The 71,056-nt window shown below is 44.6% G+C and overlaps 2 protein-coding genes and 5 long non-coding RNA genes across 18 annotated transcripts; 3 read left to right on the plus strand and 4 right to left on the minus strand.

The window, feature by feature from the left end:
* Positions 1-4,711: 4,711 nt before the first annotated feature.
* On the plus strand, positions 4,712-5,843 carry LOC135393194 (uncharacterized). Its single transcript, XR_010422524.1, has 3 exons — positions 4,712-4,968; positions 5,602-5,712; positions 5,780-5,843. It is a non-coding gene; the product is annotated as an uncharacterized LOC135393194 (long non-coding RNA).
* Positions 5,844-6,477: 634 nt separating this feature from the next.
* On the minus strand, positions 6,478-7,328 carry LOC135393195 (uncharacterized). The gene is made up of 2 exons (XR_010422525.1): positions 7,109-7,328; positions 6,478-6,824 (listed from the first exon to the last, which is right to left on the minus strand). It is a non-coding gene; the product is annotated as an uncharacterized LOC135393195 (long non-coding RNA).
* A 14,592-nt stretch (positions 7,329-21,920) lies between these two features.
* On the plus strand, positions 21,921-27,139 carry LOC135391559 (uncharacterized). 9 transcript variants are annotated; one of them, XR_010422037.1, is made up of 5 exons: positions 21,921-21,990; positions 22,080-22,736; positions 22,849-22,973; positions 23,103-23,294; positions 24,423-24,865. It is a non-coding gene; the product is annotated as an uncharacterized LOC135391559 (long non-coding RNA). The 9 variants fall into 9 exon arrangements; XR_010422035.1 differs by adding an exon at positions 26,896-27,139 and having other exon boundaries at positions 21,927-22,736; positions 24,423-24,515; XR_010422039.1 differs by adding an exon at positions 26,896-27,139 and having other exon boundaries at positions 21,927-22,736; positions 24,423-24,458.
* On the minus strand, positions 24,308-33,087 carry LOC135391558 (uncharacterized). Of its 2 annotated transcripts, none has more exons than XM_064621856.1 (7): positions 30,512-33,087; positions 27,028-29,674; positions 26,894-26,959; positions 26,673-26,779; positions 24,944-25,003; positions 24,645-24,779; positions 24,308-24,584 (listed from the first exon to the last, which is right to left on the minus strand). In XM_064621856.1, the coding sequence occupies exons 2-6, from the start codon at positions 27,052-27,054 to the stop codon at positions 24,722-24,724; spliced, it is 318 nt and encodes a 105-aa protein (XP_064477926.1). In that variant the 5' UTR covers positions 27,055-29,674; positions 30,512-33,087; the 3' UTR covers positions 24,308-24,584; positions 24,645-24,721. The 2 variants fall into 2 exon arrangements, with proteins under 2 accessions (XP_064477926.1, XP_064477925.1); XM_064621855.1 differs by having other exon boundaries at positions 26,894-26,971.
* Positions 33,088-33,096: 9 nt separating this feature from the next.
* Positions 33,097-36,120, minus strand: LOC135391561 (uncharacterized). 3 transcript variants are annotated; one of them, XR_010422044.1, is made up of 6 exons: positions 35,581-36,119; positions 35,300-35,470; positions 35,004-35,133; positions 34,672-34,908; positions 33,245-33,455; positions 33,097-33,120 (listed from the first exon to the last, which is right to left on the minus strand). It is a non-coding gene; the product is annotated as an uncharacterized LOC135391561 (long non-coding RNA). The 3 variants fall into 3 exon arrangements; XR_010422043.1 differs by having other exon boundaries at positions 33,245-34,908; positions 35,300-35,395; positions 35,581-36,120; XR_010422042.1 differs by having other exon boundaries at positions 33,245-34,908; positions 35,581-36,120.
* Positions 36,121-39,126: 3,006 nt separating this feature from the next.
* Positions 39,127-43,790, minus strand: LOC135393196 (uncharacterized). Its single transcript, XM_064623689.1, has 12 exons — positions 43,639-43,790; positions 43,292-43,574; positions 42,821-42,886; positions 42,683-42,742; positions 42,270-42,621; positions 41,981-42,145; positions 41,458-41,644; positions 41,149-41,394; positions 40,858-41,029; positions 40,638-40,780; positions 40,126-40,273; positions 39,127-40,014 (listed from the first exon to the last, which is right to left on the minus strand). Exons 1-12 carry the CDS (start codon positions 43,706-43,708, stop codon positions 40,002-40,004), a joined length of 1,905 nt encoding a protein of 634 aa, XP_064479759.1. The 5' UTR covers positions 43,709-43,790; the 3' UTR covers positions 39,127-40,001.
* A 2,941-nt stretch (positions 43,791-46,731) lies between these two features.
* LOC135393197 (uncharacterized) lies at positions 46,732-49,983 on the plus strand. The gene is made up of 2 exons (XR_010422526.1): positions 46,732-46,870; positions 48,901-49,983. It is a non-coding gene; the product is annotated as an uncharacterized LOC135393197 (long non-coding RNA).
* The last annotated feature ends 21,073 nt before the right edge of the window (positions 49,984-71,056 follow it).

Consider the following 71,056-nt stretch of genomic DNA (forward strand, 5'->3'; position numbering starts at 1 on the left):
TTTTTAGTTTTCACGTTTTCTGATCCTCGTTCTGGTCTTTCTTGCTCAGGTATCAACTAGGTACTACTCAACTAATATCTGCTTCAGAAAAGCATCTGCATGGACGCAATAGAATGGATATGCCACCCTGAGTGGTTGGAACATCATCTTTCGGCTTAGCAGCTGCACAGGTTCCTTTGTGACGGGTCAGCCTTGACATGTGACACTACACAGGCAGCAAAGGGATATGGACATGTTTTCTGTCATGCTGGATTTGTGAATGTGTGTGCCTGTGCAGTGAATTTACTGATCTACTGTGAAATCTTCCACGTGAGACATATCAGCTAACAGTGAATACGAAGTTGCTTTGGCATATTACTCGAACTTCAGAAACAATGTTCATGTGAAGTTTGTGTTTGACGCAGATACAGAAGACTGCATATGTGTGATTTGGAAATACCAATCCCGAAAAATAAAGCACCTTGTGCAACAGAAACAGCCAACGCTTCCGCGTTTTATTTATTTCACTGGATGCGAACGAAAATCCAGAACCGCCAAAGCGGGGGAGAGAACAGAGGGGAAAGGGAAAAAGAACCCGTCGGCAGCGTCGCTTTACGTCACCGGTCACCCAGGGAGACAAAATAAAGCAAAGCAAAAACCTACTCTACCGAGGCCCGACGATTGGCCCGACGTCAGAGGTCACGTGAGTTTTTCCCGACAATAGAAATATACTACACGTTCATTCTCCTGGCATCACGTCTGTCCGGCCACGCATGTTCTCTCGGACTGCAACCGTTGTGCACGCAGACGCTAGCGGGTAGTTTGAAGGTTTTGAATGCTTTAGATTTAGATTGTGGCGAACTGCTAATGTGAGAATGGAACGGCACATCCACCTGGTCATCACAACAGCGGGAAGACGAACATGACAAGGAATCCCTGCACCTCCAAAGGACGCAGAAATCGTCAGAGAGGAAGTCTGCACTGTTTCCGACGTACCGTAGGTGAACGGTGAGACAAGTTTGATTACTTTTTGTGACCGGTACGTTAGCGTCGTTTCATTGTGCAGTGCATTGCCGTAACTTGTACGTTCATTCACTGTGATCTACGGACATTTGTGACAAGTGCGCTTCGGTGCTCAAATACGAAATCAAGATCGATTGCCTATCATAGCAGTGATTTTCGTGCAGAGTTACGGATCATCAATAGATTTTTTTGTTTTGTTTTAGTTCTCCCGCAGCCATGGCCAACAACGACGCACATAGCTCAGCATTGGCTTCTGAAGTGCCCTTCGATGTCGAAGCACCTAAAGCTCCAGTGAAGCCTGTTACAAGACGTAAAAAGATGTGTACTGTAGCTTTTTCGAGGCAGTTCCCGACGACAAATAAACTTGATTTGTCATACACCATCGCTTTTTGATTGTCTGCTTTGGGACAGCATGATCGTTGCTCGACAGTAATCGCCGGAGACAAACGGACGAGGCTGCGGGGGGGGGGGGGGGGGGGGCAAGAGGAGAGACGAAAAACCAGAGGAGAGAAGGGGGAGAAGGTTGAGAAAGGAGGTCGGTCTGCGCATGCGCACTGGGCCCCATCTTTTCTCCCGCGCTGCAGCTCGGGGACGCTGTGAGTGGCTCCTGGAGATCACGTGGTTTGGGCGCCCGCCATTTTCCCTGGACCATTGCATAAATGGGAGCTTCCGGCGGATGCTTTCAACGTTCGCTCGTCAATTACAGAACAAAGGAGGATATGATTTTGCGTCGTAAGGGGTAAGCTGTGTGATAGAAGTACCATGTGTCATCAAGCTTCACTTCTATTCATACGATGACTGTTGTGCTGTAGGTTTTTGATGTTCGTTTCGAGCAGCGGCTGCGGTCTTGCGTCCCGTCAGGTAAGTGTACAAGTATCAGTTCGTGGCCGGTGTTGATTGTGAACCAAATTTGTTGTTGCTATGACCATTCTACTCGGTTTTACTCACTTGTGTTTGAACATTACTAATTTGCGATTGGACGCCCTATTCACACATTTCTCTTCAGCGCTTCAGAGACATCGCTATCGCCGAAATTCAGTGAATTTTGCAGTCCACCGTTAACGTGAGTCACCAGAAGAACTCAGACCGCAACCCCTCATTGACTGTCTATTGCGCGACGCGACACTGTGTGGCATAAAGCATGTGTACGTGTGGAATACTTCGCGTGCGGGATGTTTTGTATGATTGTGTCGACACTGGATACCACTTTCAAGGTATGCATTTTCGGAATAAAATAGATATACATATATAGTTTTGCAGTACTTCATTTTGTGTACGTTATGCGTGTTGCGATTGAAGTGAACAATATAGAACGGAGAAATTCAACTTCGCTCAAGTCACAGAAAGTCCACAAAAAGTATTCACATCATACGGGGATGACGTTAATCGAGCTACAGTAAATCATGTATCTTCCTCGATTAAGAAGAATATACCGAGTGCCTCACGTAACGGTCGCCAAGCCTTTTAAAAAAGAGCGAAGGTAGTTTTGTGGGTGACGCCGATCTCATTGATAGCTGAGTCAGAACAAAGTCAGCAGAGAAATTGATATCACATATAACAAGACTTACACATGAAGGTCACACGAAATTTGTGTAAAGTATATGGAGAGTCTACAGAAAGACCTGTTACCTTCCTATGAATAATTGTCAACAAGGCTTAAAGTTCCACAAGTCAACATAATCAATATGTCAGGTAAACACAAGGCTAAGAGAAAGTCTACTGAATGTCTGTGCTCTCTGTTGACTAAGTTCTGTAGAATGGAAACAAAAGGTCAACAGCCATTTTTGTAAGGGTTGGATAACGGGATCTGTCACCAAATGGAAGCCGTTCGTTGCTAACCGTGTCAAAGAGATCAACGAACTCACAAGCAAGGACAGGTGGCGTCATTGCGCCGGAGACGACAACCCGGCTGATCTTCTTAAGAGAGGGATTGCAGCCCATTAGCTGAAGAATTCCGACCCCGGGTGGAAGGGACCGGGATGGCTCAGTACTCCGGAAGTATGGCCCCAAGCGGTTCACGCAAAGCCTGTTCATCACAACGACGAAGCGTTGGAAGCGCTGTGTGTTGAAGCGCAAGTGTCGCTGGTCATTGTTCCTGAGATTGTCATTTCCCCGGAGCGCTTTAGTGGAGCCACTATATAGACTTATCAGGGTCACCGCCTGGATTCTTCGCTACATTCGTAATCTGAGATGTCCGCAAGATAGACAGCGCGGTTCTCTCTCTGCAGATGAATTGAAGCTAGCGGAACGGACCCCAAGCGGTTCACGCAAAGCCTGCTCATCACAACGACGAAGCCATGACCAGAATTCGGGGACACCTCCTTTGATGCAGGTTCTGCCTGATAGCAGAAGAACATGTCACAAAGCCAACTTGAAAGAAAGTACGAGGTGAGGAGGAAGGAAGATGGAAAGAGGCGTGGGCAGACGAGAAAGGGAATTTGTACAGCAGATATCGTGCGCGGAGCCTGGATATCAGCAGTGATATACTAACGCAGAATGAAAACGTGATGAATCAGCTCTGATAACTTTTGCCAAGCTTTTCTTTGCTGTACTGCTGCTCAGAATTCTGGGTTGCTACTCGTAGCGTGTGGAACGGGATGATTGGCACTCGTAAGGCTGGTCAATATCTGTTTTTGTTCTCTCTGTGGGGAATGGGGATGCCGTCAACGATGAGAAATGTGCGTCCTGGGGCGACTTCTAAGGGAACTGCTGGTATATGTGTGACAGCGTCGGAGGAAAACCTGAGAAATTACCCTACATTATGATGACAAAAATTATGCTCTATAAGCTACAAAGACGAATTCAGTAACTGCTGTTCACTTTGTTACTTGCACCTTGTTACTCCGTTATCACTGTATCATATAGTCTCTTCCCGCCACCATCGAGAGTTTGTCGGTTACCAAAACCCTCCCCTAAAAAAAATATAAACAAACAAACAACCAGAAAAGTGCTTATTTTCAGAACATCTATAGGTGGCAGCTGGGTCACGTTCGACACAAAAAGTGATTGGTAAACCAACACCTCCTATAGATAGCGGCGGGCCTACGCGCTTACGTCACCTTTGGAGGCCTGTCCAGCTATGCTATCTGCTTCGAGCTTTCTTCTCGTTCGCTCTTTCATTTACTTCATAGCAATATCCGCAATTGTAACATCTGACCTTCCTGCGTGACGCAGGGCGCGGGCCTTCTCCTTATCTTGGAGCTGTTGGGTAAACTCTGCTTAAAGGGACAGTCGCATTCTCTGAGGTCAATTTCGAAACTAATGCGAATTCTAATTCCTTGCCGACCACTGAAATGGGCCCGAAAATACCATTTCGATCCGCGGCGTACTTTTCGCGCAATCCGATGAAAAGGAAACTGGAATCCTTGCACCCTCGCTCTCTAAAAGTGGGAGCAAACGTCACCCGGATAAGGCCAATCAGCGCGCGCCCAGGGTAAATGCGAGCCGCGCGCCTGTTTGCCGATCGCGAAGCGAAGGCGAAGGTTGCAAACATGGAGTCTGAAAACGAGAGTGATGTTTGTCTGGGGAGATTCTGACGAACATGTAAGCGGTAGCGGCGACGAGTTAATGCTGGATGATGACCCATACTCTACGGACCCAATGCCTCTGGAACCCGCCGACCATGCACGAGATGTGGCTGCGGCTAACCCGCGGGATGACATTTTCAAGTGACGTATCTCTTTGCATGGTTGCCGTCGGATGTGCGAAATAGTTTAGAATGTTGAAATTGTTGTCGGCAGGTGTGTGTGTGTGTGGAGTCTGCGACCCACAGGAGCCCGACGAGCGCCTGTGTTGCCATTCTGTTGCCAGGGTGGTAGAAATGTGCAACAGTGCCGTCGTGCAGTGCATAACACAACACCCATTACTCAGGGACATCTGCCTCCGTAGGGAGCTTCTAGTGGTGTACGCGCCTCAATTCTGCCGCTATGATCAACATTTTAGGCGACTCAATCCCCAGGACCACAGGTAAGCCTGCTGCAGTGCTCTTCCGTTTGCTATGATTAGGACCGTAATGATTTTTTCGGTTTAAATGACCTCCCATCAAGATTCGGAAGGGTAAACTCGGGTGCTAGTCGGGTGTTGTTGGTTACGCAAATTGTCGAACCTAAAGTGGACAGGGGTTGTATACAAAAGGGCGGCTATTCTCAGCAGCTTTTTGGCCTACACAAGTTTGTCCCCCATAAATCATAAGCGTGGTCGACAGCCGTGGAACGACCCAGAATCCTGGTCCAACAATTCCATTAGGAAAAGTGAAGCAACACAGTCGCCTCAGCTAGTCTCGACATGCTCTCAATTATGCCAGTTAGCCAGATTGGCAACACAAAACCCTCATTGACAGATATCCAGTGGGGATTCTGAAGGATAGTTTTACAAGTCTGAAAACAGAAGCATTTGAGGTGCCAATAAAGGGGGGGGGGGGAGTATGTTACTGAAGAATGTAGAAATTGTAGAAATGAGAAATTGGATTTTGCCGGAATTGGAGGGAAGCTGGTTCGGGAGGGAGTTAGCTGTTGGAATCGGGTTCATCCTGAAAGAGGCGGACCATTTTTCTGTTGTACTATGTTGCACACCTGCCAACCTTCCACATTCAAAATGCAGGAGACCCCGGAACTAAGAAAGGAATGCACAGGCTTTGAACTCCAAGGTTGGGATAGTGTCTGTTCTTCTGTTCTGGCCATTGTCTTCCCAACACTGTGGGAGATTTGGCAGGTATGGAAATGCCCACAAGATATAATGCTAAACAAAAAGAAATGTCATGTGGATTTGTCTTTTCCAGCTGCCTAAGGTTCACGGCATACTCGTCATTCACGAGATGGGTCTGGGGATACCTTGGTCCAAGGAACAGACGACAGGTTCCTGGATGCGTTGTCCGAGCCATCAGGAGGGAGTTCCCATCTACGTCCTATCAAGGCTATCAGCGTTAGGACCATCGAAGCAAGGGTGTCTTGACAAGAGAGACAAGCTGGTGCATACTGATGGCTGAAACTGGAGACATGTAGTGGCAAGACAAAAATTTTGCTGACATAGGCACACTTCGTGTAAATGAGCCCTTGGTCATCCCCCTTGCCTCCCATCAGAGGTTTTGGAGGATACTATAGGTGTGTGGTGTACGGATAGGTTTATCCGTACACCACACACCAATAGTATCCTCCTAAACCTCTGATGGGAGGCAAGGGGGATGATCAAGGGCTCATTTACACCAAGTGTGCCTATGTCAGCAAAATTTTCGTCTTGCAGCAATTTTCATCTTTTCGTCATTGCAGTGCGGGGGATGTTTTGTCTTGTCACTCTGTATCTCCAGTTGCAGTCAACAGACTGTCTACCCATCTGAACAGCAAAAACTACTACACGTGGCAGTTTTAGCTCTGGCATCAAATCCAGACTGTACTGCACTAAGTTAGTGCCGAGGTGGGAATATTTTAAATTCTGTGCAGATTGTCAATGCGGTGTAGTGACGGGAATAAAGAATGACCCTATAATTGTATCGATTTATTGTACAGTGGAGTATGACGGAGTGGGAATAACGAAATAGCATAGGTTTATTTGCCTCCCATTATGTATGGGAGGCAAATAAACCTAAGCTATTTTATGTTGTGCTGTGGTTCTACATTAATGTGGTGTGAAGTCTGGGCGGTTACAGGTACGCTGCCACAGGGATGTTAGAAGGGTTCATGTTGGCAGATCCATATCTGGTGTACTAATACGCTATGCAAGTCTGTGTACATTGTTTTCCTCTTCCTGGAATCAGGGGATGACAACCCCCTTGTGAGATGCGCCGTGAAGTGGGTCCCCAGCACTTGCTTCAGCCATGACCTCCACATCTGAAATATGGCCTCGAGTGTTAACACTCAAAAGAATACGTTGAGGGCCTAGCAGGTACAATAACAAATATAAAAATGACTATGTAAATAAATCTTCCCCTTTGCGGTCCCTATTTCACTGGCACAGTTATTTTCCTGTCGACATTACGTTATAAACGCTGGCAGCCGCATCACACAAGATTCCTTTCACAGAACTCGACAATTTTCAGGGCTTGTACATATCCATTATTTTGTGGGACGTGCAAAAAGAATTGCAATATTTTCGTGGCTTGACAAAAACATACCAAATCCAGTTGATTCCGTTGACGTGCTTGCTGCCGCCTGAAATAGAGCCAGAAATTAGCAACAAGGCTGCAGTAGAATACTGATGCAAGTGTCTCGGACGTAGCCAAACACAGATTGCGATGCTTTCACATCCCTGAATGCTGCCATCAGGCTTACACTATGAACTGTAGAAACATCCACTAGCTGCAATAAGATTAGAATAATGCTGTCATGTGGGAGTGTTACGTTACCCCTGCATAATACTGGCGACAATTAGCACAGCAACAACACACCAATCTTTTTTCTCTAGAGTACGCGTACTATTGCGTCAGGATGCTGCAATCATTGTAATAATTTGTGTACATTAGTATACCGGTGTGACTGTGACGTTACAATCGGCGGCGAGGCCAGGTGTTTGCGATGATGTTTACTGTGACAACTGATATTTTTCATCGCAGCGTATAGCTGTGACCACGCAAAATTGTCACTTACCTCCGTTATTGGTTCCTGCCCTTGTTCCTGATCGAATGTGGTAGGCACGGCGTCAATCTTCAGCCGCTTCTGTTTCTGCCGTAGCCCAAGCCGAACTTGCAATACATCTTCATCAAAATAGGCGTCGTCGGCGAAATGACAGGAACAGACGCGTGAAACATTCAATCCTTGGGCCACACCACAGTAGTGGCTGGCGATCGCTGTCTCCCACTTTCGTTTCGTCATTGCGCATTGCGAAGTCGGTGAAATGTAAGCTCGGGATTCGCGTTATAAGTCTTTCTGCACCCGAGCACGTAGCACCGGTTTCCTGGCTGTGACATCGCACGTCAACGGCGTGAAATCCTAGGCCACACGCTGTAGTTCGAAGTACTTCAAAGCAAACGCGACAAGACAACAAGAAAAAGGGTCAGACGCACGCTCAGACACACACAGAATCTGCGGCGGGAAGGAGCGCCTCCTGATGGTTGGTTTATCCGGGTGACGTCATCCAGTGTCGGCGCCTTGCGGGGATTGCCGTGCGCGCCGGAAGCGCGAACATTTAAAAATCGTTTCTGAGTCAACCAAGTGGATTTGTGCGGAGAAAATTTGCCGGCGTACATTATGAACGACAGGGAACATGACCATAATAGTTCCGGAACACGCTTCCGGATGCGACTATCCCTTTAAATAAGTCCGAGAAAAAGGAAGAAAGGTGCAATCGCAAACTGGGGTGATAAGATGGTAGGGAGCAATGGACGTCATATCAAAGTTTCCTTTCATCGCACCAAGTGTATAGTCGCGCAAAGGTCCGTGATGTTTCCCGCAGATTCTTTTGGAATTTTTGCGGGCGTCTAATTCGCTTTATTGTGAACATGATAGACAATGGAAATTGATGTTCCCAGGCCGGAACACATAGAAGGGACAAATACATACGAAGCCTCAAGTGCCTAAGAACAATGAATGAAGAAAGAAGGAAGTCACTAAAAAGGTTAGCCAGCTGCAGGACCCGAACCCACATCTTCTGGATTGTCGGTCCAGGGCTCTACCAATTGAGCTAAGCTAACACTCCTCTACAATCACTTCCTGTACCGGCAATCCAGAAGATGTGGGTTCGAGTCCTGCAGCTGGCCAACCTTTTCAGTGACTTCCTTCTTTCTTCAGGATAGACAATTTTACCAAACCGTTCATAACGTGGCTTGCCTGAACCAATCAGTGGATAAAGTTCTGAGTCGTACATAACTACAAATTGGCACCGGCAAGTATGATAACCTTACAAAGGGTCTGCTAAAACTGATATTGCGCTTGTTATTGATAACGTGAAATAAGAGACTTCAACTAGCAAGCAACGACAGTCCTCGCAGTCGCATATGAAGACACTTTGTAATAATCGAGAAGCGGTAAATAAAAACACGGATGCAAGTACACGTTTTCTCACCCGTCGGAAGCACTGTGATGCTTAACCCGCAGTCTCCGTGGGACGTGCATGACTTGACATGGCAGTTTGATTAAAATGCATGGGAGGCCTTGTGAGTGCGAACATGAGCACATTGTTAAGGATGAACAAATAAAATTTAAAAAGGGAAACAAGAATTTCGACCCCTCGCGCCTTGATGTTGCAAAGATAGCGGTTGAAGATGCTCTGTCTGCTGTTGTTTTGCAATGGTAACACCTTGGCATTCTACAAAGCAGGTACTTCCTATAACTATATAGTAGATTCGGATGCAATAAAAAGTGGTCTACCTTTCACATACTAGTCATGTTATATCATAGTGCCTAACAACAGGCCATCCAGGAAGAAAATTGTGACGCTCTTGCTTGCCGTAATCTCAAAACCATTGATGGCTAGTAGTTAGCTACATGTAGTTAAACTACCTGATTGTAGTTAAAAGGTAGTCATCAACTACTTGCAGAAAAGTAGTGGCAACTACTAGTTAAACTACTATTTCGAGTAGTTAACTACAGTAGTTAGGTTACTGCAGGCGCCAACTACTTCCGATTTTGCCGCAAGCTTTACGGCAAGACTGTGCTTCCGACTTTTACCATGAGCTACTTGTTTGATGAGAACGGAGGTGCAATTGTGCCGTGCATGCGTACTATATCTTCACTTTTACCACTTTTACCGCTTGTGGTTCATATTTAAGTGTCCGAGAACACTATGGTTTGGTATTGATAGACAACGCTAATAAGTAGTTATAGATGTAGTTAAATACATTGCAGTAGTTAAAGAAATAGTTTTAACTACCTCCCCTGAAAAGTAGTTGAACTACTACTCCATCGCGAAGTAGGAAGGGAGTTGCCTCAGGACAGAAGCCGCCGATATTTCGAACAGAGACTGTTCTTCTTCTGGGCACCCAATCATGAGGACGGTGCCCAGAAGAAGAACAGTCTCTGTTCAAAATATCGACGGCTTCTGTCCTGAGGCAACTCCCTTCCTACATCTCTACCGGTTCGCTGGAGTTCTACCCTTCCATCGCGAAGTAGTTAGTAGTTATAGTTAAACTACTGTAGAAGTAGTTAGTGGCCATCACTGCTCAAAACTCTCTTCATAGAAAAGAAGAAAGGCATGACCCTTAGATTGAACCAGGAAACACGGAACTAGAATCGACATCTGCATCACTGAACCACCAGCCTAGAATGTTGTCATCGTGAGGGACGAATACGCAACCGCTTTGGAACGCACACTCAGCAGCCGTTACTTCTTTGGTCGCGTAAAAAAAAAGAAAAAGAAAGAAGAAAAACAAATAAAAAAGTTGGGGCATACTACAGTGCCACGAAAAGAACCGTAGAAGACAGGTTCGCCTTTCATGCCTGACATGAACGCTTTCGAAGAGGACAATACTTTCTGGGGAACAAATTTCTCGAAAAACAAGCACAAAGGCACGCCAATGTATTTGAAACGGCGAAAATTAGTACCACACACACAAAAAAAAAAAAAAGAAACGACACCCTTGTGCTTCATTCCAGTTGTACACCATCGTGGGACCTCTCATAGAAGTACCTAGTGTTGACACGTCTTTCTAAAGCTCAGGGCCAACGAATATTCCAAGTGAAATACATAGCTTCATTGAAGGGTAGCGTGTACGCCGTTCAAGTCAACTTGAGGAGGGTGTGTCGTGCAATTCTGGAAATAACTGAAATATCAGAATCACGTAAAAATCTGTTCATATGGCGAGGGTAATCCGCAGCGCTTCCAATTAAAAATGACAACCTGTGTTGCGATGAAACTACAGTGAGTGATATACTAGTATATATGCACTTGAAACTGACCAGAATTTTATTAAATTCGTGGTTAGCTTTTCTTTCCAAAAAGTCGTTGAATATATCTATTCCAGACGGGGCCTACTCAATGGTGGTGGTGTATCACTAATTAGTGCAACCGTTGATTACGTTTATAATGAATCTTCACAATTCCTGAAAACAAGTTGAACGCGCAATTCTAGATTTGTAGAGCACAACCCTGAGAAGTCTAGTCAGCAAGAATCGAAACAGTAGCACTTTGCTGTGTCCTTAAAAAATATGCGAAAGTGCACCATCGTTGAGCGCTGCGCGCGTTCGGCGGCCGCTGTCTCACTGTTAACCTTTGACAGCACTGACATCACGCTGTTCATCAAAACATGGGGCACCCCCGCTTCCTAGCGTCCTGGTAGATATAGTTGTTTTTCTTTTGTTAAGATCTGGTAGAACGTACACACTTATCGAGCAGCAGAATCGGTTAATTATTTTTGTTATCTCCGAGGTAATACATTGGTATTGCCTGACATTTATCACATCAAATCGCAAACTGTCTTGGGCAGTGTTGAGCAGATCGAACGAGATAATGACGAAAAGAAAATCAAAGACGGCATGTTTTATGATAACGTAGACTGAGAAACGGCATCACTAATTCTCATCACGCTTACTTCTGGGGAGAAAGCGGGCTGTTCCATGATTTCACGAACAACCTGATGTCAGTTGAAAAGGAGTGACACCGAGACTGAGAGAGGAGGAACTGGCCGCAAAATTTGCCCAATACTCAATTATTTCGTATTTTCGCACATTTTTTACTAGTGCACAAAAAGACGCTGTGGTTTCGGTTCTTGTGGGGTAGACACTCCAGGGTTGTACCAGGCCCCCATAGCTCCCCCTCTTCGCGGCTCTAAAAAAATGTTTGCACGTCATAAACACGTGGTATTACTCCGTCAGGCATCATAGTTGATACCCATTGGCCGAAGGACATAGCGCGCTCCGCTATTGGTTGGCAAAGTTTCAAAAGAGCATTCTTTCGCGGGCTGCCTGTCTGGCGGGCAGTTACGAGAAGAGAAGGGAGAGAAGTGGCAGCGGTGTCTCGCCCTCTCGCGTCTCGACGATGTCAGTGATGTCAGTTGACAGCACCGTATGACTATGACCGCATTGTTCAAAGAGAAGTGGAGAAGTCGCAGATTTGTTAGTGTGTCAAAGTGACTCAGCGCGTTTTGTGGTCTTTCCCGACGCAAGTATCCTACGTACGAACAGTCTCTCGAGTTCAGAACTGGAATGCAGTGGTGAGCTGACACCTGAGGAACACTTGTGAGCGCCGTCGCAGTTCCAAATGCAGTCACAACGGAGACAGGATTCGGTGTCCGTGCGACAAGCATTTCCCGCTTCGTTGAAACCTTCGCACTGCGACCAACGAAAGGAGATGGTCGCCGTGAAATCGCATGCACTCGTGTGAGTGTCGCTCGCTTCTAGGAGTAGAGTGTGTGTTTTGCGAGTTCGAACTTGGTCAACGAACGCAACGATTTGGACTCTACGCACGGTGAATATTTGTGTCAGACTATTGAGTCAGTACGAGGTTTCAAATAAATGTGTATTTTGTCAAAAATTCGCCTAGTTCTGGAATACGGGATAACGAGCGTCGGGCATGAAAGCCAGTAAAAGTAAAAGCCGATGATAGCCAGTACCGGACCGAAAGGAGAGCCAAACTGAGAGACTCCTGATTGGCCGAATGGTAGGCATCATAGTTCATTTTCATTGGTTGCATGCCCAGTGTTGCCTGAATTATCTCAAACTATGGGCTCTATGGGGAGCTGTGGGAGCCTGGTTGTACTCTCTATCTTTGCAATTACGCGGTCAACGGATTCTCACTAATCACAAAGATTAACTACGAAAATTAATTAATGGCTGCGCTATTTACTGATACACCACAACCATTGAGTAGATCTCGTCCGGAATAGATATATTCAACGACTTTTGCGAAAGAAAAAAAAAAGGCAATAGCGGATTTAATAAAATTTTGTCGGTCTTACGTCACGTACCCTGTATTTATGACAATAACCTGCATGGTATTTTAAATATATTCACATATTTTGGTACCTAGAACGAGTTAACCCGTAAGGAGATAACGGCCTTGCACAATGCTGAGAACGAAAGTTTTGGTGAGTTAGGAAATAAAGGAAGTTTAAGCCGCGTGTCCGAAATTTATGCTAAATGATTGACATGTATTTGCACTGCAAGAAACACGCGTGGCAGTTTGTTCATCTTAATTCCCTTTTCGATTAGAGCGCGTCAAAGTTGACCCGCATAATTGGTTCCGTCGTCACATCGATCTCGAATGAAAATTTGATGAGTTGCACCTTCACAGGGAACAAAGGACGTGTGGCTTAAGCCACAAGTTCGGAATTCATGTTAAAGGATTGATAATCATCTACATTGCAACAAACACTGTGCAGAATGGGGATTCCTGTAACGGTGAACTAAGTCGGAGTGCAACGGAAATTCATTTGCTATTCACACATTAAGTGCACAGGCGATCGCAGAGCATTACTGCAACTAAATCAGGCCGAACAGCATGCAGTATGACATAGATATAGCCAGTACGGTATTATTAAGCCAAAACTCTGACGCTCTCGCCGTGCCGTTACTCTCATAGCTCCCACTAGAAAAATAAAAGATAAAATAAAAAATGCAATAATATTAAAAAACACTAAACAGTCCACGGATCGAACCACAGACCTCGAAAGCTACAACCAACATCCCCACCAGTGTGCCAACACCGCCCGTTGCTATCACCTTGAGGTGATACAGACGCTACAGACGCTTCGCAGGCCACACTGAGCTTCTCAACACTTCGTTTGTCGTGGGAACAACATTGCAGCGGCCCACAGTTGCTCACAAAATTGCAGAGCGTAAGAGACAACTTCGCATTTCATATTTGACATGGGCATTTTCTGCAGAACCCATTGTTTTGGCCAAATACGAGAAAAATTGCACACCAATGCATTCTGCCACGAAGCCAAAACGGCGAAAATAAGTCCCCCAGGAACAAAACTGTGACATTCTTGCGCTTCCACTCCACTTCTCTGCCATCGAAGGACCTCTCACAGCAACACCCTTGTGTGGGCATTTCTTTCTAAGGCTCAGTGTCAACAGATATTCTAACAAAACCAGATGGAATGCATTGCTTCAATAGAGGGCAGCGAGTACGCCGGTCAAGCCAACTTTAAGAAACTGTGCCCTGCACTTCTGGGAATGCTTTGGGAAGTTATCATCAGTGTTTGCAGCATAATTACGTGAACACGCACTGCTGTGTTGTCAGATGCTCTTAAAACGGAATGGCAATTGTCGATAAACAAAAAGTCTACTGCTAAAATTTTCTCAAATACGTTAACACAAACGAATTCATCGAACAGCGACATCTTAGTAATTAATATGACAAGAGATTACACTTCAAAATTTGTGTTCCACCCACGGGCGCATTATGTGCCAATCATGCTCTCAAAAGCCTATCTAACTCAAGAACTGAAGTAAAAAACAGTTACTAAATCTAAATATGCAGCGAAAAGTTCGACGAACGCGTAAAGGTAACTTCCTTGCTACACACCACTGCAACGCAGAGAAGCCACTTTTGACTGTTTCAAAATTTGGCCAAGTTTGCCGCACAAGGGAACCGCAGACGATTGAGTGACTCTGGCACTTCTTCCAAATGTTGAATCTAGTGGTACCCTACAACGCATATCCACGGGAATATTACGGTGCATCATACATTACCAGAGATATTAAGCGATGAAATCGTCTCCTGCGTGAAAATACCCATACCTCCCATGTATTCACGGTCTGAAAAGCGGGATGTCTGGGGAACCAAAGGTATTGCATGTATAATGATATTTTTCGTTTGCATAAGCTTAGAATAGGTGTCAGAACGTGTATCCTCGGGAATATTACGATACCTTGGATACAACAGCTGCTACAGCCCTTTTCTATTGTCTTGGCGCAAGTTTCACTCAATGGGCGCGAGAGGGCGCAAGGCGTCGCTGTCCACGAAAGCTGGGAATGCGTTGGAAGTGCTGTGCGTTGAAGCGCAGTGTCGCTGGGCATTGCCCTTATGAAAATGGTTGTTGAGCTTTTGTTTCCAGTCAACAGACCGAAGTCAACAGAAACAACACATTTTCTTAGGACTTCTTGTTAACTTGTGCTGACATCATATCTTTACTTCCTGTTGACCTATGGCCGTTTACTTTCTGTAGACTACTCCCAACAGAAACGCAATATATTTTTCTATTGAATTTACACAGCGTAATACACTGAACAGAAAGAACTAATGTTCTTGGGACTTTTTGTTAGTTTTGTGTTGACATCATATGCTTACTTTCTATTGACTATGGCCTTTAAGTTTCTGTAGACTACTCACAACAGAAAGGCAATGTTTTTTGTATAGTACATATTTATTTCACAAGTCAAGTGGGTCCAGTGTACAGATTTTCTGAAGCCCTTCTCTTGACTTACTACTGACGTTGCAGGCATTCTTTATGGACGCTGCTATGTTAGCTGCTTGAAGCATTACGCGGAATTTGGAAACAAATGACAGCAGCAATATGGAAGAAAGTAACAAATTCAGGAACAAATCCTTGGCATTCTGGCTATCATTCAGACACGTGTAGGATCATCGAGGGCAGTTCTCAGTGTCATTCGCAATAGCTTAATTTGCCAGTGCTTTCCGGACGTCCACCTCTGAACACGTAGCATGTGGAGCTAGCAAGGCATGTGCAGCACTGGCATTTCCTTCCTAAGCGATACAAATACTATATGCTATACTGCTTGTCTTGCAAACTTCTGCAAATTCGAGAGTCTTGCTTATCTCTGAGTCAGACTGAAGGGTGAGGTGTCTCAGAATATTTGGATTACCCATACAACCAACACTGAAGTTAGGAATTGCGTGGGAGTATTAACTTGTCATCAAGATAACATCTGTGTTTCTAACAAAATCATCATTATCAAATAAAGTTGTTGTTGTTGTAAAGTTGTAGCAGTTGTTGCGCTGTGAGATGGCCATTTGCATCAATGTCAACCTGGATGGGAAATTGCGCATTAATGCGCAAGTTTACAGTTAGAAACACAGACGTTATATTGATGGTGAGTTGATACTTCAAGGAATTTCCCACTTCAGTGTTGTATGTATGCGTAACTGTATTCAGCTTATACACCTCACCCTTCATTCCGACTCGGAGGCAAACCGGACTCTCGAATTTGCGGAAGTTCGCAAGACAAGCTGGAGTACTGCTTTTTTTTTTAAGAAGTATGTCTTTCTGCATGCTAAGTGCTCAGAGATGAACATACTGAAACCTCTGGTAAATTGCGAAAGGCGCTGAGGATTATCCTCGATGATCCCCGCAATTATGGCCACGTGTAGCTTTTCAACACAGGTTAAATAACCCATAAATAGACTTTCACACAACAGGAACTCAATAGAATTCTAATGGGTATGCGGTGGCCAATTTTCAACATCGCCATTAATATGTGAATAGCTCCGGTAATACAAAATCTAGTTTTTGTGAACAGGAAATTTATACGCTATATTGATACACTCCAACGGAATTTCCGTAGCAGTTTTCATCAATGCAGAGTAAATTCTATAGAGAGACAAAAGATAAATATTCTATCGATTTTCTTTCGAATAGATGTCTATAGAAATCTCGCGCCAAATAGCCAAAGGAAAGTCGACGAATAGAATTACACCTGTTCAAAGAAGACCTGTATGTAGTTTTTATGCAGGCGATACCCTATACCTCGTATTTTGCCTATTGATATTCTGTAGTTTGGCCCAACAGGCTTTCATATAACAAGGCACGTCTTTTGATTTTTTATTTCATGCTGCCTTTTGAACACGAAGAAAAAGGAAATCCAAATAAAGTTAGTTCTTGTTGTCGACCTATTTGGATAGTTTGAAATACTAAAATTCAAAGGGCGTCTATAGCCGAATGATAGTCGAATGATCAAATGAAAAACAGGCCAAAGGATATTTAAAAAGATTCAATAAACCGACAAAATTCATTTTGATAAGGGACGTGTGCAGCTAGGATCTCGCTTTTTGAAGGGCACTCGTGCCACAAAGTGGTATTGCTCGCTTGAGAATAAACTATACTTATGCAACAGTGAAACAAACAGGTTAAACTTCCTTATTCGTTTCAGATTCTTCCCTATGCAAAAACGCTGCTAAGTTCAAAGAAAAGCCTGTTGCCTTTCTGTTGTGAGTGGTCTACAGAAAATTAAACGCCATAAGTCAACACATGATGCCAGCACAAAGTTCACAAAAAGTCTCAAGAAAGACCTCTGACCTACAGACCTGTTGACTCTGGTCTGTTGACTGTAAACAAAGAACCGTCAAACATTTTTGTAAGGGATATGCAAACAATATGTGTAAATTCAATGGAAAAACATACTGCCTCTGCTGTGAGTGGTCTACAGAAACTTACCGGCTCTAAGTCAACAGAAAGTAAACATATGATGTCAGCACAAAGTTAGAAAAAGTGTAAAGAAAATCTGTTGCTTCTGTTGGCTCTCGTCTGTTGACGGTGGACAAAGGAACAACAGCAAGGGCAAACCTTAGCTTTGCTGGATAATCGCACAGGAAGTCAAGAGAATTTCAACAGGACCTCCTGTATAATCCGTCTCCAGAAAGTACATATAATTGTAGTCCACAAGTTTTGTACACGATGTCAACGGAAGTTCCGTCACTGAAACTACATATAATGTATCCCACAAGTAGTGCAAACATAGTCAACAGAAATTTCCTGTTGATCAACAAGAAGAAAAAACTTAATCAACAAGAAGTCAAAGTCAACAGACTGTCAATGAGGAAATTAAAGAGTACATAAGAAGTCTGGAGAAAGGAAAGATTCATATTCATAAGGGTGGTTCCTGGGATTGTCATTTTCCCGGAGCGTTTTAGTGGAGCCACTAGGACTTATTAGGGTCACCGCCTGAATTCTTCGCTTACATCGTAATCTGAGATGTCCGCAAGGATAGACAGCGCGGTTCTCTCTCTGCAGATGAGTTGAAGCTAGCGGACGGTATTGGATTTCTTCTAACCCAAGCCAAGTTTCTTCCGTCGACTTCCCCTATTCTCGACAACTTCACTGCTTCCGCGACGACGACGGTATCTTCGTCTGCAGTGCAATTCTCTGAGCACTGGACTGCGGTGAGCATCCTATACTTCTGCCACCAGCCTCCGAAGCGTGGTTTACGCGACTAGTGATCCTGCGTGAACACGAGCGGATGTCTCACGCTAGAGTTAAAGAACGCTCCATCAACTGAGGGAGGAGTTTTGGATTGTCAGAGGAAGCCAGTCTGTGAAGTTTGCTCTCTATCACTGCTACCTTTGTCGCCGTCTAAAGACTCGTGCCTGCACAGAGGAAGAAGCGCCCTTACCAAAGGCTCGCGTCCACCCAGCAGCTTCCTTTCGAGGTGGTAGGCGTTGACTTTGCCGGGCCACTTAACTATATGACGTCCAGTGGCGCTCATCAGAAGTCTTACGTGGCGTTATTCTCCTGCGCGGTTACCCGGACAATCCACCTGGAGCTGGTGACTGATCAAGGATTCAACACCTTTATAATGGCATTCAACCGGTTTGTCGCGCGTAGAGGCTTGCCCAACAAGGTCTACTCAGACAACTTCCTCACTTTCAGAGAAGGCATCTCGTCAAATCCCGGCCACGCTGCCCGCGCAATTCCAGGACGTGCTAGGCCATGCTGCTTCTCGTCGAGTGACGTGGGAATTCATCGTAGAGAGGGCAGTGTGGTGGGGAGGCTTCTCGGAGCGCATGATACGTTCGGTTAAGGAAGCTTCAGGAGGACCCTGAAAAGAAGCGAGCTGAATTTCCAGGAGTTACAGACGGTCCTCACGGAGGTTGAGGCGACCGTCAACTCGCGGCCGTTGACTCAGCTGTCGGAAGATCCAGACGACACTCAGGCTCTTTCGCCATCGCATCTACTGCTAGGGAAGAGGTTGACAGAGCTACCACCGTTGAATTTGTGTCGCGTAGCACCAACACCCTTTGATCCGGCAGGAGTACTAGAGTCAAGGAAAAGGCTCCTGACGCATACTGAAGAAATGGTCCGCAGAATATTTGCTGCAGCTACGATCTGCCAACCTCAGTCCGCGAACGGCCCCGGCCATATCCAGCTACACGATCTAGTCTTGCTTGCAGATCAACGGACGCCCCGAATGCTATGGAAGCTTGCACGTGTGGAGCAAGTGCATCTTGGCCGTGACAATCGGGTCCGGTCATGCACCCTGAAAACGTCCAACGGGGCAACCGTTCGCAGGCCGGTCCAACTTCTGCATCAGCTGGAGCGGTAACGTTTGGGCGGGGGAGTGTTATGGTTTTGGTTTGTGTTTACTGTGCTCGTGCGCGCCCGATGGTGTCACCCGATGGTGCGTTGTTCTCGTACTTGAGTTCGTCAATCGTAACAGTGAAGACTGTCCTACTGCTACTGCCTTGGCATTCCTCATTATTTCGGCACCAGAATAATGAGGAATGCCAAGGCAGTAGCAGTAGGACAGCCGCGCTGCATCGCAAGCACTTAAGACTGCTTGGTTCGACAGAACCTGGCAGTGTGGTTCAGCTTCGCGCAACGAAAACATCTATGACTGTCTCGCAGCCTTTCCTGAAGTTCAGTCACATCCGCTTCAAGTCGACACTTACGTACGTCGTGATCCTTCCCGCAGAAGAAGCAAGGCTTCGTCTTCTTCTCTATCTTCCTACCCGAGCTCGGAGGTGGCTCCCGGGACCCTACACCCAAGGCCGCAGCGGAGGGAACAGGGCTAAGTGATTTTCTGCTCTGATTCTAGTACCTCGGCGCCGAAGGTTTCGGAGGAACTCTTGCTCCTTCTGTCGTTGCACTCTCCCTACACCCCGTTTCGAGCTTGATGAAATTGAGCAGTCTTTACAAGACCTTCGCATGGTGGTCTTCAACCTGCGGCGATTCTGAGTTGCCGTCGGTTTCCTTTTGCGTCCACAAAGCAAGGTAGGTGCAATAAGTCCACTGCAAGCACAGTTTTTTATATGCATTTCAACAACCCCATCTGATTCACTTCTAGCGCAGGGGAAGCACGGGAATGCCAAGCCTAACAGACTCGAAACTTGCCATCTTGCAACAGATAGGGTCGTTGAATTGGGCTAAATCACCTCTTTATTGAGGTTAGTCCAGGTTAGGTTCTACAAATTGGGGGGAGGGGGGGAGCAGGCACGCACTAGGCGGTGCAGGCGTCGAGGCTTTGCCTCGGGTTAGTTCAGGTCCTCAGTAAAGATAGCAGATCGCCTTCAAGTAACGGGCCATAAAACTTAATTTTTATACGTTTCACGCAATATACGAGGGTCGTTCCTGTTTAATTTCGTTACTAATTAGCTCCTCTTTTATGTAAAAGCGTTTGATTTTTGTTTTTATTCCTTTTCTTTAAACAAAGCCAGTGGTCCCGATACGGAACTACATCCGTTAGAAGTTATCATACACGTTCAAAGCCAAAAATAGGCAATCTCAGTGTGGAAGCAAGGGATCACTAAGTTGCTAGAATACGTACGTACGTCATCGTCACATTGCCTGACTTCTCTTGTGTTTTGCTGAACTTGTGGTGTGATTTATCAAGCGGCAAATGTTGAAACACCCCATAAACTTCGAAGTGTTGCGCGAATGGATTCCTTGGCGGGCAGGGGTTTGCTGAAGATGAGGTTTGCTAAACTTCCAATCCTCCGCGCAGACCGCCATAACACCTGAACATGTAGGGCTCACGTGACCAGGCAACTAGATTGACGTGGTTTGCCAGGGGCGACCGCTAGAGGAGTCCCACGGCCTTCCCTGTTCATAGCCCTCTCCTTAGTTTCTTACCTCCATGGTCTGGGGGTGCTCCGTCTTGGCATGACATTTGGCTTGGTTTCTTCCGCCGACACGGCCGGTTTCTTCTGCTGAGCCGTATCTGCGCAGATTGATATCAAGGTAGTGATATAACAGTTCGCTATTAGGGAGCCAATATATTTCTGTGACTTCACTGAACCCACGAGGAACGTGAGTTTTGCTTCCTTCCATTGCAAAGCACGACCTAGTACCTAGAACTATACTAGAGACCTGGACATCCGCAAAGCTCCGAGCACCGGGGTAGTAGTTCTGGCAATCGCCGCTGCGCTATCGGATTTGGCGCTAGTTAGCACTATTCGTTACCACGTGATTGGCCGAAACCGCGGCAGTGTGCGATGGGCTGTGTTGACAACGGCGGAGATGTACGGAAGAGGGTAGTGCGTGCTTAGCAACAGCCTGTGTAGCCTGTGTAACAGACGAACGACGGCAATGATAATAGTAGTGCACATGTCATTTCCTTTCCCCAATATTGCTATGTGACGCTTGCAGCGGACACTAGCGTAATTAAGCTATGACCCGGTCATAGAGATAATAGAGGAAGACTCTAGAGAAGGGCTTTGGGCGCGGCCAATGCTTTTTCCCAACCTCGGGGTGTGCCCACTTGCGCGCGGCCAGCGGAGGCATAGACAGTGTTGCCGGACCTCATATTGCCCGCTAAATGTTAGCGGAGTTCTTGTTTTTGAGAGCAACAATGCGGATCTCTATGGCAACATAAGTGAGAACGCCTCGGGCGTGGCGTCCGTCTGCTCTCATGGCCTCCGCATTGCTCGCCGAGCCGAGCGGGAAATATGTAAGCATACACCTATTAGTTGTTGTTTGCATGCATGATGCAGACGTTTGTCGTCGTACCTTTGAGCAATTGCGTTGAACGGCTTCTTTTGGATTAATAGCTTGTATCGTGGCGTAAAAGGATAACGTATGTCTTGCTGCACACAGTGAGGCCTAGCGAATAGCATGTAATGTGGATATATGACCGTTTAAGTCTTCGAACAAAGAAAGGTGTGTTTCCGAACTGTGCGTTCCCTCGAAAGGCCTTTAATTGCCGTGGTTGTTGGTCATTAACAGGAACACCAGGCGAAACCTCGTCATCACTCCTGCCTTGTTCCGTCGTTTGCGCGTTATAACATCATGCAACAATGTAGGAGAATGTCGTAAACTGTTAATGTTTTCATTAAGGCACACAGGTATATGAAAGAAAAACAATTTTGGGTCGCAGGTCCACTTGGGGCGGAGCGAAGACGACGACGACTTAGGGCATCTACTGATTGCGGAACAAGATTTGTTTCGTGAGCATCTGCCTCACTTGGGCACCACGTCTTGCTTCTGTAATTCTTCGACTATGCTCTCTTAATCTGATGCCAACATACTTTTGCAGGATCACTTTCGCCAGTGAAATTATGTGATCAGGCTCCTCTGCATAGTGCTGGCACAGTGGTAGCTTGTCGCCATGTGTTGGGATGAAGTGATTAAACGATTTCAAAACAATCGCCTGCACTACAAGCTTCACAGACCTCAGTTTCTCGAGCCGAAAGGTCTGCTCAGCGCAACACAGCAGACGTGTAACAAAGGAGGATGGTTTAACCAGCCCTCCATTGTCCCTGAGCATGATGAGAACACTTGACGTCTCGTCATCTAGGAGTGTGTCCAAACAACCATTACAGGTGAGCTTTGAGGAGACAATTCTGACAACATATCCTCCAATATAGGCAACAATGTCCTCGCTGAACCTGCTGAGTCTGGATGATTCCCCGTAGTCATGTAGAAGGGCACAGATGTTGTCCTCTGCAGGAACTTCTGCAGTGGAAGCCTCCTCACCTGGACTGCCCTCCCTTCGCGGCTTGCCCTGGTGACCGAGTGTCGCTATGCCTTCCACTGTAGGCGCGACATTTGCAGAGCTTGGGGCCTGAACTTCAGCGTGTATCAGAAGCTTCCTGTAGGCATGACGGAATTGTGAAGCTGATGAGTTGTTACTCCATCCGCCTCTTTGCCTGATGCTGCTGAAGAACAGTTCCAAGTGCTCCTGGCTGAGGCAGTATGTAGTGATGTAACTAGGGGAGTGCAAGGGAGTAATAGAATTTGTTCAAGCATACTGTTTTCTGATTCTAAGCCTCTACATGTTACCTGCATGCGCCCGCCTGGAACAGCGCTTCTGCCAGCTGTGCAACATAATTTTAGCGTTAAGGCCAAGCTGATGACTAACATGCGTCTCCCATGCTGAGCAGCTAGCTCCCCGGATGGAACTCGCAGCGTCATCATCTTTGACGACAATGTAAGCATGCCTTTTCCTTGTTTGGGAAATTGTTCCATTGCGAAGTGATGCCTTAAATCCTTTGCCAATGGGACTGTGCGAATTAAGCAAATCGAATGCTCTGTAAAAGATGTTCATGCTTTTCTTTAGTGGCCACAGTCATAAAAATGAAAGGCCTACTCATCTACGTCGACAATGAACGAAGCGGTTGCGTCACTTCCTTCAAATTCAGTCCACCCCAGGAGCCGTGCGTGGGTCAGGGCTTTGCTCACGGATGAACTTAGAGCCTGCGCTGCAAGGCGGACCTTCATGATCTGGCGGCCAAACTCAATATGGGATCTGGTGAGCTTGTTTGCTGCTCTGAGGCCCTCCTTCTGTTGGAGTTGCTACACCTTTCAATAAAGGCCCACCTGGTCGTCTAAGAAGGGTGAACGTATACTTAAATTTGTTGGCAGGCAAGAGAGAAACTGAAATAGGAGCTAGGTGTACTGCGTTCAAATGCAGATAAGTGAGCTCAACTCATGCATAATGATCCATCCTTGTTCCCACATTATACACAAGGGACAGTTGGTAGTATTTTCATCCTATCTGCTTACCCATAGTGGCTGCTGTGTAACACCTTGTGATCCCCAAACAAGTTCCTGAGCAGTTTAAGGCTGTGGGTAGCATAAAAAATTATGTGTATGCTCTTGTCAGCATCAGCAGGATGGGAGAAAAATGTCCGAAAGTCCTCTGTGTTGTTGGCATGGATATGGCACCCCAGCAGTCGCCCCATCATAACATTAGACGATAGCCCGTCACCAACGACTGCCACGGCTTCGAGCCCACAATTTGTTAGCACCATGATGGCTTCTGTCGGTAATGTCTTCAGTGCTCCCCAGTGAGCCCCTTATTTAGAAAATAGCCGTAGGGTATTTTCCATGGTGATGCCACGCCCACAGCCATAAATACCAAAGAGTCACCTGCTAGGGGCGCATCATCTGTGTCATGAGGTGTGTGGTCCTCCCCAAAATCAACGTAACCAATTAGCCGTCCAGTGGCCTTGTCTGCTCCACATTTTTTGCGTATGCTCATTCCATCAAGCATGATTGAGCACAGCTTCTCTCTCCTCTCAGTTGTTTTTATGCTTTTTCTTCAGGTGGTCTAAGACTCCGCGTGAAGCCAGGCCAAGCACGAATAGCCTTTGACCATTCACGGAGTGTGTCTACAGCTGGCGTTGGGAATAGTTTTGAGACATATTTGTAGGCACGAGGTGAATAAAAGTGGAGTGTCATTGCAAATCTCCTAGTTTCTGGGGAATATGGCCTGGCTTTTTCTTTCTCACGTTCTTTGCCCATTCCTCAAGTATACTTGTGGCAGTTCTCCAAAGGACTCCAGTTTTGTTTGGGCCTGCTCCGCCAACAAGTTCTTTTCCTTCAGTTCAGCAATGAGGCTTTTTAATTTTTTTATTTTCTTTTCTCTCCTTTTCAGGGTCAGTTGCAGCCGTCGACGGACACCACGCAGCAGGTACTGGTTCTTCTCTCGAAGTTGTCTCATTCCTATTCCTGGCGTTGTTTTGCTGTGGTAGGTGTGCTCCTTGTGACCCTTCGGTGTGATCGGGCTGCCCTTAGTATCTGTGTTGCTCACAGACACCTGCAAAGTTGCCTGTTGGTTAAGGACAGCATTCCCCAATATTTTGCACCTTAAAATTACCGGTTGTCGTATAGGCGTGGTTTCGTTGCATGTTTCCGGTTGCTGCTGCCCTGCTCTGGGGTCAGGGGACAAAGCATCTAGAGAAATGTCCTCAAGTCATTGTGTTTTGGGGCCTGGGCTTTCCTGCTGACACTCCTGAAATTGTAGTAGGAACAGTTGCTGCTCAGAGGAATTGGAATGCATTGTTTCGCAGTATAGTCACAAAAGTAATTAGTCTGTGTTTCCATGTTTTTCAGCATCAGAAGGCCTGACAGGAGAAAGCAGCAGGAATAAGAAATGACATACAGACACATACTCACTGCTTTCCGCTTTTGTGGCAGCTCACAGTGGGGATGGTGCTCATGGTCAAATAGGAAAGCCTAAAAATGTTTGCATTTATGTCTACAGCTGGGTTACATGAGGTCACACTGCATAGAATTTATGCTTTGAGTATAGTTATTGGAGCCTTAGGTCCACAAATAGGTATTAGTGGCCTTGCTTGAGCACTAGTGAGGCTTCACCATCATCATTATTATTAAAGGAGCATGGAAATCATTTGGAACATATATTTTTCACCGCTTGATATGAACATACTACCTTCATAAACTGTCACGCAAAATATTTCCCTCGAAAAGCGCGAATTTCCTGAGAAAATTAGTTTGCAAGAATGCGCTCCGCGGCGCAGTCTCCCCCAAGCTGAGTCTGGCGTGTGGTGACGTCAGGCGGCCGAGCACTTCATTGGCTGCCGGAAGCGTCCGCTCCCCTCCAGAATCGTCTGCTAGCTCTGGAATCGTGGCGACTTACCGACTCAGCAGGCAGCATCAGGCCGACAGGACTGAGAGGCTGTTGCTATTTATTTGCGTTTGACATTCACTTGCGTTCTTACAGATTTGTCTCGTACGTTTTGCATAAAACAAGGCTGCGGGCAGTGTAAAAGGTATGGCTAGGCCTCTGTGTTGCCGTGACGGCCCGGGTTGAGGTGGATCGTACGCGGTTGTGGTTTCTGTTCCGATTGTGCTGAGGTGTCGTTAATTAGTGAACAGTATTGTGCCTGTGTGTGCAGCATATATATGATACGACTAAATACATTCCGGTCAGTTGAAGATTTATTACATGTGCCATTGTTGTATGCTGCGTATGACCACTCAAAAAAGAAAACGCTTATTTGGCCATGTGTTTTGGGGTTTCCAACAGGTCGCTAGCAGATAAACTCTACTGACTTTATTTTGGTATCCATGTTGCTGTGCATGTGGAGACGTTGCGCTCCTGGTATCAATAAGATATGGTAAGCGCAATGTTACACGGCTATGGTAAGCGCAATGTTACACAGTTATGCATTCATCGGTCCGCTCTTTCGCCTCGGAGATGCCAGTGTCCATGCGGTTCAGAGCCCATAGTGTTGACCACAACACGAAGAAGTCATGATGGTCGACGACCTCTTCAAATGAGAACACTGGTCACTGCGCCGCGTCTTCGTAACCAAGAAGCGCTACATTTTAATCCGAATGTTCCTTCACACTTAGCAGCATCACTTACCAGCCTCCAGTACATTCGTGTGGCGAAATCGAGCCTGACGGGGCTTAGCCTCCAGAAAACGTTTCGTCAAGAAGAGCAGACGTGTCGCCTAAAGAGTGTTCAGTTCATCACCTGTCCTTTCCACGACGTCCGATGAACAACAACGCTTCCTGCTCGGTCGGCTTGCCGCGACGCCGGAAAAATCGCAAAAAATAAAGAAAAAGACGGCGCGGCCACATGACGTCAGCGGCTGGCAGCCGAGTGAGGGGGCATTTCTGCCGCAAGAATCAAAGCTCCCTCGCGCACCAGGATTGCGCGCTACGCTCAAACTTTTTGTGCGAATATGTATCACAGGGCTCAGAATCGTAATTTCTACTTCTCCCGTCATATTTTATTCCAATCATTTCCATGCTCCTTTAAGAAAGCTCATGTGCTCACAGGCAGCAGGATAGCCGGAATAGGGCGGGCTGGGGGTCTGGGTCCGTGGAATAGTGCTTTCAGACCCTTCCTTAGAAAATAATGAAAAAATCTTACATGGAAGCAGATGTATGAACTCCTGGCCAAGCCGTTCTTACAGGCAGTGGAACAGGTTGAGGGGGGCTGGTAGTCTCTGCTTCCGCAGCACTTGCTTCGGGCATCTCCTTGATAGACAATTAAGACCATTAAAAAGGGAAGGAATCGCACAATCTATAGGCAAATCCGCCTTACAAGTCTACTTGTTGTACAAGCACATAAGCATGAATTCATGTCCTTACAGGCAGTGGAACAGCTGGAGGTGGGAGGCCGGGCTCTGCTTGCTCAGCACTGGTTTCATGCATTTCCTGGGAAACACGCTGTGAAGGCAGTCATACAGGGAAGTGGCTGCATGCATGAACTGCTGTGTACTTACCAGGGAAACTGTCAGCAACACTTTCATCAGGCTGGCTGGCTGTTACTTGGCTCTGAAAGGTTATTCCATTATCATCTCCTTTTGTATCATTTTAAAAGTAATAAAGAGTAGCCGGATACCTCAGCAGTTTCTGGCCTTACTGCCATCGGGACCGCATATGCCTTCAGTTTTGCTGTCTGATGACCAGCGATAAAGCTAGAAGTGTGGAAGTGCCTAGAGCATACTCTTTGACCGCGTGTAGGAACGAGTGATTGCATGTCAAGTGCTTCCAGCCATCGGGAAAGCAGGTGTGGATCCCGCGGAAAACTGCGATAATATGTATCTCAAGATCGTGCCGTAAGTTTCGACAAGTTTTGTTTGCCTTGGAGTGAACAACGTTTACAGCCGACTGGGGTACGCTACAGAAAATAGTAGTGCCTGGACCCAGTGGACACTTCCTTGTGAAATGACACCCCACAGGGTTTACTCTGCCTCATTTTACATTTTACACAACAGCTGGGCATCTTTCAAGCTGTGTAACTGCAGCGTCCGCGTCTGACAATGCGATGCGAAAGCGAAACTACATGCCAGTTCCCTGCTGGTGCTCGATTGAGCCAGAGAATATCGCACTTTGACAGCACTCAGGAACTGCACTTGAAGACTTTTATCGACTTTTATAAACACTTTATTTCCCAATTTTGCACATTTTACCAAAACATTCACAGATTTGTAACATTTGAAGGAGCTTTGAAAAAAGAGACGAGAAAGTCAAACTTGGCGGTGAATCGCGCAGCCAAAGGCAACCCTGTTTATGCCTCCCAAAATGTCAGCGCCCGCCACCCGCGAGGGTACACTTTTCTTAGCAAGTCCGACTCCCCCTGGGCCCGGTAGAGGTGTGCGCCGCCACACCGCCGCCGCCGGAAACTTTTTGCTCGCCGCCGCCGTCGAGTCGTCTGAATCTGCGCGCTGCTGCCGCCGCCGGATCTCTAATTGGCGCGCCGCTGTCGGTGAACGAAATTTTAATTTTTTCCTGCGGATTGTACAAATCAACAGGACCAAAAACATGAATTCCCGGGAATAATATTGTGGCTGTCCCATAGACCGTCCAGTTATTATGGCGAACTGGAGCTTCAGCTCTCAGCTGAAAGAGCAACGAAAGAGCAATGGTATTGGCACCGCCCGCAAAAGATGATAGCAACTTCGAGGAGTGCATTGGCAGACACGGAGTAAAAATTGGGAGAAAGAACACAAACATGCTAGTGTGAAGTCTTCCACACAAATGCCTATAGCACGTTCGGGATTCCTCGATCGTGACACTTCAGGCTAGGTTAGGTTGGGTTCGGTTAGGTTTAGGTTAGCCAAACCAAACCTGACGATGAACACAGATTCCAACGGTGACAGAAAAAGGAAAGAAAGAAAAAAACTCTTTATATCAAGAGGCAACTTCATCACAGAATGAACATCGCGATCATCATTCCGTACGAGAATGTCCCCACCATCTGAGTCCGTCACGCGCTGCAGAGAGAAACCCGGATGACTGATTCCAGGAATACATCGCATTCAATAAGGTGTTATAAGGTGTGGGCATATTTATCCCACTCGCGGGTTCCCCTGTCCATTCTGCCGTTGAAGAGGACACAAGAATAAGCAAACGGACAACAGTTTATTGCCATACCGGATCCAGTTCAGCCCACCGTTCTCTGACCACACCAACGCCCGGAGCAGCTGTCTGCGTGCCAAGCCGGATAGGCCCAGGGAAGCCTTTCTCCCCGTGCTGCGCGCGCAGATTTGCTTTTATACCAAAAGTACCGCCCATACATGACATCACAACCACGTATGCGCACCACCCACACCACGTTCCGAGAAGGCATACATGATTATATTATCGCAATATGACAGCGGTGCAGCCAGCGGTGGTACAGAAAACACGATAACACTGACCGCTTCCTAAGTTAGATAACAATCGAGATAGTATGTTCCCTACATGCCCCTGCCCCCAAACTGAACACAACGTCAAAAATATAGGCTGGGTAAATCAACAAAACAGAAGATCAACAACGAACGCAGAGTACGGTGGTGCACAAACAGTTCGGGTGAAATGTCATATTAAACGTCGGGGATGTCTATGAGCATGTCGTCTCCGTGGTGGTGCTTGTTCACTTGGCGCAAAAGTTCAGGGCGATGTCGTGCTAATACGGCGATAGCTGCATCCACGTCGTCAGCGGCGGTCCTGGCATGACGCGCAGCTTCTGTCCTAATGCGGTGCAGAGATCCACGACGGTGAGCTCCCCGATGAATTTCTGGGACCATGCATGTAGGGCACAGCAAGCGTTGCTCCTCTTCGGTGTGGGGAACTGGAGGGTCGTTGGGGGGGGGGGGGGTCTTCGAGCGTGAGACCGTTGAAAGGGGGCAACACACGCTGCGGGCCGTCGCCGCGAAGCGGCCGTTGCTGGGAAGACCATTTAGCGGAGGAAGCCCAGGATATCGGTCGACCATCAGCTACCACGGTCCAGGTTGCCGTCGAGCGTGTACAGGCGCTCCTCCTGAGCCACGTTGTCCACCTGGGCAGGCGCCGTTCCCACGATCACGCCGGGAGTCATCATGCCTGTTCGAAGTTCTCGTCCTGGCTGCAGCTGGTCCTGCTCTTGGGGCTGGCGACATGTCAAGACTAAAAAAACAAAGCACAGCGGACGGTAAGGAGGTAAACTCCGACCGCAAAAGGTCTGTCTAGCCTTTTTAGAACACTGCTGATCACCGCGAACAGCCGTGACACGGGGTGCATGCGATAATCAGCTGAGACCGAACCCAGTCGAGAGCACTAAGGTCTAGTGACCGATGGGCGGGAACGTTTCTTCCTCTGAACGAGGTGCGATAACGTAGAACAGGCTCGGAAACATATTCTGAGCTGCTCGCAGTGACTATTATCGCTGATGTCTGAGGGCATGGCCCTCGAACTAGTCTCAGTGTCTCCGAGATCTTAGCGATAGCGGTCGGTTTTCGGGTAGGTAAATGAGACTTTGAACCTGCAAACCGATGGGCGGCGTAACCGCTCCATTATTAACAGCTTGTTCAGCCGATATCACAAATACTACTACAGATAGTAACTGATCCCCTACGGATATGACGGATATACGATGTCGCAGGGAGTGTGTCACTGTCATAAAGGTTCGGGTCGGTGATGGCCCGTACCAACCTGTATCAACCTACGTGAAAATACGCAGGGATATTCTGCTAAACGGAATCTGACCGCGCCGTAAACGCACGGTAAGGTGATGCAAACCCGCTGCAAGCAGGTGACGGGTGCCGAATTTAGTGCCTGCTGATGCATAAACGTGGCAAATATAACAGTCCTGCAATCCGGCGGCCTGAGAGCTGCCTTTCGTTATTACGACTGCGGGAGGTGGTCCGCCGAAAAGCGTCCAGCCGAACTCGTTGTGCGAGTGTTCGTCAAGGCACTGAAAGTACCTAAAACGGTTACCTGGTCCTACGGGTCGCGTAAACGTACCCTGTGGTGAGACCTGGCTTCCTCAGGATCGCGAGTCGGATAGGCTCGTAATCAGGCTCTGTGCGCCGCAACCAAGGAATGGCACACGGGGCAATCAGTGCTCCAGGATCCGAAGTGGGTGCTAGAGAACGAACAATAAACACGCGGCGTAGCCGCTTGAGGGTCACCGGTTAAACAACCACAAGAAAAGAAGAACCAAACCCTTCTCCAACCAGATAGACAGGGCCCGTCCACAGAGCCGATTCTCCCCCATCGCCTTCCGAAGTCAGTGCAGCGTTCATAGCCTGCAGACTCAGGCGATTGGGAGCCGAGCCCCACGTTGGGCGCCACTTGTGGGCATATTTATCCCACTCGCGGGTTCCCCTGTCCATTCTGCCGTTGAAGAAGGACACAAGAATAAGCAAACGGACAACAGTTTATTGCCATACCGGATCCAGTTCAGCCCACCGTTCTCTGACCACACCAACGCCCGGAGCAGCTGTCTGCGTGCCAAGCCGGATAGGCCCAGGGAAGCCTCTCTCCCCGTGCTGCGCGCGCAGCTTTGCTTTTATACCAAAAGTACCGCCCATACATGACATCACAACCACGTGTGCGCACCACCCACACCACGTTCCGAGAAGGCATACATGATTATGTTATCGCAATCTGAGAGCGATGCAGCCAGCGGTGGTACAGAAAACACGATAACAGTGATCGCTCCCTAAGTTAGATAACAATCGAGATAGTATGTTCCCTACAAAGGAAATGTATTTTCTAATTTAGATAGTTTAATTAAAAAAGCACGGGTTTATCAAGCAGACAGTTCGTGGACGAGAGTCCGAAATAACCAAGTAAAACGACAGTATCAAGAAACAATGCTACACCGGGTTGATTTTCACATTTCTAAATTTGTTCATATACGAGTCAGGCCTAGACCTAAGGGGAAGGGAGCATGGCTTGGTTCCCCTAAATTTCTGTCAATAAATAGCGCTTCAATTGACTTTAGGTAGCGCATGTGTATAGCATGTTGTCCAAGACCGGAGCACTATACCCCGAGGAAAAATTCTGGATCCTCTAACGCACAGGGTACACGTAAAGGACAAATCTATACAAAATATGGGTTTCACCGAATGAAGTGAGCCATGAATAGCATGGCGACATGGTCAGTCGGGGTGCATGGGATTTCTTTCTTTTTCTTTTTTAATGTCCATTGTCATTAAGCATACGATTTGTCGGATATCCCTCATAACCTTCATCTTGACTGTCAGCAGGGTAGACCTCCCGGAGGGGGCCAGGCCCTCCATGTGAAAGTTCCGGGGGAGGTTACAGGACCAGAGCTCCCCACGGTCGGCGCCGGAGGTTACAAGTTTGGTTACCTTTGTGGAAGTGATTTTCCTGCAGTTCAAAACGTTGTTGACGCAATCTAACATTTCGTGCTTCGATTATATACACTGCTGTGTTTAGTGTCAATCGGAAGTCACACACAGAGAGGCGGACGCAGCCACTAAATGTGCAATTTGACTAAAGCGCTGAGTACAAAAAACACTTTTATGCACAGTGAGATTAACTGCACCGCCATTTATGCGTCCAAGCAAGTGAGAAAAAAAATCGAGCCATAACGCAGACGCAGAAACGGGGGACGCGTCTCGAAGATTACAGTATATCGCGTTGCATAAGGGTGGAATTAGTAAATGTTATTAACATAGCCTAGTAAGTAGTAGAGAGACGTATAGAAACAAGCCCGATGAGAAACTACGGCACCCCCTGCCCTGAGCCCTGCACGTATTTTTCCCTGCGCGGCGCGTGTGCGGAGGGTTGTCCACGTGATTATCGGCGGGGGAGGGCTGCGTGCGCGCTTATCGTAGCATATTTTTCGGCCTGGGCAGACTTCTTTGGCCGACTTCACATATTTTTCCGATACAGCAAGTGAGCGGTTTACATGCAGAGACATGCAAAGAAGGGTCGTGCACAAAAAGTACAAGTGAAAATATATTTATTAATGCCATTCAAGTTGAGATATATTTATTAAAGCCAATAGTGCTGGGAATTGTGACGCCAATCAGGTGAAGGAGAAAAACCCAGCCAAAAAAAAACCTTCACCCCCTGTAACAGGGCGGTGCTCGGGTGGAGGCCTGTTGAAAAAAACAGTATACTGGACAGACTGGAAACCAGTAACCAGTGTTATACCGGATTATTAACCCAGTCTGGACACTGGTGTTACTGGAAAGTCAGTATTACTGGCCTTACTGGACGGTCCAGTGTGGGCACTGGTCTTACTGGAATGTACAGTGTGGACACTGGTCTTACTGGAGAGTCCAGTGTGGTCACATGGGTGCAGGCCCATCGGCTTTTGCAAATCCTGCTCTGCACGCAGTGTCGTATCCTGAGAGGCACATAAACAGTTTTGTCTGGCCCTAATCTGCATGCATCGTGGTGTAGACCGAGAAATACATAAGAACTCATTCACTATTCCCAGATTTATTTTCTTTATTGTGTCACTTTTCTGTTTTTGCCTTGCTGGGCAACATCTCCAAAACCAAATCTCCAAAGATTCACCTGACTAGTTCTAGCTTTGCTTCTTTTACAAGGTCAGTCTGGTGGCCTCTGTGGCCCTCAATGTGGCATGCCATCTGAAACGAAAATGTGGGAGATGTTCAGTATATGCGATAATATTTCAAGCAGAATTGCAAATTGACTGTGGCTAGAATCTGAACGTTCGTTGAATGATATAAAATAACTGCAGCATGATCTTACTTATGTAATGGAGTCCAGCTTCTCTGGTGTTGCCTGTGACGAGCGCATGAATGCCTGCTCTCTGCTACGGTTGCCCTGAAAAGCAACTAGTCGCCGTTCCATCTTGTGTCCAGAAAGGCTGCATCAAATTGTTGACTAACTTGTTGTTGATTGTGCCCCGCTGTACGCACATGAAGTTCTCAGGAACAAAACTGTCAACCCCAAGGTGAATCTGGAATTTGTACACATAGTGAGTATCAACGAAAGAAAATATTGGACACACAATCCTTCGTTGCTTTTGAATACGTTGCATGAAGTGCCCGTAGACTCAGAGGCTGATGTAACACGAGCTATTGCAATGCATACAATTTGCCAATTGGAATACAGTACACCATGTACTTCAGCCAAGATACAAACAATGATTGCGTTTTGTTTGTATCCCATATTGTATTGTACATGTCTGTTGCCCGCCACCCAGACGTTTTGGCTGCGAATGCTGGAGTCCGGCCAAACAGGGTAAATGAAGGCTCCACAAGTGCACCTAGTCTTTTCGACCCTCAGAAACTGAATGTGGACCGAGAAATATTGACATGATACGTTGCAGTGATCCGTGCCCCTCTGTTGGTGAAGGCAGGAAGCAGGCACAGGCAGCTTACACGGGTACTCATGATATCGCAGGTTCAAAATTAATTTTTGGAATCCACAGTACAATGCGAAATGCAATCAGTGAGACTCATACATGCCAGTTTGTTCAGCAATTATAAATGGCACATGACAGAAAAATACATATGGCAAGTGATTTTGGCACAAGCAGCTACAGCAAAACAATTACTGTTAACATGGTGACTTGGTATCGACAGACCATGGTATATCCCTCATGGAGAAGGCAGTCACATTTTGGGTACTTTATCGCCTCTCTCTAACAAGGCTAGTTTGAACTTTTTGCATAAGGTGCATAATTATTAGTTTCAGGGTTTAACCGGATTCTTCCGCCAATTCAAGGTGTCCTTTTTACGGTGAAATCCGATTTTTACCCGTCAAATTGCCCTCACTGAGATATCTGTAGGAATGCACACTAACTTGTTTGGCAGCAATTACATAACCATTTGTACCGAACCAGTAGAGCTAGTTTTTGAGTAGCTGAGCCCAATTTCTCCCCGAATTGAGCATTTAACGTATTGGAAGTTTTTCCACTCGATTTCGCATGAATTTAGAGCACATGTTTATTTACGAGATTTCTTCAAAACTTCTTCGAGATATTTTCAACACTTCAGGCTATTATTATATGTACAATTCCTGGCGTAAAGTAACGGCCCTAATGTCTTGTATCTCTCACATGCGGACACCTCTGTCTTGCGAACTAAAGCGTTGGTCCCACGAACGTCGGTACTAGGGAGGTTTCACTGCCTCTACAACATGATGAGCAAACAAGATTCATAAAATCTTACTGTCAACAACAGAACGCAATGTGTGTGATGGCATGTAGGGAGGCATGACAACCGGTGCAGGTTTTGAAATGAACCAGGGCACAATATAAGTGATGGAATGCGTGGTGTGCACTTGTCCTTCCTTTGCATACCTGAAATTGGCTGATTTTGTTGTGTAGTAATATAAATAGATAAAATATATTTAAGTACGAAATAACAGTGTCGGCCGACAAGCCTCTTCCAACAAAGGTGCTCTCCCTACAAAGAAGAAACATGTTGTTTAAGAAATTATTATCTAACAAACATACACTACTAATAATCAAACCGCCTAAAGAACAAAAGAGAGAACACACCGTATACATGGACTTCTAAGTCTACTTTTTTTTGTAGTCTTGTGCGGAAGTTTCCTCTTGCTCCAGGTTTTCCGGTCAAACAGTTTGAGTGACATGCTCGTTCCCTGTGCGGCATCTTTCTGTTCAACCTCTGCAAGGCAAACATCCAAGTGTAAATAAGGGCACGAAAAATACAGAGATGAGGTGGCTGCCGTCGGCCTCATTAAGTCCCTAATAATGACTTTTATCTAACAATAAATGCACTGCTGTAACCATAAGGGATACATGTTTTCGCAATGAATGTATATTGTACTCACCAATTTTGTCCAGCAATGATAGTGTCGTGCACCTGTTGTTCCCTTGAACTTCGCTGCTTCATCAGGGTTGTAATCCATCCATCCATCGAGCAGCCTCTGTGGTGCAAGATTTCCATCAGATATGGTACATCCAGACTCTGAAGCGTCCCGTGGTGTCCTTCTGATGTATTCCTAGACGTGTGTTTGACAATTTCATCACGTAATATGCAAATATTGTTCTTAATGGGAACTCATATTAACACTCATAATTAAAATGTTACAGACATTGAATAGTTGCTCACCTTATTTGCCGAAGTATGCTTTCACATATACCGTGAAGTGATGTGCTGCAAATGCTGCATCGCCTTTTCTTGTGTGTGCTTGACATGAGACACCAATTTCTGAAAGGAAATAGGGTCAGAGAGAGTTTCTCAAAAGTTGAGCTAGCTACTAAATCACTCTGTGCACTCATCAATTAAGAAAACATTAAAAAATGATTCTGGGTTGTTCGCAGTAATAGCATGATCTATATTTCAAAACGGAACAGTTTTATCTGTTGTCAGTGCAGCAACAATCAACAAACATCTGTTACCTGTCCAAGTGATGACTTAAATTTGTCAACATATGTAATTTCCAGCATAAAAAGGTCATTCGTTCATTCTGACCTTCTTTAGCACTTGCTAAATGAGCAAAATTATTTTAGTGATTGATGGCTCTCAGCAGCCAAAGGCAGCGCGATAAAAATTGTCGATAAACCAACACATACGGTGGAAAATAACTATTCTGAGACTGGAACAGACTGCAAAGACACACTCAACAAAGCCTCAATGCTTTAGAACATGGATAGTTCAAAACATCCGCAGGACGGGTGTAGTTCCGTATCGGGACCACTCGTTTTTAAAAATTACTGAAACGGTTAGGAAAGTAAATATTGCATAGAAGTGGAAGAAGATCATATACTGAATCTAGAAATGTAAGAATTATAAAATTATGTGGACTAGAAGTTTTTTTATATGCATTTAAACAACCCCATCTGCTTCACTTTTAGCGCAGGAGAAACACGGGAATGCTAAGCCTAACCGATTCGAAACTTGCCGCCTTGCGAAAGGTAGGGTCGTTGAAATGGGCTAAGGTTAAGTTAGGTTCTACAGATTGGGGGGTCTGGGGGGCGCCGCCCCCCCCCCCCCCCCCAGGCACGCACTAGGCGGTGCGGGCGTCGAGACTGTGCCTCGGGTTAGGTCCGTAAAGTCCTCAGCCAAGATGGCGGATCGCCATCAAGAAACCGGCGATAAAATTTAATTTTTATACGTTTACGCAATATACGAGGGACATTCCCTGTTGAATTTCGTTACTAATTACTTCCTCTTTCACGTAAAAGCGTTAGATTTTTGTTTTTATTCCTTTTTCTTTAAAAAAAGCCAGTGGTCCCGATACGGAACTACAGGGTGTGTGCAGAAAAACATGACCCGCATTTTTACATGTAACTCGTTGTCTACTTACCCGATGAACTTCCGGTGGCGTACGATGGCGTATTTGTGCGTCCGAAAGCTACAAAAAAATTCTGGAAGCCATACTCAGCATAAAAAAATATACAGAGCGCGAAAACATCGGCTTCCATGCATTTGAATAGGGCAGCATGGCGGTCTGAGGAGCGGTGTGACACGTACCGCTAGGGGCGCTATCGGCGCTATCGGTCCCGAAACCGAAACGGAGTTCCACAGCGAAGCTCGTCCTGATTTGAGAAATTCATAACCACGGAAGTCTGTAAGGTTGACACCTGACGAAATTTAATTCCGTTTAGTTGAAGGATTTTCCGTCTATCAAGCGATGATTATGGCACGTCGTTTTCTGATGTTTGGGACTGTTTCGAAAGCAGACGACTGTTTGTCGTCTGTTTGGTTCTCCGAGCTTGCATTGGAGGATCGCCTCCGTACACTCTTATTTGCTTTCATATTATCTTTGTTTGTTCTCGTATTATTTCAAGTTCCTTTATCTCTTATCTTATTTCATATCTTACACGTATTCGTTAGTTTTACTTTTGCTGTGTTTTGTGCTTTTTATGTGACTTTTGCCGGTATGCCTCAATTGACAGTACAGGAGCGCACGCAAGTCGTTCTGTGGTATAATGAACTTCGCAGCCTTAAAGGGACAGTCGCATCGCACAGATCGATTCCGAAACCACAGTGAAATGAGATTCCCCGTCCTTCACTGACCATGACTCCGAAAGTCCCATCCCGATCGACGGAATACTTTTTGCGTAATTCGTGTGTAAGCGGCGCAATAGCAGACGACGGATGTGGGCGTCAAGCGGAACTCCTGCTGAGAATCTTTAGCAACGTCACATGGAATCTGACCAATCAGAACGCGGCGAGCCAGAGGAGACCCCGCGGCTTGCAGCTTGCATGAGCAAGGTCAGGGAGGCGAAAACACATACGGAGGTGGCGGACTCGGAATGCGAAGGTGGTGAATCGTGCTGTTCAAATGCCTTTAGTAATAGCTCCCGTGACGAATATACATGTTTGATGACGGCCCATATTCGACGGATCCGCTTCCTCTGCAAGTCGCTGGTGATACGTGCCGCATCTGCGTTAGCGCAACCGAACGAGCCTCAGGATCAGGGGTTTAGGTAAGTTCATGATGAAGTGCTCAATATGGCCTTCACTGACGCCGAAAACAATTCAGGTGTTTGTGCGGCGTCTGTGCTCCCCAGGAACCGCATGTGTACCTGTGCTGCAGTGCTGTTGGCAAAGTGGCAGAGTTGTGCATTGACAGCTGGCTGTGTATCAAGCAGCACGCTCTGTTCTAAGATATCTGCCACCGGTCAGAACTTCTGGTGGTGTGTGCAACTCAGTATTGCCGTGACGATCACCGGCTTCGCCTACTGAACCCACGAGAGAATAGGTACGTCGAGCAATCTTTGTTTTCCTCGTCGTCGTCCTGTTGTTTGCACAAGACGAATGTCCCATGAAATTTACAAAGACCCCAACCAGCTGTGCAACTCAAGGGCCTGGTTAGGGGGTTTTGAGTTAGAATGGTTGTTAGGAAATTACTGTACTACATTTTTAGAAGTGCCCATTCTTTTTACAGCTGCCTCAGGTTCACCACTTATTGTGTTTTACAAGCTGGGTTTGGGGCTACCTTGAACCCAGGAACAGACGACAGATACCCGGGTGTGTGGTCCACATGAATCACCAACGTTTTCCATCCCAGTCCTATCAAGGCATCATTATCATATATTATAATTATTATTGTACCACAATTCCTGTACACACCTATGACATAATAAATTTGTGCTATTTCTAATTGAGAGGTGAGAAACAGAATCTGTGTTGCGATAGTAATCTCCAGAACTGCCAAGAAATATGCAGGAGCAATAAAATACCCGGTCATGGGTGGCTGTTATGTTTTTAATGTGAGTGCCATGGTTCTTATCGGTGACAGTATTATAGATTATAGCATGTAAGGGGCATAGCATGTCAAATAATTTCAGTTAACATTTGATAGCTTCACTAAGGTGCTACACTTCGTTATCATAGTAAGTGATACATACGTCTGGGAATGTTGTCATTCCCATGGAAGATTGTTCTGCCTTCACACACCAAAACAAATTTCGATACCTGTCATTGATCCAATTTTTTTAGCAACATTGTTTTGAATATGGCTTGCAACTCCCTAACTTCCTAACTGCAGAGCACTGCCTCTTGTCTAATCATTATAATAGTTATGATGACAGCAGATTGGTTATGCAAATGTGAAGAAATCTTAAGTGTTGACTGAGTGTTGTCCAATCAAGAGCCATTACATAGGTCCACATCCAACTCCTCTATGCATAGATATTTATTATTTGCACATACAGTGATCAGAGTGATTTCCTTAATTTCCCTGCCAACACTGGCAATGTCCCTTGGCATCTGAAGTGGCGAGCTGAAAAAAAAAGAGAGATAAGACACATAATTAATGTTTGTCATTCCAAACATAAAAAAAAAGAAAAAGCAAACACATTTGTAAGGGCTTCAACTGCAATGCACCCTGTAAGGCAATGGAAATGTACAATTTGGTGTTCTTTACATTTCTGGAAGGTTTCATGAACACCAGCTAATTAACATGGGTGAGACAAGTTCCACCTGCACTTAGCGTTCCCAAAAACATAACCAGTATAGTTCATCCAGCCAGCTGGGGGGGGGGGGGTGCAAAACAATTGGCGTGCAGTTACTTAGTAATAGTGGTAGAGAGGAAACAAACTGAAGGTGTTGCCAAAAATTGGGGGGGGGGGGTAGGGGAGGGATCTGGATAGATCACTGTGTGCACCCACGTGTTAAATTTTGGTAGGGCTAGGACATCCTGAAATGATCCCCCATGCCTCAGCCCCCACTGCTCGAACACTGCACTTCCCCTTACAGTAAGAGCCCTCTATACTATCCATAGCACTTCCTATCACAGCTCACAGAACAGCAACTTTGACCAATGCCTATGTGATGGTGCCTCGTAGAACAAGCAGCTTAATGTTTGGAGGTAGGTACATCATTTTACATTTAACCAGCAGCAATAATGTTAAGCATTTTGAAGGAGAAAACAAGGGTTTCATCTCAACGCTGCGTCAGTCTCTGCGCAAGCATTTGGGTGGCCCTGAAAAGGGCCTTTTTCTTTGTTTTTGGTTTTCTTCCTTCGGGTTCTTTTCTCCTGGCACGTAGCTGTGAGATGTCAGTGTATTCTCCCGTGCTCTTTACTTCTTGAACCTGGATGAAGAAAGCACTTTTCTGGGAAATCCTAATGTAATCCTACAAGCTAGGATGTAGCTCCTATGTACAAGCTAGGTCTCTCAGCAAAATCATCATACACACAAGTACCTTGTTTGATGCCGCTTCACAGCCTCCACTAAAGAGGGTTTTTCCCCATAAGATGCCGACCATGGTGGCTGCGCTTCCACAACTGGAGGTTCCGTTTGGTGCCTTTCAACACGGCTGAGGACCTCTGTTGTTAGTCTTGACACATAGTCTGTTGAGCAAGTTCAATGAGGTGTTGATTGAACACAGACACAAGTCTCGCGCACAGCTACCAGTTTGTTTTACATCCCACGTAAATATATACACTCTTGGGGGGAAGAGAAAGCAAGTTGAGGAAATTGAACATTTTCAACTAATCTGTGTAAGAAATAGAATCTGTGGAAGAAATAGACTGTTTCCTACTAACATTCCCAGAACTACATTTCTCTGTTTTTACCCCAGTGTGTGTATTCGTTTTGGAGAGCATCATCGAGTTGTCTACACCTACCAGACTTTTTCTCTCACTCCTGTACGAAATGTGTATCTCGCATAATGCGACCCTGCATGCCAAAGACAATGTTGTATCAGTCACGTACCATACGTAGCGTCCTCCTTGAGTGGTACAGCAACCCAAGCCTTCTTGACTTTTGAGGGCTTCAGTCGATACTGTTTCGACCCTTCCTTTTCGATTTGGTCCCTGTCAGCATTCTCGTTGTAGTGCATCACTGCTAACTGTGTCCTATTGTACAAAAATGTATATATTAGGCACAATGAGGTTCTACACGTATGGTCAGCATGCATCCTGTTGTTCTGTACCTTGCCAACATTGCCTCATCACTGAATGAATGAGATTTGGGAACAAAATGGATGAGGACACTGTGGAATGCTTCCAGGCCATATGTCTGGTGCTGTGAGGACAGCAGTGGGACATCTTTCAAGAGTGCAGGGGCCTTTAGGATGTCCACGACTTTCCTGTATGTCTCGCTGTCTACAAGAAAAAAATCGTGAAGTTCAGTTTCAGTTATGTTTGAATCGCTGGAGGAGGCTTCATTTTTGGCAGAACATATAGTGTTCGCATATAACACTGTACTACCGCAATAAGCTTACCTTCTCTAAGCCATTCCCGTGGCTCTGAAGTAGCACCGTGGTAGCACACTGGATAGGCAGGATCGTCATGCTCATGGATGTCCACGATGTGGTTCAGTGCCGACATCCATTTGGCAAGGCATAGGTTGCCGTCTTCTCCACTTGTCTTTGGGCACCAATAAGCATGGCGAACAAGGCTGTCGATCCAGAGGCGAACTACCTGATGCTTGGCTGAGCGACTCAGTGCTATGAGCTTTTTCTTTATCCCTGCAAATTAAAAATTTAAATATGTGTATTACCAAGCAACAGAGGCACTGTTACATTTGATACCTTTGACAACATGCCAAACATCAAAGCGATGTTTAACATGGGGGCAGGAGTCCCGCATCATAGCCTTGATGCCGGTGTGACGGTCTGTGATTAAGGTGTCTACCACCATGTCATTCCATTCGAGAAATGCCAAGCACCTCTGCAGCCCATTTTTCTCCATGGCATTGCTACTTGAGACCTCTGTTGCCTATTCCATGGAATAGAAATCGTAACCTATACGTAAACCCAAACGCTCAGATGATGACAGTTCATGTATTTCATTATTGTACCGTGGAGTTTTGGTTGCTTACACGATGGAATTTACTCAACTGACCCATAACTGCATCGTTCCTTAGGCTATTCCTTACTCCTTATGGAACCTATTCAATTGAATAGTGTAGGCATGCTAGCTTTGTAGCAGATTGATTATCAGTTATGCACAAAAAGTTACCATGCTCCACAGTGACCTTGCAGCAACCATTGTTTTAAGGCTGTGAAAATAGTAGGTGGTTTTGTAGCAGCTACTGCAACAAAAAACTAATACCTTGACCAATTCAAAGTGAATTATCCGGTTTATAGACGTCTCAAGCAGCGTGTAGGTGCCATAGAGTGCCGTGTGCCCTGGGGAGTCACATCTCCCGTCACCGGCAACAATGAGTGGCTTTTGCTGCAGCTCATCCAGGATTTCCTTTTGTTTAGCCTGGTAGACCTGTAAATATGTAAAGAAACAGGATCTTAAAAACTAGTCGGGACGCCTTGTTTTGCTTGTTTTTCTTTTATTCCTTGCAGTAGTGACATCTTTGTATGCTATTCAATGTGAGCATAGTATTTACATGATTGACAGCAGGAAGAAGGACCTCTCTCTGTGTCCTGTAGTACTGCGACTTTGATAGTGTCGCCACCTTCAGCGCTTCAAACATGCGGAATGTTTTTGCGATGTTCACTCCAGAAAATAGAATGGACGAGCAAAAGAGTATGTTGCCCAAGGGCCTGCTTCCAATCCAAGGCTGGCTGGACCACGTACGCCGCTGACAACATCTGCTACAATCTGTTGTGGCCTTTATCCATGTACCTATCAGTGTGATTTCTGTGGAGAGGTCCTTGTCATCACAACAAGAGAAAGATGACAGCAGTTCCCGTAGGCTAGATTCCGCTACGAGGAACAGCCGTTCATCATCACTTGGTCTGTAAGAGGAATGCATAATATTCACCCATGTGAGCCTTTGTTTACATGTCCAAAACTTACGCTAGGTGCACTATGTGAGACTTGGAGTGCTGTGGCCGTGAGGAGCTTGCAGGTTCATCACTAGAAAGCAGAGTTCGTGACATCAGTTGGCAAGCAGAGTTTGTACATGGTCACAAGCTCGATAAAAACAGAACTCACTCTTCGTTCCCGGAGGTTTCCGTTAGCTCCGACAGGTGAACTGTTGTGTCCTTTGGGTCCGGCATACTACGAAGGGAACAAAGTACACAGTGATCACCAATTACCCATTCCTGTTTTCTATGCAATATCTATAGATCAGAGCATTGCTCTTCAGGTGGGCACCTTCCTAATTGTATTTATTGTGTGGGGGCATGAAGAAGTATATGTTACCATAAGGACACAGTCACAAAAGGGTCCATGTACAGAACGTGGATGGAGTACCAGGACACAGACACATCATAAGCAAACAGTGAGTTTTCTGTTTACTTTCTCAATGGACACAGCAGTGTAAAAACCAAAACATATTTCTAAGTACATAAAAAATGACTAAAAGGAATTGTATGGAGCACAACAGGACACAGAGCACCGTTTCATATAACTATAATATGACTATGGTGGTCTAGAAGGCTCGGTTACCATAATATAACATACCACAGAGATTCTATGGTGGTATCCCATCCTTCTTCGTCTTCTCGAGGATTGGCAGATATCAGCAAGGGAGATTCCCCTGGGTCTTCTGCTGCTGCTGCTTCTGTTTCCTGTACTGGGGTAGAGGCTCTTGGAGTGCAAATGTCTAGGGGGCCTTCCAATACCATGTCATCACTTGCACCCTCAGTGGCACTTTGTGACGGCCTCAGGTGACGCAATGTGTCCAGTGGAAGGTGCTGTTCTGTTTGTGTGCTCCTGCTTAGCACCGAGAAGCGTGTTTGAGTACCTGGAAATTTAATTCTCTTTAGTTACATGCCGAACTTGACAAACCAAGCCTCAGGAAATAGTACCTAATGTAGATGTTGCTACGACTTTCTGTGTACTCTTGTGCTTTACGGCCTGTCTCATCTTTACCTCCATGCCCACAGGCACTAGGGTATAAAGAAAACCACACTGGCCTACTCTTAGGTATGGTGCCAAAGGCTCCAGGGGTAGTCCATCCAAAATTATGGCTGTAACAAATGAGTAACACACTACATAACCTATGCTATAGCATATGGTTTCATTTTCTCCTATCATATAACAGTCTTGCACAAACAGCTATAACTTTGTGGACATACTGCCTTCTGGATAGGGTGGTGGTAGGGAGTGCTCTTGGATGGGACCTGGATCAGCTGCACCTGGTTCTTCTAAAATAGAACCTAAGATTTAAGAAAATCTTTCCAGAACAGCACCACAAGAACATAAGAAGTGCACCTAAAGTTGGGCACGACAACCGCAAAAACTGCCTCCCTGCAGCACACAAACAATTCAGAAGCAGAGAGATAAAAGGAAACCGGGAAGTGGGAGTTTTTCCTTTTATTGATCTGTTTGTGAATTGCTCTGTGTCGAGAAATTGCAAACACCTATTTTAATAATATACCGACCACTTGCGCTTGACTCTGTCGAGGTGCTTGCGCGTGCCTGTAATACAGATGAAAACCAATCATATACCACTTTGTACAAAAGAAGACGAAAGTTACGGACAAGCTCAATAGCGCCGCAGGTTCAGTAGTTGCACACGCATCGGGTAACCAGAAAAGCCAATCATATGCTGCTGTCATGTGAATGGCATCACATTTATTGAATTTTATTTATATATTTATTAACGATAGGTTAGGGGATACAGTATTATATCGTACGGAGGTATATCCACTTCGTCGTTTGCGCCTAAGTAGTTCATGCGGAAGAGCGACATATCAGATTGAAAATAACTACGTGTTACTTACTGTCGAAGTTGCTGGCTCCTTTTGTTCCTGGAACACTGTCGGAACGGCGTCAAGTTTCAGTCTTTTCCTTTTTTGCGCCAATCCAAGTTGCACCTGCAGGATACTCTCATCCAGGTACGCATCATCGGCGAAATGCGAGGAGCATACGCGGGCAGCATGAATACACCTTGCTTCGTCTGGATACCTGCTGGTGATAGCAGCTTCCCACTTTCGCTTCGTCTGGCTGTCCCTAGGCATGTGAAATGTCGCCTCGGGGTTTTCTACTGAAGTTTTCCTGCAGCCGGAACGCTGCATCGGTTTCCCGACGGCATCTCACGCGAACTAACGCGAACGATGCAAGCGCAAAGATTCTCCTGGTTGCTTGCTTCCGTACGCGGTAAGAGTGGACAGCCAAACGATCTCTCGATTCACAAAGAGTATCCGCGTCACTTGAAAGTCAAATTCACATGTGAAAGCGGGCGACGTGCAGGAGAAAACAAAGCAGCTTCAGACTTGACGGCAGACGACAGCGTCCTTCACAGCGGATTAGCCAGATTCGACCTTGCGTCACACGGTGTTGTTGGCGCTGGCGCTTTCGAGGATCAAAACGCAACCCGATCTTTTAAATTCGATTTCTCATCACCTGGCCCGTTTTGTGAAGAGAAGTTTTGCTAATTACTCGTGGTATTGTGACGAACAAATTTGTACTGGATTCGTAGCCACGGTTCCGGATGCGACAGTCCCTTTAAACAGGTGCGCCGAAGGTTTCAGGAAAGGTTTCACCGCCGTTCCCCCGTGTAAGGAGACTATTCTCGCTGGGTGTCACGCTTTGCGGGAGAAGGAACGTGCACAGCAAGAAACACGACTATCAAATGTTGTTGCCACAGACGAACTCGAGCGTGCGATCGTAGGGAGCGTTTGAGATCGCCCCTCACACGTCCGTGAGAAGAGCCGCGAGGCTTTTCAGCGTTTCGACGTCCACAGTACGGAAGGCCTTGAAGCATCATGCCTTACGTCCATACAAGATGCAGCTAGTCCACGCAATCAACAAAGATGACTACACAAGAAGAGTGCAGTTCTGCATCGACGAGCTGTCCAGGATTGAGGCCAACCCACTCCACCTGCAGTTTATACTGTTTAGTGATGAGGCGACGTTTCACATAAACGGCCACGTTGAACAGGCACAACTGCCGGGTACTGGTCGCGAACTAATCCAAACTGGCTTTTGGAACAGCCGGTGCAGTCCCCGAAGACGACAGTCTGGTGCGGTCTGTGGCGGGAGGGCATCGTTGGACCCATTTCTTTGATGGCACCGTAACAGGGCAGAACTACCTCACGATGCTGCAGAGGGAGTTCCTGCCGAACTAGCATCCCTTCACATGCAGAAGGAACTTTGCATATTCATGCAGGACGGCGCGCCTCCCCACCTTCGCGACAGAGGTCAGGGACTGGCTGACAGGACCTTTCCCAGGAAGGTGGATGGGGCGAGGCTCCCCAACAATGCCTTGGCCTGCCAGGTCGCCAGACCTCACCCCTTGCGATTTCTTTTTGTGGGGGGTACGTAAAATCCAAAGTGTACAGCGGACCAAGTATCAAGCCTACAACAGCTTAAGGCCAGGATAGAGAACGTTATACGGTCTCTCGACATCGAAATCTTGGTCAAGGGTTATTCGTGGAATACCGTAAACGCCTGCAGAAACGCATAGACAGAAGAGGTCACTCACATTGAGTGCTGGGCAGACCGTGACTGACCGCCCACAGGTGGTGCAAAAAACAACGGCCCTTTTCAGGAGCTACCCAAAAGATATGCGAGAGGCTGCGTTGCAAAAAGAAAACCCTTCAAATATTTTACGAATATCACAACACACTCAGTTCCTAAAAATGCACAGAGACCCTCAGAGAACACTCTGTCATAAATTTCTTGCCACCTTTCCATGACCACTAACATTTCCCGAATTATTTGAAATTTAATTTCGACGGGGTCGATGTTTAAACAAACCCAGCTGATTTCTTTGGGAAGTACCGCCCCAGTGAACGTTCCATCTTTTAAACGGAATTAAATTTCGTCAGGTGTCAACCTGACAAACTTCCTTTCTCAAATCAGGACGAGCTTCGCTGTGGAACTCCGTTTCGGTTTCGAGACCGATAGCGCCGATAGCGCCCCTAGCGGTCGTGTCACACCGCTCCTCAGACCGCCATGCTGCCCTATTCAAATGCATGGAAGCCGATGTTTTCGCGCTCTGTTTATTTTTTATGCTGGGTATGGCTTCCAGAATTTTTTTTTAGCTTTCGGACGCATAAATACGACCATTGTACGCCACCGGAAGTTCCTCGGGTAAGTAGACAACGAGTTACATGTCAAATGCGGGTCATGTTTTTTCTGCACACACCCTGTACATCCTACAATGGCAACACCATTTGTGCACTGACGGTGATGAATGAAACGAAGCAACAACCGTAATCGACATAAACGTAATGAAACGGAAAGATTACTTTCGAATTCCTGTTCATACATACACAACGAGAAACACAATATTCTTTTGCACAAATATCTATCACATTTATGCAGACAAAGCGCTAGAGGAACTGAATCCTGCACCCATCTACTGCGAAGATACACCCACTGCATTGAAGATATATATCATAGGAGCACGCAAAAACACAAAAGACGAGAATACAACGCCTTAGTGTTAGTTTTAACGTGAATAAGTAACACGAAACGAATAATAATACATTACCTGCATGGTCCTGGTCCGGGCTGGTCCGGCCAAGTTGTACGGCATGTAGTCACGGCACTGGCACAACAGCTTTTGCGTTGTCAGACGAATAGCGAACACAACAACAAACGTCAACGCACGAGATGCAGTATATATGCCGAATAAACTCAACGATAACATAGACATGAGTTTGAACACAAGAAACCACGACGAAGCCAGCAGCCCGCTGAACGCTGCTTTGGGCTCTTTCTTCATGTTGCTAGACGCAGCGGTTTGAAACCGAAACAAGCGACGGCTTGGTGACTTTAATGACTTGAATTTTCCACACTGCTGGTTTTTATGTTATTAAGCCGACAAATTCCGTTGAATAACGAAATATCACCGAATGCCTTGAGTTTCGATAATCCAGCAAGTGTTTTCGTTTTGTTTTTTGTTTTTTTGTTTTTTAATGAGCGACGGTGGTGATGATGGTGAAAGAGCTCGCTGTTGTCGACTTCACAGAAGTGGGCAACGTCACGACTGACGCCGTGGGGAATATGCATCCTGGGCCGCATTCTATGTGAACTGTGCCGACATAAAATCGGAGCGAAGAATGAGCTGGCGTTGATAAACTGACGAATCCCAGATTCATCTGGGATTCGTCTTATCAACGCTGACGTCTCGACGTCAAAGATTCAGAAATCCACATAGCTTCCATATCAGGGCGACTTACTTGGATTGATTGCAACTAGCGCATAATTGATTAACCATGTAAGATCACGTTTGAAGTAGCGCATTACCGGTATTGCGTTGCAAAAATGAGGCAGCAGCGCGTAATTCATTATGTATTCGAGACCCCAAGTGTGCATACAGCGTGTAATGTATAATGCCATTATATTCTTGACGGCTAATGTAAACTCTATTAACAACTTGAAGACAATGTAATGACTAATACCCAGTAACTGCATACTGTACAAAAGTAACGATTTAGCGTTATGCATTGAAAGAAGTGACGCGACTAATTACTTTTGAAGGTTCTGAGTAAAACTAACACATCTCTGATCTCTATAGGGACACTACTCCAGTGGGACTATGATCTGTAATCAGTGTACACTGGAATTATAGTATATCTAGCGCCAGTTTCACTTGTCCCAGTGAAACTCCAGTGCGGTAGACTGGTTTCCAGTGTACCCCGTTAAAAATCCAGTACAGTCCTGTATCCAGTGAAACTCCAGTACTGCCAGTGACAGCGTACACTGGTTCCAGTGTATCCAGTGAAACTCCAGTACTGCCAGTGACAGCGTACACTGGTTTCCAGTGTATCCAGTGAAACTCCAGTACTGCCAGTGACCAGTGTACACTGGGTTCCAGTGTATCCAGTGAAAATCCAGTACTGCCAGTGACCAGTGTACACTGTTTCCAGTGTACACTGGTTTTCCAGTGTATCCAGTGAAAATCCAGTACTGCCAGTGACCAGTGTACACTGGTTTCCAGTGTATCCAGTGAAAATCCAGTGTATCCAGTGACCAGTATCAACTGGTTTCCAGTATTGGCCAGTCCGATATCCAGTATTTTCCAGTCTGACCAGTGGCATTTCCAGTGTGACCAGTGGCATTTCCGAAGTGACCAGTAACATTTCCAGTTTAAATCTTACTGGTTTTTTCAACAGGGGGCCGGGTTGCTGTGGTGGGCGGAGCGTGACCGGAGGGCTGCGCGCTTACCATTCATCCTGGGCTGACTTCTTCACCACTTTCCTACTTGGGCCGACATCCTTCCCGCGAGCGTATTTCGAAACCCTGACCGATACAGAAGAGCGGCGGCGGCGGCAGCAGAAAACCCCGGAAACCCGATGCGTTTGCTGTACGGACGCCGACGCCGACGGTGGCTTTTTGTAAATTGTACGCATCGCCCACAGGGCAGGGCGGAGGGTGGTGAAATGTACTGGAGAACAAGGTTAGGTTGGAACACGCACGTAATTTTGAAGTTCTTTACTATGTGTTTGGATTACAAGCAAGGGTGGGTCGAATTTGACTACCCCTTGGTCTGTAGATGAGACGGAACGTTACGAAGTTATAGTTGAAACCAGACAGATATTCGGAGAATGTGTTACGCCATATAAAGCAAGAGGGCAACAACTGTTAATTTGAACGTTCGGAAACTGTCACACAAGGAGCAGTATGTCCTGTCGCACTGTTAATGTCAATGTCATTCTTTCCCTGTCTGATTTAGTATGTGCCTCGACCCACATTCGAAGCACATCAAAACAGTCTCTTGCGTCAAAACAGTTGTCATTTAGGAGCCTCCACTGATAATTCATATGCTGTGAGTAAACAGCGTGCGTAGAATTGATCCACTGTACTGAACTGTCAATACGATGTGTCATGCTATGTGTTGCTTTAGAGTGTGTAATGCTAAGGCTGAGACATACACTGAAGGCAGGAACCCAAACAGGCTATCTGTATTTCAATGCAAAAGTGAAGACCTTGTTGTACTTATTATATCTCCATACAGATAATAAGTACTTACAAATGTCAGCACACACTAGTAGACAGGTCCCAATAGTATTATACTCTAGGGAATTTTTGTAAATTTTGTTATATTTTGCAACATCAACAACCGCAACAAACTTGCAGGCGAGTCAATCGAACGACAGATGTGGCGTGACTTGTATTGAAGGAAAATGATATTGTGTCAAATAAAGAATAATGTAATGATTGGATATTTGTAATAAAGACACAGAAATTGTAATCGAGCAGCATCGCTTTGGGTGAGACTGACTTTGAGGGCTGGCTGTCGCTGCATCGAGCTCTTCTTCGGAGTGGGCATAGAGGACCTAGTCAGGAAACAAGTGTGTGTTGTTCACACTCGAGACATGTATTTCAATCGAAACTGTCAAATTAATTCTGTATGTCTTAAGCTGGGTTGCACTAGTGCAGATTAGACCTCCGTAAACTTGAGAGTGCAGTGCCATGGACTGTGCAGGCAATGGCTCATTTGTATGTGCTCGCTAATTGAATGAAAATTCTAACATTTAAATTTTACTAGTGACACTTTTGGAATGTCTGTTTTACGTATCGGAACCTTCAGTGAAAAATATTTAAAGAAAACTGTGTTGGCAATTGGTGATTTTTTCAAGTTATCGGTTGGTTACAGTTTACACATTTTTTGTACAGAGCAGTGTCCAAAGCTCTCTTACTCAGCTCACTTGACGTATCCATCGCATGTTCATTTGTCTGTCACACAAACAGGGGTGACAAAGGATAAGACAGCGTTCACACAGGCCGACGTTCTGCAGCAACTGCACATTCATGACCGACTCAAATTGGAGGGAATCTGTCACCAAACGAAACCTTCAGAAATTGGTTGTGCATTGGCAAGTCAGCGAGAGGAGCATTGTCACATGACTTATGCCCTCACTTCGAATGGTGATGCAATTTTATTTGTGTCATAGTGCCGTACTACTATTATTAGATTGCATTGGTTACGAATTGTGCAGGTGTAGCTGAAAAATAATAGTTCTTAAAAGGTCAAAGCCGCAGAAGCATCCCAGTTGGCATTTCTTAAGAGAATGTTGTTCTCTTGGTGAAATAAGATGATGTGAGATTGTTTGTCTGCGGAGCTGCCTAGTTGGTACTTGTGTATACGCAGATGGCACCGCCTCGAAGTTGGTCTGTTGGTCTCTGTGAACACTGCTTAAGGAACAGCCACAAGGCATGCTTTGGAATCCTTCTCTACCTGACTTGTAAACAGCAATGGCTATGATGTCATTCCGCAGGTGAGACAGCACGTTTGCATCATGAGACGACACGAGTGCTGTGCACCAGTTCGGTAGAGAAGACCAGTGGCGTAGCCACGGGGGGCTAGGGGGGGGGGGGGCTCGAGCCCCCCATACCTACCACAGGCTGACCCACGCAAATCGTGCAAATCCGAGGAGAAAAAGTAATATATACATATATATATATAGCGGGGGGGGGGGGGGGGTCCAGCGGGACGATCACAAAAGTTATTGCAGTTACCGGCGTCTAACCAGCATAGTTGAATACTTTTGAAACTATGAGCTTTTCGAGCTACTTGAAATCTCGTGAGGCGGCCTCACAGCTCATGACACCCCATATATAAACTCATTATAAACGATCAAATATTCTGTATTCTCATCTCTCATCTCGCTGTGTGCGCAAGCATGAGTTTGTGGGCGTACCCAGGATCAGCGGAGGAGGGGGGATTTTTTTTTTAATGTATTGAGCCCCCTCTGCCTTGGAGGTCTTGCTACGCCACTGGAGAAGACGAATGAAAAGCGAAGTGTATCTTCCATGTGACCCTTAATTTCCGCCCCCTATGTGTGAACCACGCGATGAACACACAACTGACAGCAGCCAAAGAGCACATTTGTACAATGTTTCACGCAAGAAATATGTAAACAGAATCCAACTAATAACTTGAAAAAGTCACTTAGTGTCAATGCAGTTCGTTCTCAGAATATTTTTTGCTGGAGGTACTGGCCCACTTGCACGAAACTTCTGCTAGGATGCTAACCTTGAGGCATTTCCTTTGACACAGCTCTGGCAGTGCATTTCGCTTATAGGAAAGTTTATGTCAGTAGCATGTGACACAAGCACTAGCAAGCCTGCGCCAAAGGGAATTCCTCAAGGTTAGGACCCTAGCAGAAGTCTAGTGCAAGCAGGCCCAGGTACTTACCCAAAAGTGTTCAAAGTAAAATTCACAAGTTATGATATTTATTTAATTAGTGAGCATATGCAAATAAGCTACTCACTGCACAACTCATCTTTAGCGATAAGAAAGCTCTCGAATAGCACCAACTGTTTATGAATTCAGTTGTTGTTTATGAACTCAGGCTGCAGCCTCATACTCCCACATTTCATCAGTGTATGAGCAATGTGTCAGTAAATAAAAAAAAGAATTACTGAGACTGGGGACATTCACGAAAGAAGTCCAAAAGAAATGGGACGTGGACAACAAACGGAGTAACAATTAAATGGGGTGTTTACACTTTGGCAGTTTATTCCATGTAGCAGCTGCAGTTTTTTGAAATCTAATCTGCAATATTGTAAATTGTGGTAAGCAGACTTCTGGTAGGACTCACAGGATGTGAGGCCATATTTAGGTATGTTTGGTATCAGAGGGGTAGTGATTCTATTAGTAAATATATTGATGACACATAACAGAACCTTCTCATTTAATAGACGCTACCTGTAGTAATCAAAATGCATGTAAATCCTGTAAAAATATGCCTTATGAAAGAATATAAGGTGCCCTGTCTAATGCTTATGTACGAAAAGGGGGGCCATTCCCCCAAAGCCCTGAGATCAAGAGAAAGTCTTCTCCTGCACCCACCTTCCAACACCTGCATACATACAGACATACATTATATCAATGTAAACAAAGGGGTTGTGTTCATAGGCCTGGTGGTTATGATGTTTTCATTGTCATCACGCATGCTTGTGTTTGATCAAAAGTTGACTGCATTGAAAAGACAGAGCTTTTGTTAAAAACCCTACACCACTTGTTTTTCTTTGGTTTGTCTTTCCCTTTTCTTTCTTTCCTGGGAATAGGAAGCCGCCATAGCAGAGGCTAACCTTTCCCTACTATTTTTTAATATAATAAACATACCCCCCCCACACACACACACCACTATCCCTTGCTTTTACGAAAAGTGTGCTTTGTAGCCTGTATGATGGATGAGACCTGCGCTGGGGTATCTGCAACCACGTATAAGACTACGCAGTATAATAATAAAACATAATAGTATATAATTAGTCATATTATTAATATTAGTTTAACAATAATAGTATAATAATAAAAAACAAATATAACAGAGCATGTGTGGGCTTGATCATTTCACTCAACAAAATGGTTGCTGTGGCTGCAAGACATGAGCTTTATTAAACACAATTGTGTTACAACATTGTGTTTCTTCATCTGTCTTTCAGATAGTATAGCAAAGACAAGTGCTATCTGGTCTTACAAGCAGGAAGCATGACCATAACAAACAAACAATAATGTATTTTTATGTATTTGTCCTTTCTATGTGTTCCAGCCTCAGAAACATTAATTCTCTCATGTTCAACAGTTGCCACTTGTGTCGATACCGTCGTATGAATGTGTGTATGAGTGAGCAAAAATGTAAGAGTGAAAGAAGGATGAGTGAGAGAGAGAGAGTAGTTAATGTGTCCCTTCAGATGACGCACCCTTGGAAGTCGCTGGGGAGGTGTGTTAGCTTAGCTCAATTGGTAGAGCCCTGGACCGGTAATCCAGAAGATGTGGGTTCGACTCCTACAGCTCACTAGCCTTTTCAGTGACTTCCATCAATAATGTGGTTGCATGACAATAACTTGACCTACAATCGCTGATAGAACAGCATAAATGCAGGCAAGCTGGTGGACAAACTGCATGGCAAACAACCCTGAGCAATGGGCAAATGTTGAAGACAACACGAAAAGACTGCATCCTGTCATGTTGTTTTCAGAGTACGCCCATTGATGAGGCCTGTTTACCACAAAGCATGACCTACAAGATTTGCAGAACAGTCTGCGTAAACTTCTAAAATACTTTTTTTGCGGGTTTCAAAAAATGGTGCAGTACAAAAGCAATTGCCAAAGTTCATCAAGCATCACATTGCTCTGCCCTGAGGGCATAAATAAACAAATCAGAAGGAAGCAGCATAACGAAGCAAAACGAATGGACTGGCCCTGCATGCAACTTTTTCATATGTGCATAATTGCAAGACGTTGTGTAGAACACCAAATTACAGTAGACTCATTAATTCAAACCCCAGGTCATTACATATTTTTGTTCAAATTGTCATAAATTACTCCAAATATATGATGCAGCTCACATTTTTTAGCCTTTCCTCTAAAGAAGCACTATTACGAGTGGGGACACAAGAAAGCAGGCATAAGTTAATAACTGCAGAGATATTCAAAAGAAGCATGTCGATGGTTACTAGCTTAACACGTCAGTCCTCAAAACTAAATGTCTGATGTCAGCTAAAGCCCAAGCAGTAAGGGTGCCTTCTTTAGTAGACAGGCATCTGGAGGTGAGCATTATGTTCAAAGGAGGGTGTCTCAAGAGGTGGCGTCAGCAACATGCGGAAGCCATCTTCTGCCAGTAGGAGGGTTTCACAAGGGAATGAAAAATGTTGATTAGGCAAAAATGCCGTTCAGTTAATAAGCTTTTCAATACACTGAAAACTGTGAGCTAAACATGGAGGTGACATGAAGTATGCAAAAGTATGAATTATCGTAGCTCGAGGTAATGAGAGAACACCTACATTAAAATGTAGCAGGTACCAGACAAGTTTTTGTCGGTTGTTTGAGGTCTATCTTATTAACTGCAGTGAACTTGCCTGGGCTATGCTTGTATGGCATCAGCACCATACATCATAAAACTCAATATATTTACCCTTTCTTGTGCAACGATGGCCCGCTTAAAGACACGTCCTGAAGCTCACTAACACAACTGTTACCTGATAGCCATACACATGCCAGTACTGTACATGTTCATCGCATTGCCCTTGGTGGTTTGTTTTTCTTTTTGTTTGCCTTTCTTTGCTGCGAATAGCAACCCGCCATGGCGCAAGCTAACCTTTCCCACCTATTTTTTTTTACATAATAAAGATACCTCCCCCCCCCCCTGGTGACCTTTTACGACTAACCAATAGATGTTTTTGTGTTGTTGAGGCTGTGTGTTCCTCGAGTTTCCCCCTACAATCTGAACGTTATAGCAGTGAGTGGGACCAGAATTCATCAAAACCATGCTCTTAAGCACAGAAAAATCAACACTTTTCAAAAGAAAATCTCATCGATTTAAAGCTTTCTGGCAGGTGTTTACACAGCCTTTAGGAAAACCAAAAAGTTGTAACTCTAGCGATATGGCGCTACCGTAACTGATATGTGTTTGTGCACAGCAAACTGAAATATTAAAAGGCCATTATTAGCGACAAAACATGGGGAATACAGTTGTAATGTTTTTGTATTACACGGAATTACGGACTTCACTGATGACGTCCAACTGCAACGACATGCATGAAGCCCAAGCAAGTAATTTATCCTGCAACATGTGGGGGTTTCATGGAAACGACATTGCTGTGTGACATTGCAAGTATTACTCTAGTGACATGAATAAATAATCCCTTTTGTTTGCTTGTAATGAAAAAAAGAGGAGAAATTGAACTTGTCTCCAGACTTGTTCTGCTGCTCCTAACATAAATTCTCATCCCCCCCTACTCCCTAAAAATACTGCTCATGTGCTCTGCTCGCAAGTTTGCTATTCACTATGCACATGGTCGCTGTTCAGAAGTCCACTAGGCATACGTTCACTAGCAGTCCACTATTCACAATTATCCCAGGATCATGCACAGAGAATCATAAAAGGTTGTATCCATCCCACAGCTCTGAACACAAGTGCCTCCAAGGTAGCATCCCTAGTGTTCGGTGCCCAAAGTCCCAACACCTTCACTATATTGAAGACACTGCTGTCTAGTCGAGCCCTTTTTGTTTCATAACCTGGCAGTGCATGTTACTGTTTTACAGAGCTGCAGTGCCTTTGCATTTGTGAGCAACATGTTGCACTTAAAGCTTAATTTATGTGCATACATACGTACAGCATGTGATGGTGTGGGTATGATCAAGATTGGGTCAAGTGGGTGCAAACACTGGCACTGTATTTTTTTTAGTTAACCCACTCCCTTACCTTGATCAGTAAACATGTGAACCTAGACACCTTCCCATTCCCATCTTGGTTTGATAAGTTAACAAGTTTCTAAGTTTGTTAGATACCCCCTTATAGAAACCATTGTATGACAGCTTTCCTAAATAATAAAAACAAGAGCAATGTGTCATGTGTTAGTTGCCAAAACAGAGGGCTCCAGTAATACCCAGCCAGCAGTGGCCCCAGCCAAACATGAAAGCAAGTTTTAAGCATCTCATGACCATGTCAAATACATCTTGTCACTATTCCTAACCAAATTCACTTAGACATGTTTTTCTGGAGCTACAATTCTAGTTATGACTGGTATTGGTCAATGGTTGTCTCCAATGAACAATTCCGTGGTGAATCTGGTATGTGAATGAGGTATTACATAAACAGGTGACGGGTGAAACTGATGATCTTTCGTCCTGAAGTGATAACCACTTTTGTCTCTTTGTCCATTACCATCACAGTCATGAGCAGAGATGAGAGTTGACCATGAGACACAGAGACTATCATAGCCATGGGATACAGAGTTAAAAATGAAATCAGATAATATAATTTATACACAAATGGCGATTTCAATATTCCTCATGGAACGTGCAATTGCTAAGTCACAAAGTTACCAAAGTAATGTCTTGTTGAACTGCGTAGTAATGAACTAATCTAAAACAAGTAACTAATACTTGCGTTCAGTTTGTGCAGTTCAAATGCGAAACAAACATTTCAGGAATAAATGTGTGATAAAATTGGTCAGTTCTGGTTGGGTGATATCAAGTGAGACACAAGTAGCTATACCTAAATGTTCCAACTCGAAGCATCCCTTCTCTCTCCAGAAAACAAACAATGTGAATGCCATTCCTCATCATAAGATGACCAATGCAGTGATACTGACTTCATTATTGTTTTTGCTTTTACTGGTAGCTTTTGTAGAAGTATGCTCTTCATTCATTTTAGTCTTGCTATTTTGGTGCACTTGCCTCTTTAGGTATGCATGTGTATATATGCATAATGTTTCTCAAGTTCAGGCCACAGTTCCCTGTTAGCAGTCAGAAACACTGAATATAGGACAAAATATAGCAATATAAAAACCTGTGTACATTCTTTGTCATGCTGTGTACATTTATCCACAACATTTAGTAATGAAAGGCAAGTGTAGTCGACTTTTTGCCAACATGTAACCACAAAAGTAAGCTGTATCAACACTATGGTCATAAAAGCTTATAAATATTGGTACAGAAAGATATGTGAAGTGCACTGAAATGCACCATAAATACAGCCTGATTACGTGTTATACTCGATTCCACCCCGGAGTCTGAAGAGTTCGTGTTAAACCAAGTATCGCACTGAATTCAATCACGTTTCAATCATGAACTAAACTGGGTGCACATTATTTGGATTTGACGCTCAAGACCACTACATGGAACTTTCTCTGCGAGAGAAAACAAGACAAAAGGAATATAACCTGAAAACGTCAGAGTGACTCTAGTCGGAACCACACACACAGTCTTTGTGCACGCACTACGCACAGACTTCAGTACGACGCCTTTGCTTTTGCAGATTCACTTCAAACTTCTCTACACGCCGCAAGGACCCATCTTCAGTTTCTGTTCTTCAGTTCTTCTTCATTTTCAACTTCCATGCCGTGTATTAATGGCAACGACCACCCAAATAGCAGCACAACATCGCTCTCATACACTGAAAACACCGACTCTCTGCGGACTCACGCTTTCAAACACAAGGAGCATAAATGTTGGAAGAACTTGCGCGTTACTTAACGCGTAATCTCAAGGCACGTCAACCAGCAAGCCAAATCTCTCTGTTTCTTTTCGCTCAACTCATCTGTCCCAACCCAACACCACAAAACGTAACACCGCCTACAGCCGCCATTATGTCAGCAGCGTCCTGCGCCAACGCGATGCATCGGCATCGGGTTTTCAGGGTTTTCTGCCGCCGCCGCCGCCGCTCTTCTGTATCGGTCAGGGTTTCGAAATACGCTTCCCGCGACAGGTGGGCGGTGCTCGGGTGGAGGGCTGCTGTGGTGGGCGGAGCGTGACCGGAGGGCTGCGTGCTTGCTTACCATTCACCCTGGGCTGACTTCTTTCACAATTTTCCTACTTGGGCTACGTGTGCGTTTACCATTCAGCCTGGGTCGCCGACTTTCGTCATTTTTCAGCTTGCGCCGCCGACTTTCGTCATTTTTCAGACTGGGCCGCCGACTTTCGCAATTTTCAGCATGAGCCGACTTGAATCATATTTTTTCCAGCTACAACAGGTGTGCAGTTTACATGCAAAGGATAGCCATACACAAAAGTACAAGTGAAAATATATTTATTAAAGTCATTAGGAATTATGTTATGACTCTGTGTCAATGGGAAAAACTTAGCCAAAAATCTGAAATAGAAGGAACACAATACACGTAACAGAAATTTCTAATGAACCACACAGAAATATCAAATGTGAAATGCAACTCAGAGTTATGAGGCATTCCAACCTTAGAGATACTTACTTATGTCAATCGAGTGAACAATTGAAACAAATACAAGACAATAATTATTTCGAGCGATAAGTTCAAAACTCATAGAATATCAGTCGAGTGAATACTTGAAACAAAATCAAAACAATAATTCTCACAACAGGTGGAGATTATAGCATTCTAAACCAGATAATAAAATTTTAATCAATAAAATAAACATAGATATGCTTTTAATCAAGTGTAGATGTGCACTTGAAAACAGAAGAGCCAATTGCTCTACATTGAAAAGATGGACAGATTTTGTACTCGATACCATAAGTCATGGGAAGATGTGATAAAAAACTGCTTCGAAAAGGAGGACCCGCGAAACGATTTCATTATCGCTGCATTTCAATACGTCCTAGACATGGTCGTATTCGGAGATATGGTACAAACTACAGAACTGAAGGTGCAAGAATTTATATGCCGAATCTACAATACTTATAAAAATATCTGCACATCAACGTCGGAAGGGCCATTGGGATTGATGGCGGAGTTTTTGAGGTTTGCCAACGAAGAATTGAAATACACTAGACCAGATGTAATTGTAATCATTGCAATGGGCATTACGTACATCAAGAAAGCAGTCGGATCAAATTATCATATACAAGCGGTCTATATCGCACGATTCATTACGGATTTGTTGAAATTACACATATCTGAGATGGAAAGTACATAAAATCTTATCACGTGATATATTCCACTACCACGGCAACGCTATTATTTTCTTCTACCAGTCTCTGCAACGATGTAGTATCAACAGAAGTTCAATATTGTCGTGCAAGGTCTGATGTATTATCACCTGTTGAAACTCAACAAACATATCAATTGCGGTGGACCACCGGACGATTTTCATCTAATACTCTCTTGTGCGCCATTCAAGAACCTTCATACAAAGAAAGGAAGCATCAATAAGAGACTGTGCAAGTTCATCGCGACAAAGTGCAAGTTGTTGAAGCAATACAAACACGGCGACAACATAGCGCCTGCGCTAATCAACGCTGGATCCAAGCGCCCAATAATCAGAATAAACTATTTAATGTCTTCGGAATTCATCAATGAAGACAACAAACGAAAACTTCAGAGTTTGAAATAGAACTGTAATTTATCGAAATAAACAAGTGTATAAATGAAACAATAATTGTAATCTTTTTCATCATTATAATGAATTCTTCGCATCACAATTAAAAACACTTTACATTTAGCATGGCTAGACTGAGAACAATGATCGTTAAGAAACGAATATTCCACAATTTGTGTAAGAATTCTCATATGGAATGAGACCTGACCACCAAATAGGTTTTACTCGACTACACTCTATGCAAATTCAACACCCGATGGATAGAATTGCCGGAGAAGGATCGGTCATTGAAATTTAGAGACATGATACATCGGTCTATGATTACAAAAAGGATCACTTATCTCATGTGAAAACTTATCATATTTCATGAATTAAATTCCACAGTGCATGTATATTTCTCAATCAGTTGCACTATCCCAGACTTAGTAAAAGAAGAAAAGATGTCTTTGACAAGCAACCCGATTGGAGTGCGGAACAAATAAATAAATATTTTTGTCAACACAGTTATCCATTGTTTGAGTAGGAAAAAGGAGCCGTCCAAGGCTTGCAGTGGGGGCCAAGATATGGCAAAACGGGAAATAAGGCAAGATAACTGATTGCGGCGGGTCGTTCGCGACAACTTTTACAATCGCATTGGGGTTCACTGCCTGGGAGATAATACGAAGCCCTCGCGAAAAGCGAATCTATTATCAGATGCCACAATGCAAACGAAAGATTTTACGAGCACGACGTACAGGCCAAGTCTACATTTCTAATCACGTAGTCTTCGTAACACACGGCACACAAACGTATATGAAATAATTTCCAAGTGGCAATCAGATTTTGGGAGAAGCGGATCACACAACAGCCATCAGAAGTGTTTAACCAATGTACAATGAAGATGAGCGTTATGCGTCGTCGAAGACGTTTCGGCAACACGCCGGGCCGCGTTTCAATAATGCCGTACCCGAAACCGAACGCGATTCTGCGCCCGACGCGTTAACGCGGTACCGCACGTGAGCGTGTTGCTTTTTTTTTTTGGAAACGGGTTCGTCGACCCGGGTGACCCTTTCTTCGAGTCTTAAGTAAATTTTCGTTCGAGAAATATTCGTAACTTTTAATATCCGCGACATAAAGAATTCGCATTATGTTATAGTGTATACAGAAAATATCAATCCATTCGATTAAATTCCCTGACATCATGAAACAGTGCTCGTCAAAGTGAGCGACCTAAAGCTTGCGTATTGTGAAATTACACATTCTACAACACTGATCATAAATCGCAACACTTGTTCAAATTGTGATTAAACTCTTACTGCTGTGTGGTAGTCAACACTTCTCCTTAATGTGGATCGATAAATTTTAGCAATTAATCCACAATCAAATATCTTGTATAGTATGTGTGAGTATATGCACAACTTTTTAATCTATATCTTTAGAAACATGCAAGAAATAGCGTGCAGTTATGATTTTGAAAATTTAAAGAAGAAAATTATCTTTAGTGTGGAAATTGCGTGTTACAACGTTATGAGCTAAAGACTTATAAAATTAAAGTATGGCCTTTTCATTTGTAGTGCCCAGATGCCATGACACTAAAATAATGTGATAGGTTTTCTGCATGGTTACGGGAAATCTCGAGTATATTTTGTGAATTGGATCTATGTTTATGTGTGACCTGCGCTGATCTGGTTATTATAATTAATATAACATATCTTCCATTGTGTTTATGCATAACGCTCATCTTCATTGTACATTGGTTAAACACTTCTGATGGCTGTTGTGTGATCCGCTTCTCCCAAAATCTGATTGCCACTTGGAAATTATTTCATATACGTTTGTGTGCCGTGTGTTACGAAGACTACGTGATTAGAAATGTAGACTTACGTGCCTGTACCTGTACGTCGTGCTCGTAAAATCTTTCGTTTGCATTGTGGCATCTGATAATAGATTCGCTTTTCGCGAGGGCTTCGTATTATCTCCCAGGCAGTGAACCCCAATGCCATTGTAAAAGTTGTCGCGAACGACCCGCCGCAATCAGTTATCTTGCCTTATTTCCCGTTTTGCCATATCTTGGCCCCCACTGCAAGCCTTGGACGGCTCCTTTTTCCTACTCAAACAATGGATAACTGTGTTGACAAAAATATTTATTTATTTGTTCCGCACTCCAATCGGGTTGCTTGTCAAAGACATCTTTTCTTCTTTTACTAAGTCTGGGATAGTGCAACTGATTGAGAAATATACATGCACTGTGGAATTTAATTCATGAAATATGATAAGTTTTCACATGAGATTAGTGATCCTTTTTGTAATCATAGACCGATGTATCATGTCTCTAAATTTCAATGACCGATCCTTCTCCGGCAATTCTATCCATCGGGTGTTGAATTTGTATAGAGTGTAGTCGAGTAAAACCTATTTGGTGGTCAGGTCTCATTCCATATGAGAATTCTTACACAAATTGTGGAATATTCGTTTCCTTAACGATCATTGTTCTCAGTCTAGCCATGCTAAATGTAAAGTGTTTTTAATTGTGATGCGAAGAATTCATTATAATGATGAAAAAGATTACAATTATTGTTTCATTTATACACTCGATAAATTACAGTTCTATTTCAAACTCTGAAGTTTTCGTTTGTTGTCTTCATTGATGAATTCCGAAGACATTAAATAGTTTATTCTGATTATTGGGCGCTTGAATCCAGCGTTGATTAGCGCAGGCGCTATGTTGTCGCCGTGTTTGTATTGCTTCAACAACTTGCACTTTGTCGCGATGAACTTGCACAGTCTCTTATTGATGCTTCCTTTCTTTGTATGAAGGTTCTTGAATGGCGTACAAGAGAGTATTAGATGAAAATCGTCCGGTGGTCCACCGCAATTGATATGTTTGTTGAGTTTCAACAGGTGATAATACATCAGACCTTGCACGACAATATTGAACTTCTGTTCATTCGACATCCTTGACTGGTAGAATAAATAAATGTGTAGAGGTTCTAGGGTGGAATATACCACGTGATAAGATATTTTTATGTACTTTCCATTTCAACCGTTAGGTGTAATTTCAACAAATCCGTAATGATCGTGCGATATAGACTGCTTGTATATGATAATTTGATCTGATTGCTTTCTTGATTAATGCAATGCCCATTGCAATGATTACAATTACGTTTGGTCTAGTGTATTTCATTCTTCGTTAGCGAACCTCAAAAACTCCACCATCAATCCAAACGGTCCTTCCGATGTTGACGTGCAAATATTTTTATAACCATTGTAGATTCGACATACAATGTCTCGCATCTTGAACTCCATAATTTGCACCATATCTCCGAATACGACCATGTCTAGGACGTATTGAAATGCAGCGATAAATGAATCGTTTCGCGGCTCCTCCTTTTCGAAGCAACTTTTTATCAGGTCCTCCCATGACGAACGGTATCGAGTACAAAATCTGTCCATCTTTTCAATGTAGAGCAATTGGCTCTTCTGTTTTCAAGTGCACATCTACACTTAATTAAAAGCATATCTATGTTTATTTTATTGATTAAAATTTTATTATCTGGTTTAGAATGCTATAATCTCCACCTGTCGTGAGAATTATTGTTTTGATTTTGTTTCAAGTATTCACTCGACTGATATTCTATGAGTTGTGAACTTATCGCTCGAAATAATTATTGTCTTGTATTTGTTTCAATTGTTCACTCGATTGACATAAGTAAGTATCTCTAAGGTTGGAATGCCTCATAACTCTGAGTTGCATTTCACATTTGATATTTCTGTGTGGTTCATTAGAAATTTCTGTTGCAAGATATTACAAAAATTGATGTAATTAAATTTGTTTCTCTTTTTTGATTGAGTATCGTTGCTACCAATTAATAATTTGGACTTTCTCTACATCTTCAATAACAATATCGCATCTCTATAAACTTAGCCGACTTGTCAACCACTTTGACGAAAGATTTCCGTTTCAGGGAAAGGATGCGAAAAGATAGTGACCCCCGCGAGTGATATCGACAACTATTTGCGCTGCACAATAAACTATATCGCCTTTGAACTCTCTTATCTGACCTCTAGAGCGCCCCGTTTGCTGGACAAAGTAATATAGCCCCTAACCCTTTGAGTGATAGGGCATGCGCTGTGCTATGGTCACATAGATATAGACATAAAGTCTCCCGGCTTTGAGGAAAAGAGTGAAAACAGTGCATATTTCCTATGTCTTGGATACCTCCATTAAGGTTCGTAGTGTTTGTTAGAATGAAAATTGTATATTGGTTGATTTTATGATGGTTCAATGATAGATTATTTTCCTCTGTTGTTGTTTACGTGTCGTCGCGTGTTCCTCTGTTCTTCATCGTTAAGTCTGTGCTATTTCGCCTTTGATAGATTGATTAGCTATTATTTTTCTATGTGTTGGATGGTGCGCAGGTTTTGGCTCTCTATTAATTGTAGCTGTTGATTGTGTTGTTTCTCGTTATTTCCTTACGTCTATGCTATTCACTTAATAAGAAATTAAAAGTTGAGTAATGTTGGAATATGAAACTGAGATTCCCTATTGCGCTCGAAAATGTTATGACAGATATTCACGCTATTGCATTGATGGTTCTCACGTATAGGAATATTAAATTTCTGATGGGTTTGATTTTCTGAATGATAGATTACTATGTTGTTTTGATTAAGAATAACTTCTTTGTAGTGGTGTAGATTTTATTTCCTCTTGTGTTCGTGTCGCTCTTTGTTCTGTTTGTTGTCTGGGAGCGTGCTATGTGGTGAAGTTAATTTTTAACATGTCTATTTTCTGATGTGTTTGATTTTCTGAATGATAGATTACTGTGCTGTTTTGATTAGGAATATCTTCTTCGTAGTGGTATAGATTTTATTTCTTCTTGTGTTCGTGTCGTTCTTTGTTGGCTATGAGCGTGCTATGTGGTGAAGTTCATTTTTAACATGTCTATTTTCTGATGAGTTTGATTTTTTCTTCTGATTTTCCTCTTGTGTTCGTGTCGTTCTTTGTTCTGTTTGTTGGCTAGGAGCCTGTTATGTGGTGAAGTGGAATATCTTCTTTGTAGTGGTATAGATTTTATTTCGTCTTGTGTTCTTTGTTCTGATTGTTGGCTAGGATCGTGCTATGTGGTGAAGTTCGTTTTTAACATATCTATTTTCTGATGAGTTTGATTTTTTCTTCCGATTTTCCTCTTGTGTTCGTGTCGTTCTTTGTTCTGTTTGTGGTTGGCTATGAGCGTGCTATGTGGTGAAGTTCATTTTTAACATGTCTATTTTCTGATGAGTTTGATTTTTTCTTCTGATTTTCCTCTTGTGTTCGTGTCGTTCTTTGTTCTGTTTGTTGGCTAGGAGCGTGCTATGTGGTGAAGTGGAATATCTTCTTTGTAGTGGTATAGATTTTATTTCGTCTTGTGTTGATTTTCTTCTTGTGTTCGTGTCGTTCTTTGTTCTGTTTGTTGGCTAGGAGCGTGCTATGTGGTGAAGTGGAATATCTTCTTTGTAGTGGTATAGATTTTATTTCGTCTTGTGTTCGTGTCCCATAGTCTTCCAGTGTCTCTGCTGTTCACAGTTAATTACATACAACTATCAGAACTTCCCGCTATTGCAAAGATGGTTCTCGCGTATAGGAATATTAGACTTTTTATAATACAACTTATAATTTTGTTTATAATCATATTGATTAAGAATATCTTCTTTGATTAAATGTGATGATCGTTTTGATATGGTGTAGCTATTATTTCCCTACATGTCGGTTAGGTTCTATATTAATGCTATGTGTTGATTCGAATTATTGCCTTATGTCTGTGCTATTCACTTCAATAGAAATAAAATTTGTGTCACATTGGAATATTAGCTATTGTGCTCGAAATTACTTACACCTATCAGATTCTTACATCTCAGACTTTTTATAATTTTGATTGTAATCGTATTGATTAAGAATATCTTAAATGCGCTATCACTTCTGATTCATTGAAAACTTCCACTAATAAAAAATATTGTGTTTGATTTGTGATATCTATTCAATGCTATTGTATCATACCTTTAATAAGTATTGTTACGTGTATTGTGTTCCTTCTATTTCAGATTGTTGGCTAAGTTTTTCCCATTGACACAGAGTTATAACATAATTCCTAATGACTTTAATAAATATATTTTCACTTGTCCTTTTGTGTATGGCTATCCTTTGCATGTAAACTGCACACCTGTTGTAGCTGGAAAAAATATGATTCAAGTCGGCTCAGGCTGAAAAATTGCGAAAGTCGGCGGCCCAGTCTGAAAAATGACGAAAGTCGGCGGCCCAAGCTGAAAAATGACGAAAGTCGGCGACCCAGGCTGAATGGTAAACGCACACGTAGCCCTCCGGCCACGCGACGCCCAAGTAGGAAAATTGTGAAAGAAGTCAGCCCAGGGTGAATGGTAAGCAAGCACGCAGCCCTCTGGTCACGCTCCGCCCACCACAGCAGCCCTCCACCCGAGCACCGCCCACCTGTCGCGGGAAGGATGTCGGCCCAAGTAGGAAAGTGGTGAAAGAAGTCAGCCCAGGAGGAATGGTAAGCGCGCAGCCCTCCGGTCACACACACACCGCAACCACAGCAACCCTCCACAAACCACAGCAACCCTCCACCCGAGCACCGCCCTGTTACAGGTGGTGAATGTTTTTTCGGTTGGGTTTTTCTCCATCACCTGATTGGCATCACAATTCCCAGCACTATTGGCTTTAATAAATATATCTCAACTTGAATGGCATTAATAAATGTATTTTCACTTGTACTTTTTGTGTACGACCCTTCTTTGCATGTCTCTGCATGTAAACCGCTCACTTGCTGTATCGGAAAAATATGTGAAGTCGGCCAAAGAAGTCTGCCCAGGCTGAAAAATATGCTACGACAAGCGCGCACGCAGCGCTCCCCCGCCGATAATCACGTGGACAACCCTCCGCACACGCGCCGCGCAGGGAAAAATACGCGCAGGGCTCAGGGCAGGGGGTGCCGTAGTTTCTCATCGGGCTTGTTTCTATACGTCTCTCTACTACTCTAGTAAACTTGATATTTGAGAAACAGACATTTAGCGGAGTATTCTAGTGTCCGATTGTGTCCGGTTTTTAACAATAGCTAGCGGTACTGGTTCTTCTTTTAGCTCATTTACAGTTTTTCTGTGTTTCTTTTCTCTCTCTCTCTCTCTCTTCGCGTTAGGGCTTCCGTATGGTGATCAGAAACCGTGACAACGCATTCCTGCGAATTCCTATTAAAGCGCGCACGCTGAAAGCATTTATATGTGACGCGACCATCATAATTACAAATGCTGATGTGAAAATGCGGCTTGGTGACCCACGAAGTGTCTGAAATAAATTTGAGGACAGATGTTGAGTGCACCGTACTGAGTACCAAGTTTTTAATCTGGTATGGGGGCAGATTGAGTCTTGCAATAGAGACGGCGCATGTGCACAAGCTTGAACGACGGTTTGACGAAATAAGGCAAGTAGTTTTCACAGTTCCGAATTGGTGTTATATCTTTTGTGGAACTGATTTCCCTGCAGTTCGAAACATCTTTGGCATAAATGACCATTCATTCATTATCAATTCATGATTATTGCAGAATTTCATTTTATAATGTGCAACAGCGGAGAAGCGCTCAACCAGTCATCCAAGTTACCACAGATTTGTTTGGAGCAGTCTCGAGGAGTAACCCAGTTACAAGTAATCACCTTCAGCAATTTACCAGAAAATGTAGTTAGTCCAGCTTTCATGGTGAACACCAGCTGGAGACAGGTGGTCAACAAAGATGCGACAAGTTACTGAAATTAGAGAGGCAATCCCAAATTTTGAAGTAATTGCATCTACTTGCTATCTGTTAATTACTTTATGAGTCCCTGTTTATTTCCGTAATTTCAGATATTAGTCGCATCTTCGTTGACTACCTGTCGCTAGCTGGTATTCACCATGAAAGCTGCTCTCTTAAAGAGTTACTTGGCTCAGCAACTGGTTACACAGGGATGGGGAGTACCTGAAGAAGTATGGAAAGAACTTTGAACATATATTTTTTTACGCCATCATACGAGCATACTACCTTCAGGAACCGTCATGCAAATTATCTCCTTTGGGAAGTGAGAATTTACTGTGAAAATTGCTTTGCAAGAGAGCACAGCGGCGACGACGACTTCATCCAGTGGCTCCTCGCGTCTCGACGTCAGGTTGGCAGGACACTTCATTGGCCACCAAGAACCATTTGCTAGCAAGAGCGACCAGTTGACATGCCCCAGGGGCAATGCAAAAAGGTACTGCAAATAGAAGAAGAAATACAGGGTTAATTTAGCAAAGGTTACACATTTCGATGGCGTCGTAAAAATATAAGATAACGTCTCTGGCGCTTCAAACTTTGCAGACTTAGGTCATTCGCTAAAGTTTTACTACGGTCCCTTGATAGCTTTCTGGTCATGCAGCTCCGCCAAAAAGTTGGCCCAGGAACAACGGGAACCGCGTGGTGGCGCCGCGATCGGAACGCGGCAGAATCACCCGCTCGGGCCAGTCATGGGAACGGCAGATGCAGTGTTGTTTTTGCGCTTTTCCAGATATCCTACGAGAAAATTATTTGTTGCAATGGTTTCCTGCTACGTTGCAGCAACTATAATCGAATAGTAGTTTTCTGTTCGGCATTATTATATGCGGAAAGCTGCTGCCGACCACTTCGAGTGGCACGGATGTATTGTCGCGAGTCTCCTATCTTCAAACCCTCAACCGGAGATTCTAGCGCAGTTTATGTGCATAGGGCACGGTGGTAAGGTGATCTGTACTTTACTTAGCGGTACCTTACAGTACCTCTTACAGTTAATTGCGGACAGTTGCTGCGCCCATGACGGCGTACTAATTGACGCGATCGGTCGATCGCAATCACAACAGTCCTTTCACGAGGTACCAGATGAGTTACTCTCAATTGTTGCCGCTAAGCTGATGAAGACAAAAGCGTTATAGCGTCTAAAAAGATCCCGACTGACAGACATGTCACGAAATTTAACCGCCGTGTCGTTGTCGTTCATCTCTTGTTTTAGTCATCTATCGTCTCGACCTCATTTCTTTTAACCGCCATGTATCCGACAAGCTTCCGTGAATCAATCTCGAGCGGCCTTTTTATCCTGTCATGCTAAACAGCCTTAATAATGCTTACTTTATTTAGCGTGTAAAGGACTTTCTACAGTTAATCGCAGACAGTTACATGACCACTTAGAGGCCGCGTTCACATGTAGCAACTCTATAGCTCCACCCAAAAGCAACCTTACGGCGACAGCAGAATGTGGGTTCGAATCCAACTGGTGGAGTCTTTTCCTTATCAACCGTTTGTCAAACTATAGACTTTTTTGCGCGGACAGATCATTATTACCTTCTAGAATGGCAATTGACATATTTTCGTGACGTTCGTAGAAAAAGAAACAAGTCATTTCTGAGCTGCACGTGCAGGATTTGAACCCGTGAATGCACGAACGAAATCCTCCACGCCCTCGGGAGCCACGTGACAGTACTCCTCTCGGTGATTGGCCAGCGCACGAGCAACTTTTCAAGTTTTCGTTCGAGGAGCGATTACGAGCAACTCGAGTTGCTGGAGGGAGTCGGCCGACTGCCAATAACTCCAAAGTTGCTCATAGTTGCTTTAAAACGCTGCCTCGTGTGAACGCCTTAGTATTTGACGCGATCACTAGATTGCGATTACACGATTATTACAAATGTTGACATCCCTGGGAGCCAAATCAGCTCAAAAGCCCCAATTGCATGAGCAATTTTCTTTCAGATTCTATCCATAAAAGCACTGAGTTCGTTGTTGGTGTCTACGGCAGACGTTTTCTTTTTACGGGGCTGTTTCCCGGGCATTGTTGTCTGACGGAACGGCTTCGCAGTTTCGGCCACGACCATCACTATAATACACGACCATCACACTCGCACCTAGCCCCAGCGCCACTGATGTAGTTTCGCCAAGCGGCCGCCGCGCGTTTGTGGCGCTGAATACGGGACCCTGGCAGACGACGCATGCTATGCGGATACCGTTGCTGCCGTCATTCGCGTTTGGTTTTTGCTCTTTTTCACGCGGTGGACAGTGTTTGTCTCCAGTGCATGGTGCAGACGTGATGGTGTACTGCACCGTCCCGCTTTGCAAGCCGAAGAAAGCAGTGTCGAACACAAGTATTTCATTCCACGAGTTCCGCGCTCAAATGCTGTCTTGAAGTGGCTCGAAATATATCGCGGCGTCTTGACACCAGTAACATCATTGCGAATTGCGATTGTTTCACTTCACATATGGTGCACTTTTTGGATGGCTTTGTGTACCATAAATAGTTTTATCTATTATAGCTGAGTACCTTTTACGCATGCATCTCTCTCTGAAAAAAACGAATAATGAACCGTGGCCTCCGACCAGAGGTGGACATAAATGCATTTTTTTGAGTGTTTAAATATCAATACAAAATACTTTGTTGAAAGGGGTGTTTAAATACTCTTCATAAATACTTATCGATAGGAGTATTTAAATATAAAATATACGGTATTTAAATGCTGTAACTAGTACCATAAGTACTGTGATGAGATGTCATCAGGAATTACAGAAATAACGATGAACACAACAACGAGTCAGCAAGGGAAAATAGCATTTATTTGTTAGATTATCACACTAATTTTAATATTAGAAGTTTTTGACTGTATCACTTAGGATTCTTGTGTTCGGCCGTACAATCAGATTCGCAAAGGAGAACAGCATCTTCAATGGTGCCGATGAGCAAAGGCTTGCATTAAATTTGATGAAGATGCTTCGTACAACAAAGTAATCAGCCGCGACCATTGTCTGCAACAACAGCGAAAAACTGTCCATCTAAAATCGTTTTTCGCCTGGATGCTAGCTCGAACTCTGCGTGTTCTCGGCATTTCAAGAACGAAGACTTCAGCATCGGCGCAAAGCGCAAAATTATCAGACGTGGCACCGTGGCTACGTTACCTGCGTTTAGTGATCACGAAGTTTACACAGCCTTGCATCTCCCAGGAGTGCAACACGAACACAAAGAAGGCACCAAAAGGTAGCGTCGCAGAAAAGCCACCACCAAGAAAAATTCTCAGAGTGGCTTCTATCCGAACAGCCTAATAATAGCAGAGCATTGTAATGGCAAACCGCAAAAGAAGAAAAAAAAGTGTAAAAGTAAAATAAAAAGGGACCAATAAGTAGGAAAACAAAACAAGCAACTGCTGATTTAAAACTAAAGTGCTTGCTTATACAACAAATTCTGTTGGACGTCGTAACAGGTGTCAGTCATCTCTTTGCCAGGAACAGTTTCTTCTTACGGTCGCATTCACCCATTCTCTGTAACTGCCCTGTAGGTTAACACGGTACGCCTCTCACGTGAAACGTAAAGTCTGAACGCGCTTGCGTCTGACAATCACAAACGCATGATAACTGGCCCAATACACAAGGTGCTGCTGCCAAGTTTATGTGTCCGATGTACGGCACATAGTGCGCGAGTTTCACAGTTTTACATGCCACCTACGCTTCAGAGCACAACCTTTCTTAGTACAGTCA

Source organism: Ornithodoros turicata, chromosome 4, assembly GCF_037126465.1.
Source record: "Ornithodoros turicata isolate Travis chromosome 4, ASM3712646v1, whole genome shotgun sequence".
NCBI classification, from domain to species: domain Eukaryota; kingdom Metazoa; phylum Arthropoda; class Arachnida; order Ixodida; family Argasidae; genus Ornithodoros; species Ornithodoros turicata.

What these genes read in the sequence shown, in the direction of transcription:
- LOC135391558 (XM_064621855.1), bottom strand. Translation starts at nt 27,054, where the DNA reads ATGAAAGTGTTGCTGACAGTTTCCCTG. An exon ending in GTTCATACATCTGCTTCCAT is followed by an intron (nt 25,004 to 26,672) that starts GTAAGATTTTTT and finishes AAACATTTTTAG; the next exon opens with GCTTTCCTATTTGACCATGA. An exon ending in TGCCACAAAAGCGGAAAGCA is followed by an intron (nt 24,780 to 24,943) that starts GTGAGTATGTGT and finishes CTACAATTTCAG; the next exon opens with GAGTGTCAGCAGGAAAGCCC.
- LOC135393196 (XM_064623689.1), bottom strand. Translation starts at nt 43,708, where the DNA reads ATGGAGGTAAAGATGAGACAGGCCGTAAAGCACAAGAGTACACAGAAA. An exon ending in GAAACCTCCGGGAACGAAGA is followed by an intron (nt 42,743 to 42,820) that starts GTGAGTTCTGTT and finishes TCTGCTTTCTAG; the next exon opens with TGATGAACCTGCAAGCTCCT. An exon ending in CAAGGAGGACGCTACGTATG is followed by an intron (nt 40,274 to 40,637) that starts GTACGTGACTGA and finishes CTTGCTCAACAG; the next exon opens with ACTATGTGTCAAGACTAACA.